The sequence below is a fragment of the Dipodomys merriami genome, unplaced genomic scaffold (genome assembly GCF_024711535.1).
Source record: "Dipodomys merriami isolate MVZ:Mamm:240054 unplaced genomic scaffold, mDipMer1.0.p SCAF_1, whole genome shotgun sequence".
NCBI classification, from domain to species: Eukaryota; Metazoa; Chordata; class Mammalia; order Rodentia; family Heteromyidae; genus Dipodomys; species Dipodomys merriami.
The window spans coordinates 107,700,056-107,772,144 of record NW_027202270.1 but is presented as its reverse complement, the minus strand read 5'-3'; positions in this window follow the sequence as shown (position 1 = coordinate 107,772,144).

Here is a 72,089-nt window from a genome sequence, read left to right as displayed (position 1 = left end):
ACATCATTATGTTTTTAATACTCATAAGAACCTACAAATCACCATTAGTATCTATATTTGACTAATGCTTTCTCTAAAATCTGTGTCCAAATTTTATTATTTCCACCAAAACCTACCAAATATTGTTAGTTTTATATCTGTTACCATTGTACTAGACCAAAGCTACTGTCCATTCTCACCTAGACAAATTCTTGTAATAACCAGAATATACTTATTTCCTCAAACCTGCCCTCCCTGTTACTGCTCATGATTGTAGAGGTGGAGGAGATTATTCATATAAGTTTTCTTAATTCTCCAGCCAGACCAACAGTCAGACAAACTTGATGGTCTCTGGAAAGTGGTTACAAACTCTCACAAACTCAAGCAAGTATATACCTGACTGTACAGACTACTCTGGATTAGATTTTATCATTGGAACAGAACAATAAGACTTTCAGTATATTGCATACGGTTCTAAATCAGATAAATTTATTTTCCCATTCCTGTTAAGAAAAAGCATTAGAATGGCTAATTCTAGAATATTAAAAGGACTTTTACCCTTCATCCTCAGTGTGGTAACTTCCCCCAGAAAACAAAATCTGAACTAAATCATGTAAACACTCCACATAAATATTATTGATAATGCCCTGGACAGGCTGATAATATACTAGGGACCTTAATTACACATATGCTTCTGGAGATGAGAAAAATCACCCAAGGGGATTCTGAAACCTACCATTTCTATAAAAAAATTTAGAGTTCTATTGCTTTTTACACAAAAGCATGAAGAAACGTGTCCTTCAGAATCAAAGACAAATAATTGCATCTTGCCTCCCTTACCACAAAGTTACCTTGACTCATTTCCTTAAAAGTTACAAGTCCTTCTTAAACTTTGCACTATGTAGAACATTCTCACAGTATTCAAACTTTACATTTTTCAGTAATACTTCCCATCTTTTGAAGTGTTAGAAAATTCATTTATTTTCTGTATCTATTGTGTATTGTCTGTTTTCTCCTGGCAAAGTATAAAATCTGCCAGGATAAAAGTTTTTAATTTGAATTAATGAATTCATACTGAGACTTAAAATTCTATCTATATGTTAAGTCTACCACTTGATCACCACTTTTCTTCTTTGATGAAACAACTTTATCTTCTACAGATAATGGCATTTTATTGTGAGCTCAGGCTATTTGTAAAATTTTAAGAAAATTATAAGGCCTTTTCATTTTGAGCTGGAAGAAATGGGCAGTACAGCTTGGTGGGTTCTCTATTTTCTAAGTCACAGAAAGGGCTTTGCTGCCTCCTACAGTTTCCTGAGGTTAATACCAGGCTGTAGAAAATCAACCAACCTACTTAAAACTCAACTGCTTTAATTTGGGGAGGGAAAGTAGTCTAGAGGTTTGCCTTATTCTTAAATTTTCTAACACTGTGATTCTGGTATTATTTTTCTGTAACAATTTTCTTTATGTTTCATCTTTCTTTTGTTCTGGTTTCCTTTCCCATTTTACTTGGGAATATTATAATATCCCCACTCTCAATACAAAAAAATGATTTATTTTATTTAGACAAAATGTTTTATTATTGATACTTACTTGGGCAACAGTAAATGTTAGGACATCCTACAAAAACCATTATTTTTATTAAATATTCTTTTAAAGCCATTGAGTTGTATATTTTGTTAGTTATAACTCACTATTGGAGAATATTTTTACTTATTTCCATTATCCAAATACCATAGCTTAAAAAGTTATACATCTAATCATGCATACTTATCAAAACCACATATACTTGTATTTGTATAAAATAAAGTAGAAATTGAATTTACTATATGCTTTTTACCTAATTTTGTCAATGTCAGTACCTAAAATGTCATCACATTTTAATAAATTTTTACACTAAATGATTCAGCATTTATTGGATATTTTAGTTAGTTTTAATTTACCAATATAAAAATTACTATAAGAAAAGATGCTATTTAAATATGCATATCTATGCATTCTAGATGAATAGTTAAAAATGTTTCAAATTACTCCAAAAGGATATATATGCAATAAAGGAACTGCAATACATTTCAACTATGTCAGTGTCAAGAAAATAAGTAAAGATGATATAACACTGAAAATACTTTCATTGGGTCAAGTTACTTGTCTTTTTTGCTTGTTTGATTTGTTTTTTTGGGATTTTTTGTTCAAGTCATGGGGCTTGACCTCGGGGCTTAGGTGCTGCCCCTAAGTTTATTTGACTCAAGGCTAGCACTCTATCACTTGAGTCACAGCACCACTTCTGGCATTTCCTGTACAAGCTAGCTTAGAACCCCAATCCTCAGATTTCAGTCTCTTGAGTAGTTTGGATTTATGTGTAGCTTAGATTTACAGACCTGAACCACCAGCACCCAGCTATTTAGCAAAATTCATTAAATATGAAGTTAAGTTTCATATAATGTAGAATTTAGGTAGCTATAAATGATGTTTTCTACTAATAAATGTTTTTGCATGACATCAAGTCAAACTATATTAAATCAAACTGTGTAGTAAGTGGAGGCATGAGCTTGACCACTGGAAAAGGCCACAGGTATCAGTATAGAACATGCAATCTGTGCATGGCACATATGTATCTATAGTAATTATGCTTTTAGGCTGAATGTTTTGATAGAGGTTTCTGCTGAACCCTAAAAATGTCCTACTGTAGAGAAAAATGTCCCAAACTAGATAAAATATGAACAAATAAAAAATTGACCACAATATTAAAATTGTGTCTCTTACAGATAGCTCAGAGAAGTCACTGATCTTTCACAATTACAGTCCACAATTATTTTTCAGTATTAAAAAGCACCTCTCTATGTGATTCTAGAGGTTGATATGGAGAAAATAGAGTAAGATTGATTTTACTTTGTGTCTTTTATCTCTACTGTGTCTTCATTCCTATTTGTGTCACTCTGAAATACTTTATTGGAAATAAGTTCATGCCAGAAGAAATTTATATAGCATAGCAGTCTCTGTATATAATGCAAATGAAGATGGCAAAATATCCATATGACTAAAACCTGTTAATTGGTTTATGGATCCCCAAGTGAATATCACAAATCTGTGTGGTCTTCCTGGACTTGCTTTTTACATTTCAGATTCAGGATTGTATGAGCGATGAGTATAATTGCCTGGAGCCAGATGGCTCTCTTGTGACCACACATTTACAGACTTGCAGGTTGTTTATTCCAATCAAATTTGGAATAATTCAACCTCATATGGGGTCTTTGGATTATTTTTAACTAAAAATAGGAAGAAGTTCATTTATTTGAAACATGTATTTTTAAATTTATAGAACATGTATATTTGTAGATTTTACACATAAATTAAGTTCCAGAAAAATACAAGCAGGAAGATAATAGCATCTTGATCACTTCAGTTTTATAAATAGCTAAATGCTTCTAACATGGATTAAACAGAAATGTTCATCTTTAAGTTCAATAGTTTTTAAATATGTGTTTTGAATGTGTGGCCAAACATGTTCAGGTAGACCAATTTAATCAAATTAGGATAAACCCTGAATTAATGATGTTAATTTAACATTTTGCTATAGGGATACACAACTAAAATCAAAATAATCTTAATGATTTATATTTTATTTGAAAATATATTTGGGAGGAGAGTTGGATAACAAATTTTACATTTCAGATTGTTTTTGATTAAATTTCAGATTGTATTCATTAAGTTTGATTAGGTATGTGGTAATAGTGTTTTTAGTTTCAATATTACCAAGTGTATGGAATATATAACTGGTAATTATAAAGTACATACTTTAATATATGCACACTTTAAAAGCTATAAAATTATATATATACCTTGTATATAATATATGCCTTAAATATATATACATACACAATATATATATATATATATAATATGCATATATAATATGATTATGTCGGTGGCCATAACATCTAAACACAAAACCTAACACATTCCTTTATATGTGATTTTGTTCAACATCCTCTTTTTTAGAGTTCTATGTCTAAGAATCTATATATTAAAATATACTGACAGAGAATGTGACTGGCACTAGTTTGATTTAATAAATTACATTAATTTTTCACTCTTCTAATTTCATCTCAACTAAAATAAAAATCTGCTTTATTTTGAATTTAGAAGAACTGTAATTTAGAGCAGGAAGTGATATACTAAGTGAAAGTGAATCATGTTAATTTTACTTGTATTTTTTGAAGCTATTGTCCTTTGTGGTGAAATACACACTCACAGAAGTAAGTTTTTAGGTTTCATGGGCATCAGCAGAGACAAAGAGTTAGCATAGAATAAGAAATGGAGTAATTCAGTATTGTAACTGACACATTTGTACTGTTAGTGGAATAAAAGTTTAAATGAACTCATGCATGCAATAAAAAATTAACAATTAGTTTTTAAGGAGCTGGGCTCCTGTGGCTCACTATTATAATCTATAATCATAGCTACTCAGGAGGATGATATTTGAAGATTATGGTTCTAAGCCAGCCAGACTGGGCAGGAAGTCTGAGAAACCCTTCTTTCAATTTAACCATCAAAAATCTGTAAGTGAAGATGTAGCTCCATTGATAGAGCGCCAACTGTGAGTGGAAAAGTTAAAGGGCAGTGCCCAGTCCCTGAATTCAAGCCCCAGTACTGGCGCGCCGCGCCACACACACACACACACACACACACACACACACACACACACACACACACACACACGGGGGCGGGGGGGGGCGGGAGAGAGAGAGAGAGAGAGAGAGAGAGAGAGAGAGAGAGAGAGAGAGAGAGAGAGAGAGAGAGAGAGAGCTATCTTCTTTCTTGCTGTATTCCACCCTTTGAATCCTTTTAATTTCTAACTATGCTTTTCACATATTACTCTGTATTAACTTTTACTTAGTACTCTTCAGTGTTGCTGAATGTGTGTGTGTGTATGTATGTGTGTTTATGTGTGTTTACCTCTTCTCAGAATATTTACCATTGGCAAAACTTTTCCCCAAACTTTCCAGCATTTATCATTGAGACAAATGTACTGCATGCTATCTGAAGGAGGTATTTTTATGCATAATGATGATGCTTGTCTATTTTGTCCAAATGTAGAAAAAATATTTTATAAAAGAAAAAATCACAAGCAAATTTGAAAAATATTATTAAATTGTAACAAATAGCAGGTGTTACTCAGACCTATCAATATCTTTGCATTCTTAGTCTTTTTGCATCTTTTTGATGAAGTGATCTTGTTTAAATTTAAAACCATTAAATTTATTAAGTAGGTACATTGTAAAAATGTATTTATTACCAATTAGATTATGTTTATTTTTCCATGTTCTTGTGACTCAAACTCAGAAAGCATTAAAGGAAGTTCAGAGAAGTCAATCACCTCTAAGTGTAGATCTGACCACCTTCTTATACATTTACCTTCACCACCACTCATGAAAGCACACATGAAGTGCTTAGGAAATGAACTTTGGGTAAGACAATAGAAAGCCAGGTGCTGTTGGCTAACACCTGTTATGCTAGATAAATCTCAGGCTGAGACTGGAGGATTGTGGTTCAAAGCCAGCACAAGCAGAAAAGTCCATACAACTTGTTTTCCAAACTTAACCAGCAAAAGTACAGGATTGTGGTGTAGCCTAAGAACTGGCCAAGCAAAGAAGTTCAGCAAGTGTAATATTTAAATTCTAGTATCACACACACACACAGTCCCCTCCACACACAATAACAACAAACAATGAAAGAAGGCTGGGTATACAGTGCATGACTTGTCTACATTCTTAGTTACTTGGGAGGCAGATATTTGAAAGATCACAGTTTAAGACCAACCAGGTAAAATGTTAGCATTATTCCATCTCAGATAAGCCAGACCTGGTGACCTTACTATTATCCCAGAATCTTGGAGGTATAAGTAGGAAGATAATAATTGTCTGAGAGCAGCCCTAGACGAAAATATGAAATCTTAACCAAAAATAAGCAAAAGGGACTGGAAATATGCCTCAAGTTAGCAAATCAAGACAAAAATGCTTCAAAACATTACTGCTAAAACAACCAAAATTGACATGACAGGATGTAGACAAATATGCACAAAGAAGGAACAATATTGTTTTTAAAATGACTTCATAAAACCATAATATTTAAAGAATATTTCCATAATATTTAACTACTTTTGTAAAGAGCAGTTCCTCAGGGTATGGTAGCACACACTTATAATCCCTGCATTTAAGACTGTGAGTTTGAAGACAGTCTCAGCTATAAAGTGAGAATTGATCCCTCCCAAAGCAAAAATAATAAATAAACAAATAATAAATAAATATTACATTTATTTTTGTTCATATTTGGAATTAGAATAATAGATGAGAATTAATGAAGCTGGAATGGTGGCACATGTCAATAAACCTAGCACTAGGAAGGTAGAAAGATTGTAATTTGGATGCCAGCTGGGTTTACATGACAAGACCCTGTCTCAAGCAAAATACAACAACAAAATTGCTATGCAGAATAAAATTTTATGTCAATTAAATATTCATGTATTGAAAAATAATAACACTGTTTAAAATTGATGTGTATAATGGCCCAGATATAATTTTAATCAATATTTTATTCTAATGGTGGGATTTTAAGCTGAGTTACAATAGCCATTTAATAGCACATATTATGCTAATATTTTAACTTTGGGTGTTTGAAAAAATGAACTGTGAGCTGGAAAATGAAGTACTTCTGATTATGATGTGTGAGTAGAACTGGCTTCATATGCACTGAGTTACTGGATCTAGCACTGTGACAAACACACATATTGTATGATAGCTCTCCCATTTATTAGTCAGTATTCCAAGACTCATATTTGGAACATGTTATAATTTAATACAGGAAAACAAAACAATAATATTTATTCTGGCTAATACATATGACCTATACTATTTGCTCTTTTCTATAAAGGAATAGGTATACTTAATAAAGCTAGAAATAAATGGAGATTAAATTATAACATATGCTTTTCTAAAGTTGTATTATGACATCATTGAATATGTCTGTCTCTATAGCGTATATAGCTTATACAGTTGTAGGTAACATTGGTCTTAGTTGGTAATATTACATTTGCTTTGATATTCCAATATTAAATTAGATAGTATGTAATGTATGTCTGAGATTCAAATATTACCCATTCCACAATTTTTACTTACTTTGTATATAATCTTATTGAAAAATCTGTATTCTTCTGTAGGTTATGACTGCAGTGATAACTACAATTTATTTATGGACAGTAAATAATCTAAAAACTGCATTTATAATAATTTTACTGAAATTGACACATACTTCAAATGTCCCATTATATTCTAAATATACAAATATATACACTTTATAAGTAATAAAGAATATTTTTATTGTGAAAATACTGTACAGAGGAGTTATAATTACATGGGTAAGATAATGAGTACATTTCTTATCAAGCATTGTAGTCTCCTCCTTTGTTTCCCCTTCCCATCCTTTCCACCCTCCCCAGGCCCCCCCCACGAGAGTTGTAAAGTTCGTTTTTGACATAATGACTTGCACATCTCATTGTTGCAATGAGTCCACCTGTATCCCTATTTAAACTATTTGTTTTTCCCCTTCCCCTCCACAAATTATACTGACATCAATATACAGTGAAAGCAGGGGTTATACTGTGGGGGAGGGACATACAAAGCAACAAAGAAATAATCTTATAAATGTGTTAGAATCGATCACATGAAAGAGAAAAAAAACATTTGAATACATATCTTAGGGTTCATTTCCCTAACATCACCTTATCTGACCTTTTCTGCTTGACTCAGACATATACTACATATTGCAAATAAGGGAAACCATGGGACCTATGCTTCTTTGGGTCTGGCTTACTTCACTTAATATAATTTTTTCCAAGCCTTTCCATTTCCTAACAAATGGGGCAATGTCATTCTTTCTGATGGCATAGAATTCCATTGTGTATATATACAGACACTCTGAAAACATTACAGGATGGAATAGGAGAAACCCTAGGTCTCCTTGTTGCACGCCAAAATTTTCTTAACAGAGACTCAGAAACACAACAAATCAAAGAAAGTTTGGACAAATAGGGTTGCATGAAATTGCAGAGCTTCTGCATGGCAAAGGACAAGCTAGCAAGATCAATAGAAAGCCCACGGATTGGGAGAAAATCTTCAGTAGTCACACAATGGACAAGGGTCTCATATCTAAAATATACTTGGAACTCAAAAAATTAAATCCCCAACAACAAATCCTCAAAGAAACAACTGCCCAATAAATAAATGGGCTAAAGACTTAAAGAGAAACTTCTCTAAAGAGGAAAGAAGGATGGCCAATAGACACATGAAGAAATACTCAACCACTCTAACCATAAAAGATATGCAAATCAAAACAACATTGAGATACCACCTCACTCCAGTTAGAATGGCTAAAATCAAGAACCCTAATAACAACAGATGCTGGAGGGGATGTGGACAGGAGGGAACCTTACTGCATTATTGGTGGGAATGTAAACTTGTTCGACCACTTTGGAAAGCAGTATGTACGTTCCTCAAAAGATCCCACTTTTGGGCATTTACCTAAATGTTTACAAACAAGACCACACTAAAGCAACCAGCAAGACTATGTTTATAGCAGCATACTACCACCAACAATGCTGTGGGGTTCCCTTTTGGCCACATCCCCTCCAGCATCTGGTGTTATTAGATTTCTTGATTATAGCCATTCTAACTGGGGTGAAGTAGAATCTCAATGTTGTTTTGATTTGAATTTCTTTTATGGCCAGAGAAGTTGAGCATTTCTTCATGGGTCTATTGGCCATTCTTATTTCCTCCTCAGAGAAGTCTCTCTTGAAGTCTTTAGCCCCCCTATTAATGGGGCAGTTGTTTCTTTGAGTATTTGCTGTTGGGGGATTTAATTTTTTGAGTTCTAAGTATATTTTAGACATGAGTTCCTTGTCTGTTGTATGGCTAGTGAAGATCTCCCAATCTGAGAGCTTTCTATTGATCTTGCTAGCTATGTCATTTGCCATACAGAAGCTCTGCAGTTTCATACAATCCCATTTGTCCAAACTTTCTTTCATTTGTTGTGTTTCTGGGTTTCTATTAAGAAAAATGGATGAATTTCTAGCAAATATTGACATGCCCAAACTAAAACAAGATGATTTAAACCAATTTAACAGACCCATAACAAGCATCGAGATAGAAACAGCATTAAGAGACCTCCCACCCAAGAAAACCCCAGGACCAGATGGATTTACAGTGGAATTCTACAAGGCATTCAAAGCAGAACTCACACTAATACTCCTCCAACTCTTCAATGAAATTAAAAGTGAAAGTTCTCTTCCAAGCTTTTTCTATGAAGCCATAACCCTCATCCCCAAACCAGGCAGGGACTCAAACTATAGACCCATTTCTATGATGAACTTTGATGTAAAACTTTTCAACAAAATTTTGGCCAATTGACTTCAACAACTTCAGACACCATGATCAAACAGCATTCATTTCAGAGATGCCAAGCTGGTTCAATATATACAAATCAATTAATATAATTCATCATATCAACAAGAGCAAGGATAAGAACCACATGATTATCTCAATAGGTGCACAAAAAGCATTTGACAAGATCCAACATCCCTTTATGATGAAAGCTCTGGAAAAACTAGGAATCCATGGAATATTCCTCAATATAGTAAAGGCTGTGTGTGACAAACATACAGCCAGTATAATACTTAATGGCAAAAACCTAAAGCCATTTCCTCCAAATTCAAGAATGAGACAAGGATATCCACTCTCTCTACTTCTTTTCAATTTAGTATTAGAACACATAGCTAGAGCAATAAAACATGATGTAAACATAAGGGGATCGAAATAGGGATGACATAATCCTATATTTAAAGAACCTCATGGACTCCCCAACCAAGTTACTCCAGGGTTTGTTTGAAGTTTCTAGCAGGGAAGCCCAACTACTCATATACCCTTGACAGAAGACCTGTTCTCCTCTATCGGGGATGGATTTCATATGACCACATGAGACAATGTTAAGTAAAATGTACACCAAGACAGGGACACAATTGGTTTTTTCTTTCTTGCTAATGTTTTTTAATGTACTTATAATGCACTATGTGATTCTTTTGTTTCTTTTGTATGTTCTTCCCCCATGTTATAATCCCTGTTTTCACTGTATTTGATTCTGGTGTTCTGCATCTTGTATATATACTTTTGTAATTTGGGAAGGGAAAGGGGTATAGCGTAATGCTTAATTGGGGATGTAGGTTGACCCATTTTGATGATGAGATGTACAGGACACTGTTGAAAACGAACTTTACAATGTTGGGGGGGGGCAGGGAGGATTTGGGGAGGTGGGAAGGAAAGTGATTGTAGGGGGAAACAAAGGCGGAGGTAACAATGCTCGCTACAAAATATACTCATTACCCTACTCATATAACTGTAACCCCTCCTTACAGTATTTTTACAATAATAATATAATAAATAAATAAATAAATAATCGATGGCTTTTCTGTATGCCAATAATGAGAAGAGTGCAGCTGAAATCAGGAAAGCAACTCCTTTTGTTAGCTCCACAAAAAATAAAATACCTAGGAGTTAACTTAACTAAAGAAATGAAGGACCTCTATGATGAAAACTTTAAAAACCTGAAAAAGGAAATTAAAGCAAACTAAGGAAGTTGAAAACTCTCCCGTGCTCCTGGATTGGGAGGATTAATATCGTGAAATGGCAATATTGCCAAAGGCTATCTACAAATTCCATGGGATACCTATCAATATTCCAACCTCATTCTTCAATGAAATAGAAGAAATAATCCAAAAATTCATATAGAACAATAGAAGACCCTGAATAGCTAAAACAATCCTTAGCAGAAATAACAGTGCTAGAGGACTGTCAATACCAAATTTAAAACTCTTCTACAAAGCCATAGTAATCAAAACAGCTTGATACTGGCACAAGAACAGACCTGAGGATCAATGGAATAGAACTGAAGACCCAGGAATTCCCACTGAGCTATAGCCACCTAATCCTTCACAAGGGACCTAAAAAAATGAATGAAAGAAAGACAGCCTTTCTGTAAATTGTGCTGGCAAAATTGGTTTAACACCTGTAGAAAACTAAAGCTATATCCTATCTATCACTCTGCACCAGAATCAACTCAAAATGGATCAAAGACCTCGAAGTCAAAGCAGACACCTGAAAATATTACAGGAAGGAACTATGAGAAACTCTAGAGATCCTTTGCACAGGCTGAAATTTTCTTAATAAAGATCCAGAAACACAACAAACCAAATAAAGGCTTTACTAATTTTAATAGTCATTTAGTTATTTTGAGAACAGGATCTGCATAAAAATAAGATCCTATTTGATCACTGTTGTTTCAGTGATATTTAGTAAAAACCTATATTTCTAGCCATTGAAGACTCAGTAATAAGTTAAATTAACTGCCTAAATGAATCAAGTTTCTCTTCCAGTGAAGAGTCAAAGTGATGAAGATAAGGCATGTAAACTTAGATTCCAAGAAAACATTCCAAGACAGAGAGTTGACAGATAGAAAATGGGTAGATGATAGACAAGAAGTAATAGGTAAATAGATAAGTCAGATAGATAGATAGATACACAAATGACAGAGAGATAATAGTTGATAGAAGACAGAAAATATAGAGAGGATAAATAGCTAAGAGACAATACATAAATAGATAGATGATGATAGATGATAGATATGTAGACCAATATACAGACAGACAGACAGACAGACAGCTAGATAGATAGTATAAACACACAAATACATTTTGTGCAATCCTGTTAAGGATAGAATTTTAGATGGGATACAGGGAAGGCCTATTTGAGAAAGTGACATTAGACTTATGTGTATTTTAAGATCTGTCATTCTGGACTAATGTTAAGGGATAGCATATACAGAAGTCTAAGACAATACTGGCATTCCCATTGCGGCACAAGAATGAACAGTGAAGGGTAAAGGAGAAGGGTGGGAGAGATGGGAAAGATGGCAGGTCATTTTTGTTTTCAGGCTACAAAGACACATGTGCTAGTTGTGTTCCACCATATCCTTGGCATCTAGTTGAATATCTGGTAACCTGACACATAACTAAGGGATGTTTTATTCCTTTCACAGGGCACAGAATCCCAGGGAATTAATCACTTCAGGGGCAGTCAACCTTGAATTAATATCTAGATAATTATTCAACTTTATGGTAAGATAACCTGAGCCATCTTCTCCTATAACCCAGAACTTCTCATTGATATTCATTGTCACAAATTTGTGTATGTGGGGGTAAGGGGGACTTTAATTTAGAATCTGGATGCTGTGCCTGAGGTTTCGGGATTTTTTGTTTGTTTATTTGTTTGTTTGTTTAAGACTAGACAACTACCACTTGAGCCAAAGCTTTCTGATGGTTAATTGAAGGTAAGAGTCTCACAGACTTTCCTGCCCAAACTGGTTTAGAACCACAATCCTCAGATTGAATTAACTAGGAATTAAGTAGGAATTAACTGAATTAACTAGGATTACAGGCATGATCTGCCAGTGACCAAAAAAATTTGAATATTTTAAGGTTTAATTGTAAATTAATGAAAGATTCAAGAAATAAGATCACTTAATCTATTTTACATTAAAAATCATTCTAGTTGCCCGTAGGAGATGCCTGTGATTTGTTATCTAGTGTGCAATTAGGGCATCCACACAGCAATATTTCAAGCAGGAATCAATTGTGTTGTTCATAGACTGGGTCACAAGTGCTGTAGAAAAGTGTTAACATTCAGGATTTAATTTCAAATAGAAGACTGGATAGAGAAGACAGTAGTAAAATTCTTGGAATTCTTTCTTGGGCTGAAAACTATGTGGCTTTTTCTGTGATAAAGTGGTGGAATTTGAGTGTTTGTCTTTGCCTATAAGATATCGCAGTGTAGATGTAGAAAGAGAAATAGGTCAAGAACTTATAGGAAAGATAAGATTTGAAAAAGTCAATTGGGAGTAGAGATAACGCCAATATCTCTGGTTTGGTATAGTACATAGAAAAAAAATGTGATAGAGAAGATTAGAGTGTCAAGGGCAGAGTCCCCAATATGCCAACTTTTTAGAGATCAGGTAGTAAAGAAAATAACCTAGCTTGAAATAAACTTTAGTAGGAAAACGGTATCTTAACTCTTTTTCACTTACCATCCATGAATTTATAAGAATATATTCTTATTGTGCATCAAATGCATTTCATCAGCTTTAACAAACAATGAATGCTGCTCTCAAGGAGATCATGGAATAATAGAGATTATATACAGGAGAATTCACAAGTGTGAAAAGTGTAAAACAGTAAAGGTTCTTATTCATCCTAATGACAGGGATCTGAAATGCATTCAAAGGATAATCTTTGCACTCTATTTCTTAAAAGAAATTAAAGGATAGAAGAGTGGAAAATGGACAATCAAGGAAGCTGAATTCTATTGAACATGGGTAATGTGAAGCTTCTATATGAAGCTTCTTCTATGTGAAGATCTATATTTACCCAGCTTTAGCAATTGTGTCAAATCATGCTATGGCAATCTTGAAGGCCAGATAATTTCACTGAATGTAAATCTCATCTTGCAGGGAAGAAAACTGGTAAGGCATGGTAAGACTATTCTGCTTACAATCCCACCATTAATAATCAACAAAGACAGGATGCAGGCTCATACATGAACATTCTGTCATCAGAGTTTAGACAGGAATGTTAACAATTACATAGGATGTGAAGGAAAGGATGGCATTGAGGCAGAGGTAGCTGAGAACTAGCAACATGCTGTTTTGAATTATGAAATGCTTGTACCATGGTATTGTTTGTTAAGATATCAGAAATAGGTGAGCAAGAAAGATTGGATATTTTATAATTTTTACATTTAAATTAAAGGTAGTCTTAAGCTATTATTCATGAGAGCATACATCATTTAATTAAAATAACATTTTAAAAATTATTTTATTTGTAGAGATGACAAAGAGAAGAAGTTCTCAGCAACTGCCATGATAGTAAAAATTTGGCATATAACAACAAAATGTGGAACCTTTAAGAGCACTGATTTGTCTATGCCAATTTGACACCCAGCAAACAGCAAATCTGGTTCACAACTGTTGGGCATCCATGTGGCTTACCCTACATCATGCAATGTGTCATAGCCAGACCCACAGACTGTATTTATAAATATTCAGTGGAGATTTCTAATGTCATGTCTCTAATAAAGCCAAATAAAATCATGGTTTCTAGAAACTATGGCATAAACTTGCTTTAGATTTTATTGCTGAGATTATATTTATCTCTAGATCCATGGGGCAGGGTTGGCAGGGAATGTTTTAATATGATTCGGCATATTACCTTTCTTATTCCAAATTCATCTCCAACCATCTATGAATGGTTTATAAGGTTTTCTATGGTCTACTTAGATATCCAATGACTCACATAAACAATATTGTCTGGCAATTGACTATAATTTGGAAATCACCAATGATAAAAATGAAGACTTTTAAAATAATTATCACAATCTTCCCTGTTTTGGCCCCACAGACTTTTACTAGCTTGCATTTGGGTAAATATGGGCTTGTCTTTAACCCTTAAATGTGACTTAGAGTTAACACTTAAGTTTAACTTAGTTGTAACTAACTAAAAGAAAATCAAATCATACTTTACAGTTCCTGAATCATAAGACAAATTAGAATATCATTTGAGACTCATAAGTGGTTAGTAAATGAGTCACTCTGAACTGATGTGATCACTCAATCAACTTCTCTTGCCCAAAATATTACTTACATCTTGGCATCTGTAATTAGAAGGAAAAAAAAGAGTGAAATTGGATTTATCCACAAAGAATTTCAGAAATACAAACAATCTTTTGCTTTGTTTACAGCAAAGTGCCCACATTTTTACCTAGTTTTTACCTAGTTTACCTATTATCCTTTCCTGATGTATGTTTTAACCTCTTACTGCCAGCTCATCATTCTATCTCCATTTCATCTGTTGAGTTTGTCAAAGATGCCATTTGATCATCAGGAAAGTTTCATACATTATTCAGGCTTTTCTCTACTTCCCACTCCCTTTTCAAATCCCTTTGATCCCCAGAGAACACCACTATTCCTGCATCTCTCTCAAACTTCACCTTCTTCAATGCAGATAAGTTGCAGAAATGAAGAGGCACCATGTCTGAAATGTTTTGTATTCTCTCAGAATTTAAAAAACAACAAAACATCTTTTTAAGCTGGCAACAGTGGCTCATGCCTCTATCCCTAGCTACTACAAAGGCTGAAATCTGAGGATTTGGGTTCAAAGCCAGATCAAGCAGGAAATTCTGTGAGATTCATGTCACCAATTAAACATCCCAAAAGTGGGGAACTAAAAAGTTGGGAATGAAGTGGTAGAGCTCTAGCCTTGAGCAAAAAAGCTTAGGGAAAGCTCCCATACCCTAAGTCCCTGAGTTCAAGCTCTGGTACTGGCGCGTGAGCGCGCGCGCACACACACACACACACACACACACACACACATCATCTCTTTAAATCTGATAGCAAACAAATCAATGAAGCTTTAGGTTGCTGCTACATATTTTCCTTAATATTATTGTGAACTAGTTATTCGGGTTTTTTTTTCCTACCTGCAGCAGAGAGAATTTCCAAAATGGTCCTCCAAATCCTCCCCACGCGTAAGTATGATTATTTTTTGCATTACGTGATATGCTTTGCCTTAGAAAAGGAGATTACCTTGTGACTTTATCACATCAAATGAATCCTTCAAAGCAGAGAGCTGTCTTTGATGGTCAAAAGAGATAACAGAGATTTAAAGCACAAGTGAGATTCAATGCATTGTTGTAAAATCTGAGCAAAGAAAATGAGTACCCAGTGATGTGGGTGGTTCATAGAGCTGAGCAGTCCCTGGTTGACATTTAGTAAGAAAATTGAACTTAAGTCCTACACATATTATACATTACATTCAGCCAATATCGAATTGCTATTGAAGACATATTTTTTCTCCAAACTTGAATATACAAACTCTGCCTCATCAACTTTGGGACAGAAGCAACTATTTTAAGCTGATCTTAACATATATATGCACATCTATGTGTGTGTGTGTGTGTGTGTGTGTGTGTGTGTGTGTGTGTGTGTGTTTGTGTGTGTGTGTGTGTGTGTGTGTGTGTGTGTGTGTGTTGTATACAAGAAAAACAGACTATTTCTGAGCTAAACATCAGCCAGATAAAAGTGATCCTGTCAGGGGCTGGGAAGGTGGCTCAGTGGTAGAGCGCTTGCCTTGCATGCTTGAGGCCCTGGGTTCAATTCCTCAGCACCACATAAACAAAAAGAAAAAAGCTGGAAGTGCCGCTGTGGCTCAAGTGGTAGAGCGCTAGCCTTGAGCTGAAGACTGAGGGATAGTGCCCAGGCCCCACAACAGGACCCCCCCCCAAAAAAAAATTCTGTCTGCAGTGATTTTCTACTCAGCACTAGTAAACTAACATCATCATATATAGAATAGGATGTTGAAATCATGAATATTATCAAAAATTACATCTCTGTGTTCACTTACATTGGCTAGTTTTAATGTTCACTTAACCCTCAGTGTCATTTCATAGGTTCTGGACAGAATATTTCTAGAGTATAATGAAGATTATGATAACTATAAATAAATATATTAATATTTAACTGCATAAAAGTAGGTAGTGTTTCTAAATACCACTTTGTTACTTTCATTGAAACTCAGCTTTGTCCTCATTTAGATTCTTGTGAAAACTTTTGTTATTTGTAGCAGTGTTAGCCCAATAGCCTCCTCTCTCATAGCTTAGCAAGATCTTTCCCTGGGCAACACCAGCCCATTTAGTAAAGGCAGTGAATGATTACCCTCTACTCCCTCCACCTCCATCAAAGTCTGCAAGATCCCCTAAACCGTACAGGTCATATGGGTCAGCTGAGAGGTGTTCCTTTGGGGCAGCTAAAGCCATATAAGGCAGCAAGATTCCCCAAATCTTGGTGGTTATGAAGATCACCTGAGACAATAGCTAATGCTTCTCACTTTACTTTGTTCTTTGTAACTGGATGTCTCTGTAATTTTCTGGAAAAGGCTAACTTACTCTAACAAGCAGTCAATTCAGAATTTACTTTTGTCCTTATCCAATCTTGATGTTTCTATCATAGCTAGAGCAAGTATGACAAACAAGCAAATTCTCCTGTCTGTCATTTCTTCTATTTTAATTTGCCCAAAAATGTCAAAATTTGAAAAAGTGTTAACTTTCATGTTTTCAAAATATCAATTACTTTTTTGTTATAAAAAGAAACATACTGCTTTGGAAAATGCCATCAATCCTAAAAGATCCAAGTTTCCTTTACCTCTGCACCTCCTTCCATCATCTGCTCTATCTGATGCTCACTCCTTACTGTAATTGGGGATGATTATGGTTTAATTCCTTTGAGTTATTCATTCATTACTCTTACCCCCCCTCTCTCATCTCAGTATTGTTCCTTTATCATATTCCCATTTGGATTAGGTGGCCTGTAACAAACATGTTCTTACCAATCACAATTGTGATTGGTAGAGTGTACTTTAATTATTTTGAATCCATTTCTTTACTAAAACCCACATTTATCAGGGCAGGATTTAGACATGATTTGTTCTCTGGTGATTGTAATTTACCATGTCTTGGAGATATTATATCTTCAAGAAATTTGTGCTAAATAAGTTGTTAATGAAACTGTACCTGATTTGAAAATCAGTTGGGTGCTGGTGGCTCATGCCTGTAATCCTAGTTACTCTTGAGACTGAGATCTGAGGATTATGGTTCAAAGCCAACCAGAACAGGAAAGTCCATGAGACTCTTACCTCCAATTAACTGCCAGAAAACCAGAAGTGGTGCTGAAGCTCAAAGTGGTGGGGTGGTAGCTTTGAGCAAAAGTGCTCAGCGACAGTATCCAGGCCCTGAGTTCAAGCCCCATGGACTACTCCACTCCCTCAATTCTTCCTCCCACTCCCCCACTTCTTCCTCCCACTCCCCCAACCCCAAACTTCCAGAACTTCTTCAGCCCATTTTCCACCTGGGAATCTTAATCTAAATATGAAAGCCCACTCCCCCAAGTCCATGCCTCAGTTGGCAGGCACCTTAGCTCCTCTAAGCAAGTTAGGCCACACCTGGCTGAGCCATTGACTACATGATAGGAACCTGGCCATCTTAGGCCATTACCTGGAACTCTCAAGGCACATCTTGCAACTCTCCAGCTACCTTTGACCCTGCCCCCCACCTAGAACCCTACATAAGTCCCTCTGCTCCTGTCCCCATGATGACTCCTGTCTCCTGTCTCTCTTCAGTTCACCATGGTCTCCCTCTTCAATTTTCCATTAAATTTGGTCTGGTCTGTTGAGTTTGCTTCCTGTTTTCTCTCTATTCTAATACCCTCATGACTCAGTTTGCTCACATTACTACGTATGCAGAGAATACCAAATACAGTAACACTATTTACTGGATCTGTCAACATTGAGATGGGGACTGAGTTGTCTATCTCCTACTTTACTCCTGCTACCAATGAAAATGATGACAAATAGATTTCAAATGAGCAAATCTTCTACCCCAGTAGAAATGAATGCTTTTCCTATCCCACAGTAGGTACATTTCTGACAGAAGGAGTGATGAGTCGTTTATTTGGTGACTTTGCTCTCCTTTTCTGAGCCTCAATCCTGCCAGTGAATAATAATGATATTTTTTTAAAGTTAAAAGAAAAAAACTTTTTCTCTTCTCCTCGATATTTTTCTGGCCATGTTATGCTACTGTAGCTACTTGGACAAGAAATTCTTCCACTCCCCAGTGGAGGATACAAAATGTAGCTGATACTTTGACAGACACCAAATGAGGCCAAAGCTATGAGTACATTGGCTTGTATCAAAGCAGTAGAATACTTACAGTGGGATGGTATCTTTTGGTTTACTAGCCATTATTACTGGCACTGAAGTTACCATGAAGTTAATAAAGCCCAAATGTAAGAATCTTTCATTATATGGGTATCCATCAAAGATCCTACACCTACTTTACTACTTAATAAATATTCACTCAAACCACATAGATAAATTAGCTCAAAAGACCTGCTTCCATACCTAGGTTTAAGTACTGACTGTGAATTTTCTGCCCCACTTTGAGGGGGAAAGGACATAAAGTTTTTGGGGAAGACAAAGGAAGATTTTCCTAAACTTAGTCAAAAGAAGATATTGTTAACAAGTTTTGGACCACAGTAATAGTAATCAACATGGGATCAAACCAAGGAGACATCTGTTAAAGTCAGGAAGTTGCCAGAAATCTTTCCACCATCCAAATATTACAAGTACTACAGAATCCATTATATGGAGATGTAACCTCTCAGAAAAAGAGCATGCAGTCACAAAAGCAATAAGTACACTAGAGTACCCTGCTGCTTCACCTACACTTCAAGGAAAATCTATTTTCTATGTCACCTTTTCAAACTCAGCCCAAGTATTATTCTTCCAGGAAGAAGCCTATAATATAAAGCTTGGATTTGTGTGTCGACATCTATAATACAATGAAACTATTCATTCCTCCCTCTCTCATTCTATCTCTTATATGAGCTTTAATTCAGTGATTCTTATTATGCTGAAAACAACTTCCAAAGTCAGGATTGAGGCCTATTGTGACTTTGTAGGACTCCATAACATAAACTATTACCTGATGTGAAGTAACTGATGTAGAATGTAGTTAAATAAAGAAAATGCCTAAGCCTTTGGGAAATTAATAAGTTAACATATATACCATATTGGGAGTCTAAAACATAAACTCCATTGGGAAAAATATCTAAGAAAGTGAAAATATTCAGCTGAATTTGTGAGACTCATTTTTTCTTTGTAATTCTATCTCATCACTTGTTTCTACTCCCTAAAATTCATCTTTTTTCCTTCTGATTTAGTGTCTAGAAAAAAGAAGTCTGTTCTTTCATTTTTCTTCCAACTTCTTTGTCTCATTTCCCAATCAGAGAAGTATTTTCTGAGTGTATCTACACCTGGTGTATCACACACCTCTCCTATACTAGTTTACAGAGAAATTTTGTTAGTAATTGAATAACTCTGTGAAGTTGAAGCTATAATGTTTCTTCAAAGTATAGATAACTTGGGGTGAAAATATATCTTTTTGATTTAAATTTAAATGTTCATAGTAAAAATTTTATATATAGCAATATCACTATAAAAATTTGTTGAGGTGAGCAGTTTGATAATGTCACTAACTCAGAAATTCTGCAGGACTCAGTGCCAGATATCGTGAATATGTATTGATGCAAGCCTCAGCACATGAACTTAAAAATCTCAGACACAGACTCATCATTTATTTAAAATCATCATGTTCCAGGAAATGCAATGAATAATACACTTATGAAATGCATGTGAATTATGTGCAATCCTTTTCCAGTAGACACAAACTTCTGCTGAATCCACATGATTGCATCTTATGTATATTTAATAGAAAAGCAGGTTGTTTCATGCAGATATTCTCTGAACAGAGATATAATGAATAGTGCTGTATCAGAATGAAAGATAAGCTGTCCCACAGAGTTGACTACAAAGACATCTAAGATGATAAGAAAAGAATAGTGTACCATGAAGGAATCAAATCAAGGTGGAAGCAATATAAGAGTATGTTTAAAAAGTTGGATTAGATATTTAAGATAAAATGAAGAATGACTTCTTGCTTTGTGAAACAGGAAAGAAAAAAAAGATAAATGCATTTCTATGGTGCCAGAGAATAACGAAGAAATATTGACAGAGTTTGAAGGCATCACTTGTAGAACAAGTGAGCTGGGGTGATTTTCCTTAACACTAGAGACTCAGACAAAGAGAACTCCTTCTGAGGAAAGATATATAGCAACAATAAAGAGAGATGAATTTCAGGGAGGAGAAACAAGTGATGAGATAGAATTACAAAGAAAAAATGAGTCTCACAAATTCAGCTGAATATTTTCACTTTCTTAGATATTTTTCCCAATGGAGTTTATGTTTTAGACTCCCAATATGGTATATATGTTAACTTATTAATTTCCTAAAGGTTTCTAATTCAATTAGGCATTTTCTTTATTTAACTACATTCCACATCAGTTACTTCACATCAGATAATAGTTTTTGTTGTAGAGTCCTACAAAGTCACAATAGGCCTCAATCCTGACTTTGGAAGTTGTTTTCAGTATAATAAGAATCACTGAATTAAAGCTCATACAAGACATATTATGGTAAGTACCATGAGTGAGGGAGTAATGAATAGTTTCATTGTATTATAGATGTCTACACACAAATCCAAGTTTTAGATTATAGACATCTTCCTGAAGAATAACACTTGGGCTGAGTTTGAAAGGGTGACATAATATCTTAATTCAGCAAATAGATATTCCTTGAAGTGTAGGTGAAGCAGCAGGGTACTCTGGTGTACTTATTACTTTTGTAACACAAGGAGCTACCATCACCTCTTGGTGGAATCTGGTTCACAAGGCAGGCCTGAGATCCATGGAGACATTCCTTAAATTCAGAAGTTATTTTCCACCACTTCTATGAGTCTTTTCATCAATTTCTGAGCCTTTTTCCTTGTTTTGATATTATACATAGACTCAATTCACAGCAGTACTAGCTTTCTCAGGCTAATAATATAGATATTCTACACAAGGTATTCCTAGAGCTCAATAAATTTAAATGATTTTATACTTTTGTCATGGCTTTAAAAGTTAGGTAGAGAATTTTAAGACTTTTATGTTAAAATTTTAGTAATTTATGAGTAAATTACTCTGACAGACATATTTTTTTTCATTTCTTTTGTGTTTGTTTTGTCTTAAGCAGTACTGGAGATTGAGCTAAACGATCCAGGCTTGACACTCTACCACAAGCCAAACCTTGGTCCTTTTATTTTCAGTTTTATCTTCCAGATAAATCTGCCTTACTATTGCCCCGCCTAGTTTCAAATATGATCCTCTTACCTCTGCCTGCTGAGTATCTGGGAATACAAAAATGTGCTATCATATGGGGCCCAGTGACTAACATACATATCATGGTTTGATATCTTTGCCAAAGTGAATGATTCTGAATAAAGTGCTGATTTCCATTACCTCTAGCCAAAGGCATTTGGCAATGTCAGAAGTTATTTTTGGATGTCATGATTTGGAGAATGTGCTCCTATTACCCAGTGTGAGAGAGAAGTTAAGGATGCTACTAAATATACTGTCATACCCAAGTAGTTCCTTATAACAAAGATTTATCCAGTCCAAAATTTCAGCAGTGCTGATCTTAAGCAAAGTAATAAAGATTTTCTTTTGTGTCTCCACCCTCCAGCACCCTATCTTATTAATATACTATCATTAGCATAAGATATTTACATTGCTTTCACTAATCAAAGTTACGCTTTTAAATCATTACCTATTTAGAATTTGTAGAGATATAAAAATAAATTCGCAATAAAGGAAAATACCTACAGTAAGAATTTTAAGATTATGAGGACAAATGAATCAAGCCTTAAAGACTGTAACTTTGCTACTAAACTATTTTTTCCCCAACATGATTCATAATACCACAGGATGCTTGGCAGTCTGCCTGGTAATTTGAGCTTATTTTGTAAATGTTGCTTTGCAAAGGTTTATTTCAATTAAGATTTGTATAGACAGCAGTGCAATATATAGCACTATCAGACACAAATAATAATTTCTAAGGTAGCACCTTTTATAAGGCCCATAATATTTATGTTTGGTATCAAAAATATCAAATAAATCAATAGAATTTACCTAGCAATCACAAGTTCTAGGGTTAAATCCCCAACAGCAATGACAGAGACAAAGCAAAACATATTGAATAAAGGAGTCTATTGACATAAATTTCATATAATGTAATTTTCATGATTTTTTAAATTAATGTCATCAAAAGAGACACAATACACTTTTTTTGCCAGTCCTGGGGCTTGAACTCAGGGCCTGGACACTTTCCCTGAGCTTCTTTTGCTTAAGGCTAGCACTCTACCACTTATCCAGGGAGACTTTGTTCCAGACTGCTGCAAGAGGGCAAAAAGGCACCATCCAATAAGAGTAAAAATGGAGACCAGAAAACACTGGATAAGTTATTGGAGAATTAACTAAGAAACACAGACAGGAGGTTGAATCCAATGGTCAAGTCCTCTAATCCCTAATTGACCACTGAAGTTATTCTCCTAACCTCCCAGAAAAACTGAGGGATTTGAGATTGTATTTCCCTCTTCATATAATTCAAATTTAAAGGGATGGTTTTGGGGTGCATATGAAAGTATTTCTTAGTTATTGAATGCGTAAAATCCTGAGGGGAAGATAGATAAAAATTGCAAGATTTTTTTAAAATTTAATTTAATTTTATTTGTGAACATACTGTACAGAGGAGTTACAATTACATGGGCAGGATAATGCGCACATTTCTTACCAAGCATTGCAGTCTCCTCCTTTGTTTACCCTTCACATCCCTTCCCAGCCTCCCTCCTCCCCCCCAATCCCAATCCTTATCCTTCCCCCTCCTTCCCCTCCCCCCCACCGACGTTGTAAAGCTCGTTTTGGACATGACAACTTGTACTTCTCATTGTTGCAACAGGTCCACCTGTATCCTTAAACAACTGGTTTTTCCCCATCTCCTCCACAAGTTATACTGACATCAAATATAGTGAAAGCAGGGGTTATACTGTGGGGGAGAGACATACAAAGCAACAAAGAGATAATCTTATCAATGCGTTAGAAACACATGCATGAAAGAAAAAAATATTAAAATACACATCTAAGGGTTCATTTTCCTGACATCACATTATCTGACCATTTCCGCTTGACTCATACATATACTAGATATTACAAATAAGGGAAACCATGGGACCTATGTTTCTTTGGGCCTGGCTTACTTCACTTAATATAATTTGTTCCAAGTTTTTCCATTTGCTAACAAATGGGGCAATGTCATTCTCTCTGATGGAGGCATAGAATTCCATTGTGTATATATACCACATTTTCTTGATCCATTCATCTACTGAGGGGCATCTGGGTTGGTTCCATATCTTAGCTATGGTAAATAATGCTGCAATAAACATAGTTGTGCTGGTAGCTTTAGTGTGGTCTTTGTTTGTAAACATTTGGGTAAATGCCCAAAAGTGGGATTGCTGGATCATAGGGGAGTTCTATGTGAAGTCTTTTGAGGAACCTCCATACTGCTTTCCAAAGTGGTTGAACAAGTTTACATTCCCACCAACAATGAAGTAAAGTTCCTTTCTGTCCACATCCCCTCCAGCATCTGTTGTTATTAGAGTTCTTGATTTTTGCCGTTCTAACTGGAGTGAGGTGATGTCTCAATGTTGTTTTGATTTGCATTTCTTTTATGGCTAGGGATGTTGAACATTTCTTCATGTGTCTATTGGCCATCCTTCTTTCTTCTTCAGAGAAGTTTCTCTTTAAGTCTTTCGCCCACTTATTTATTGGGCAGTTGTTTCTTTGAGGATTTGTTGTTGGGTGGTTTAATTTTTTGAGTTCCAAGTATATTTTAGATATGAGACCCTTGTCCGTTGTATGGCTAGTAAAGATCTTCTCCCAATCGGTGGGCTTTCTGTTGATCTTGCTAGCTATGTCATTTGCCCTGCAGAAGCTCTGCAACTTTATGCAATCCCATTTGTCCAACTTTTCTTTGATTTGTTGTGTTTCCGGGTCTCTATTCAGAAAATTTTGGCCTGAGCCAAGGAGACCTAGGGTTTCTCCTATTCCATCCTGTAATGTTTTCAGAGTGTCTGCTTTGACTTCAAGGTCATTGATCCATTTGGAGTTGATTCTGGTGCAGGGTGATATATAAGGATCTAGCTTAAGTTTTCTACATGTAGTTAACCAATTTTGCCAGCACCATTTACTGAAGAGGTTGTCTTTCTTCCATTCTATTGTTTTAGCTCCCTTATCGAAGATTAGATGGCTATAGGTCTGTAGGTTCATTTCTGGGTTTTCAATTCTATTCCATTGGTCCTGAGGTCTGTTCTTATGCCAATACCAAGATGTTTTCATTACTATGGCTTTATAGTAGAGTTTGAAGTTTGGTATTGATATTCCTCCAGCAGTGTTCTTTCCATTGAGGAGCGTTTTTGCTATTCGGGGTCTTTTATTGTTCCATATGAATTTTTGGATTGCTTCTTCTATTTCCTTGAAGAATGAGGTTGGAATTTTGATAGGTATTGCATTGAATTTGTAGATAGCCTTGGGAAGTATTGCCATTTTCATGATGTTAATCTTGCCAATCCAGGAGCATGGGAGGTTTTGCCATTTTTTAAGTTCTGTGTTGATTTCCTTTTTCAAGATTTTACAGTTTTCATCATAGAGGTTCTTCACTTCTTTAGTTAATTCCTAGGTATTTTACTTTTTGTGGGGCTATTACAAATGGAGTTGCTTTCCTAATTTCAGCCACACTTTTCTCATTGTTGGCATACAGAAAAGCCATTGATTTTGGGGGGTTAATTTTATAACCTGCTACTTTGCCAAAATTTTGAATCAGCTTGAGTAATTTGGGAGTGGAATCTATGGGATTCTTTAAATACAAGATCATGTCATCTGCAAAGAGGGAGAGTTTTATTTCTTCTTTCCCTATTTGGATCCCCTTTATGTCTGCATCTTGTCTTATTGCTGTAGCTAGGCATTCTAATACTAGATTGAAGAGAAGTGGAGAGAGTGGGCATCCTTGTCTTGTTCCTGAGTTAAGAGGAAATGGCTTTAGTTTTTCACCATTGAGTATAATGCTGGCTGTAGGTTTGTTATATACAGCCTTTATTGTATTGAGGAATGTTCCATGGATTCCTAATTTTTCCAAAACCTTCATCATAAAGGGGTGTTGGATCTTGTCGAATGCTTTTTCTGCATCTATTGAGATAACCATGTGGTTCTTATTCTAAAGCAGATATTCTAATAAAAGTGAGATCGTGAGCCAACAGTTTGAATGAACTGTTAACAAGCAGAGGAGAATATTAAGACAATTTTAGACTGACTTTATGGAAATAACATTGATAGAAAAGACTAAATGAAAACTAAAATGCCACATGTAAATATACTAATTACCTTAATCCTGATAATTTTTATGAACACTATATTAAAATCGTATGATGGCTCCAAATTTGAATATACAATCCCTGTGCTTAAAATTCTCTGTGTATTTAGAAATTTTAAGAAATACTCTAATTTTATACAAGGAAAAAAATACCTTAAATAGCTTAAATGTTTGATAAAATCTCTAGTAAAACTTCATTTGAAAGCATGCATTTCCTGTGATTGGCATTGAAGTAACAGGATTTTTAACTTTTAACTTTGATTTTTCTATGTTACACGGGTTTTCTGAGCCTTCTCTATGCCCTCACATACTTTCCTTATTGCTTGCCTGATGTACATAATGGTTTATAGTATGGGAAACAGATTTCCAATGACTCAATTCCGTGCTCTCATGTCCTCAAGCGAATAATTCCTCTCTCCCCTTTGTATATGATAGGTTACCTGGCTACCTTCTCTTTTGACTAGGACAGATCTTACCAGAGATGATGGATGGTAGTCAATACTGTGAGGATTTCATACTTTATTAGATTCTATGTTAGTCAACACAAAGAAGATTTTCCTGTAGTGTTGAAGGATATAACTACTATAACACATGCGTTCTCCATGGCTAGGTGCTGAAGAAGGTGATTGGAATTGGTACACTAAAAATCAGAAAGAATAGAGGAATTTTAATCCTACTATTACAAAGAACTGAATTTTGTCTACATTGTGATGATTGAAGAGAACATTTAGCCCATATAAATATCTTATATTTTTCTTTTGGTTGGTACCAGGGTTTGAACTCAAGAAACAGTTCTGACTTACCTTGATCATGTCTTGCACTCTACACTTGAGCCATACTTCCCTTCTGGTCTTAGTTTATTTCTAGATAGAGTTTTGTGGACTTTTCTGCCTTCAATGATGGTTCAGATCTTACCCTTCTGAGTAGCTAGGTTTATAGGAGTGAGCTACCACACTACCAGAAGATACTTCAATTTCTATCTGATGAGACTCTGTTTAGAAAATCTAAGTAAGCCCCATTCCGACACTATAAAATAATTTGTGTTGTTCTAAGCTTCTTAAATCTATGCAGTAATAGAACATTATTGTAAGAACATTTTAAAGCAATGTTAGGACCCTGCAGAGTATATTTCAAAGCTCAAATTTTATACATTGTACTCTATCAGCTGTTTATTAGTTGTTTTATACAGGAAGTCTTGAAAATGAGTATCAGTGATAACTATCCAAGAGAAATCCTTTTCCCATGTCATTGCCTAAATCATTGAATTTGTCTTTGTGATTCTGTTCACCATTCTGACCACTCACATGTACTGATCAGAGATGTCTAGATGTGCTTCTTTGGTATGAATAACTTATACACTGTGGATCAAGCTGTAATGGATTTCACTTTTGGAGAGACATGTGAGTTTCACATATTCTTTTTCAATTCACATAATCTACTAGTGAAAGCTCAAATAGGCATTTTAGTAACTCAGGATTTGGTAACTCAGAAATTCCTTGTTCAAAAAGTTTATAATATAGTCATGAGTACAACTAACACACATGTCATTAGGAAGAGTTATTTCTTATTAAACCTCAGTCTCATATTTCATAGTAGAAAAGTATTTTGGATTGTTTTCTTTAATGTTTAATAGTTGTATTAAAGGATTGATTGTGATGCTTCTAGACATACATATTCTTTCCATCAAAAAGACACAAGAGTTCTTTCTTTGTTGTTGTTGTTTTTAATGTACTATGTGATTTTTGTTTCCTTTGTATGTTCCTCCCCCTATGGTATATATCCTGTTGTCCCTGTACTTGATTTTAGTATCCTGAATTTTGTATATACATTTATCTAATTTGGGAAGGGAAGGGGAATAACAAAATGCTGAAACAAAGACACAGGATGACCTATCACCACACTGATAACTCACAAGACACTATGTTGGAAATGAACTTTACAACTTCAGGGCAGGGCGGTGAGGAAGGTGGGCTAGGGAAGGAATAGTTGGAGAGCAAAAAAGAAGGGAGTAACAATGCTTGATAAGAAATGAACTCATTACCTTACTCATATAACGGTAACCCCTCTATACAGCATCTTTACAATAAAATAAAATTAAAAAAATTCATGAGACAACTTATCTAATAACAAAAAAAACTGGGCATGGTGATATACACCTATCTGGTGAACAGGATGCAGAGAATTGTGTTATAGACCAACTTGTGTGTACATGCAGGACCCTATTAAAAAGAAAGAACAAAAGGGGTTGGGGTAAAGGCTATACCTGACAAGTATATGGCCCTGAGTTCAAATGGCATCCTCCTTCCTCTCCCCCCAAAAAGGTATTAAAACAACAACAACAGCATGTGGCTTGAACTTAGATCAAGTGACAATATGACATCTAGAATCATTTGCTGAGTAATGTTGAATTTGAAAACTGAACTGAAAGGAATGACATTCTCTGCATCATTTGTAAGCCAGTATATTTCACGTCTCTATTTTTTATGTCTGTGTTCAACAGACTTAATATAAATCACACTTAATGAATCAATTTTGTTAATATGAGCCTGGCCTCAAGGTTGTAATGATATGAAAAGGTATTCTTTGAGAGAAACTATTTCTGTGCCTCACAGAACCATGCACTTTCTGTTTCAGTGTATCTGAAATTAGTCCTCTGCTGAGAAATATACAAAGCTCTGCTTTTATTTCATTTCTTTCTAGTCTGTATGCACATATGCAAAGAAAAAAATAAAATGTACAAGATTTTTCATGCGCAACTAATCTACACACATAGTTTAGTATTGAACATAAATATAACGATAAATAGACTTCAAAATTACACAATTTGAGTGATAGAATACTCCAAAAAAGAAAAACATAAAAAATGCAATGTAAGAAAGGATTTGAAGGAGATTAGGAAAAATTGTGGCTGACTGGTTTCATTTCTGTTTATAGGGTGCTGTGTGATTTTGGGTAATTATCTAACTTATCTTTGGTTGTTATTTATCTTTTTGGGGGTCCTAAGTCTCTCAGAAAACTATAAAATGAAAAGGTCGAATCAAATTAATATGTTCCTAGCAGTTCCTGTGGAACACACATTTGCTTTGAGATGGGAATAGCATTCTCTAAGGGACGAAAAAAGGTTTCTCTGGTTAAATAAGTTTGGAAATGCTGAGTTAAACAAAGTAAAAGAGCTTTCTTTAGTGTGAGATAGCTTAGAGTCTTTAATATGCTAATGTGCACAACAACTCCTTCAGAGGAGAATTTTACTATTCAGTGAATCTCCAACTCATTTTACCAACTCATTCCAGCACTTCCTCTCTGCATACAATTAAATAAAATGCAGTGAGGTCAGTGTCCTTTGCAAAATGCTTTTGATAATACTAAGAAATTTTACTAGTAATAAGCCAGAAATGTATTTATACTTCCAAATAACTATAATACAAATGTAATATCTATGCAGTGAGTTATTTGTTGGGTGAAAAAACTACATGATAAAGATTTTTTTAATGTTTTAAAAGTAAAAGGTTTCTACAATGATTAATATGAAATATTTTTGAGTCTGACATAAATCTTTCATTGAAATAGAATGTCTTTAATTTTTTACTACAGTAGAATACTATAAGATTTCTATAATATCATCTTAATCTATATACTGTAATTCAACATGGATAAATAATATATGAGTACAGAAATATTTCTATTAATGATATAATCAAATGATGATTTTCAAGGATTATTTAATTACTGTTGATACTAGCTGGAAATGATTATTAAAATGATATAATCCTTTAGCCAGGCACCAGTAGCTCACGCCTGTAATGCTAGCTGCTCAGAAGGCTGAGATCTGAGTATTGCAGTTCAAAGCCAGTCCGGGCAGGGAAAGCCCATGAAACTCTTATCTCGAATAAACCACCAGAAAACAGGAAGTGGCATTGTAGCTTAAGTGGTAGAGCACGCTAGCCTTGAGCTGAAGAGTTGAGCCACAGCCCTTAGGCCCATAGTTCAAGGCCCATGACAGACTATAAAATAAGTAAATAAATAAAATAAAAATTACATAATCCTTCAAAAACTGCCTTTTAGCATAGACCTAATATCACAAGAAATTCTTAAGTAACTAAATTTTAACTGATAATACCAAAATGAATAAGGAACAATTAGACCGTGTAGTATTTAATTAGTAGAAATTTTAGAGCAAGTTCTAAGTTTATTAAAAAAAAATAGGCATAGTTTAAGCTCATATTAGAAAAGTAAAATAGAAAAGCAGTCTTTAAGAATGAACAACTAGGGCTGGGAAGTTGGCTCAGTGGTAGAGTGCTTGCCTTGCATGCCTGAGGCCCTGGGTTCGATTCCTCATCACCACATAAGCAAAAAGAAAAAAGCCGGAAGTGGTGCTGTGGCTCAAGTGGTAGAGCACTAGCCTTGAGCTGAAGAGCTGAGGGACAGCGCTCAGGCCCAGAGTTCAGGCCCCACGACCGGACCTCCCCCCCAAAAAAAGAAAGAATGAATAACTATAAATTCATTCTATGAAATATTCACTGAAATAGCAATAAAATGCAATGCATACTTTTGTACAAAAATTCAGAGTCTGTGAATAGAAACAATGAGTCACTGTAAATTGTTACATGGTAAAGTCCCACTTAGATGGTGGGCATTAGCCTATGTTCATGCAGTACATAGAGTTGTAAAAGGTGGGCATTAAATAGCACAGCAATATATATATATATATATATATATATATATATATATATAAATACTTAGTATATTTATAGATTTATAATATATATAAAAACAAAGAGATGCTACTACAAAGAGATTCAAAATATGACCAAATTTCAGAAGGGAAATTTCCAAATGTACAGTACTATTTAAACAAATAACACATGCAAAAGTTTTTCATCTTAGGTGTTTCCACACCATGTTTTTTTGGTTGTTGTTTTCATTTGCTTATTTTTATAATAGTCTTGTACTGCAAACTTGTTAGTGGAAGTCAGCCATTCAGATATATTTGGTGTATTGAGACAGACTTAGCTTTAATTATTCTCTCTGACTATACACTTAATATACTGTGTGAAATGATTTCTTTTTTCTTTCATTTCTTTTCCTTTGGCTGTCACTGCTTTTAATTTTGCTACCCTGCATCTTGTGTAAATGTTTATCTGATTTGGGGAAGGGAAAGGGAATAACAAATTTTGAGACAGAGGACAAAGGGTCAACCAATTTGACAGCAATAATCACAAGACTCACAAGACTTACAAGACTGTGTTGGAACTGAACTTTACAACTTGGGATGGAGAGCAGTTGGGGGCAGGGGAGGTAAAGTGGTTGAAAATGAGGTAGGGGGTAACACTGTTCGACAAGAAATGTGCTCATTACTTTACATACATAACTGTAACCCATCGGTACATCACATTTACAATAAAATAAAATATTATTAAACATGCACAATATGTTCAAGGAGGTTAAAATGTATATGATAGAAAGAAATATATGTAAATATCCATCAGTGCAAAATAACAATGATAATTATCCTAGGAGAAAAAGTGTAGTGTTTCATACAAAGAGAAAACTGAGGGAGGTTGATTCCACTATTGATAACCCAGTATGCTTCTGGGTTCCACATAATACAAATGAAGTTTCCTGAGAGTGAAAGATCCTTATATTACATTTTTTTTAAATTTCCTGATTTGTATCTAACAGTTGTACAAAGGGTTTCAATGTGGTATTTCACAATAATGTATACATATTCATTATGTATAGAATGAGTCCAAAGTCAGTCTCTGCCTCATTCCTCTGCTCCCTTCTTAATGCAATTCCAACAGATTTTATTCTTGTCTTTTCATTCATGTGTCTAGTGAGTATGTTCACCAACTCTCTATACCCTCTCCCTTTCCCCTTCTCCCTTTTTGTTGGAATCTACCTTGAAACATTACCTGAATCACATCTTTACCATTCACTTTTGAGAACTAGATTCCCCGATAAAAAAAGAGAGCACGTGATTTTCTGAGTCTGACTTATTTTACTTAACATGATCTGAAATCTATCCATTTTCCTGAAAATTACTTTGTGCGTAATTGTATTTGTCTTCCTGTATGAATAGTATTCTGTTATGCATACATATTTATATTTCATTCATCAGTTGATTGGTACCTAGACTGATTCCATATTTGAACTCTTGTGAGTAGTGTGTCCATAAACACAGGTGTGCAGGTACCTTTTCTGTACGTTGACTTGCATTCTTTCACATGTATAGATATATGCCCAGGAATAGTATAACAAGGCTGTATGGTAGGTCTCTCTTCATTTTTTAAGGTTTCTCCATATTGATTTCAATAGTGGCTGCACAAAATGACACTCGCACCGACAGTATATGATAGTTCCTTTCCCTCTGTATTCTCACCAGTATTTGTTTATGTCCTTGATAACAGCTATTCCAATGCTGGTTACTTGGAATCTCAATATTGTTTTGATTGGCATTTCCTTTATGGCTAAAGATGTCAAAGCTTTCTGCAGGTATTTATTAATGATTTGTACTTCCTTTGAAAACTGCTCGTTTCTTTTGTCCATTTACTAATTGGATTTCTTATAAATTGTTGGAGTTCTTCGTATATTCTGGGTATTAAACCTTGATCTGATGAGTAAATGGCAAAGATTTTCAACCATTCTGTTGATTTCCTTTTGAGTCTGGTAATTATTTCCTTCACTTTTCAAAAGCTTTTTAATGTATTGAGATCCCATTTTTTGAATTATTTTCTTATTTTCTGAGTATTTGGGTTCTATCCAGAGAAACATTACTTCTGTTTAATCCTCAATTTCCCTGGATCTCAAAGTTTCTGTTCTTATGTTAATATCTTTGATCCATTTAAAGTTGAGAATAGGAGTCTACTTTTAAAAATGTACACATTGATATATAATTTTGCCAACATTTGGTGAATTCACTGTATTTTCTCCAGTGCATGTTTTTGGTGCCTTTAAAAAGATCGTAGTTTAAATACATATAAAAAGGAAACAGAATATCGATTAATCTGATTGACTAAAAATCAATACAATTCTTATGAGAATTATAAAATATTAAAAACTGTAACAATAATTCATCTGTGTAAAGGAGAAAGTGGTAACCCTGCCTTGGAAGGAAAAGTGTTATAAATAATTTCTACATTAGAAATTAACACAAAAATTTCTAATCCTAAATACATTTATACACCTAATGATAGAGACTTAAAATCAAACAGCCAGGACCAGATAGCTTTAGGTTTGAAGTACTTGTAAACTTCAGAGATTAAAAAAATGTTATTTTAATAAATATTTCTTTTGCTACAGAACAGGCATAGCATATTCATAAATATGAATCATTCTCTTTTTTAATCTCTTATGAATTTATCATTTCTACACTTGCCAAGTATTATTTGCAACAGCTTTTTGCAGATTAAGGCTATTAACATTTGTTTCAGTTGCTGTTAATTTTTGTGCCAAATTCTTATGCCTTCTTTCTTTAGGGTTTATTGACAGTTCATATGGAACTAACTAACACAGGGTGGCATAAAATGCCTTCAACTTACCAATACAATGCAATTATTGAACATGTCTCTTTGAATACTTAGTATCTTTAACTCCTAGTTTTTGCTGAAATAAAGGGGTATATATGACACAAAGAGATTATATTTGGGAGCTTTACAAAGGGAAATCTATAATACATTCTTATAATTTATTTCTTGCTACTGCTCTCTTAGGAAATCAATATGGTAATTCTTGTAATTTTATGATGAATTAGAATGGACTTCTCAGAAAAGAAAAACAATTTTTGAAGGCCTTCCTTAAATTCTTCAATCTTTGTTTAATATGAAACTGGTTAGAGCTCTTTTCTAGAGCTAGACTGATATTGATTGGTTGGTTCAAATTCCTTTATAATGTACAACAACACATTAATTGTTCTCTTATTTTTAAGTGCCAGATAAAGAGTAAGTTAAAACAAATGTATAGAAAGGTTATAGAAAAGTGAAATCTGCTGCCTAAAATTACTCATGCTGAGAAACCATTCTGCCAAAACATATGTAGATAAGAAGCAAAATGGTCAGCCTTTGTTGGCTAAGTACTTATGCAAAACTTTGTTCAGAAAACTATTAAAGATATGAACCAGTGTAACTAGATAAGATTTGAATAAGCTTATGAAAACTGTGTGCAATAAAATTATTTTTAACATTTTCAATAGATGTTACAAATATAGTGAATGTTAGTATGAATATGGGAGGTATACCACATGTTTTATTTAAAACTACATCCCTAGATAAAATATCTTTATAGTTTCATTTGTATTGGACTGGGGCTTGAGCTCAAAGCCTGAATTCCATCCCTTAACTTTTTCACTCAAGTCTGGCTCTTTGCTATTTGCGTGTTTCTGGCTTTTTATTACTTAATTGGAGATAAAACTCTTTTCTGGATGAATAAGATGAGGGTTTTCATTTGTTGCTACTGTTAATTTAACTATCCTTGGTTTACGCTGATCCTCTGAAATAGACCTAAGAGTTTTAAAAACTAATAGAAAAAGAAAAGTGAATGTATAGATTTGATCATATGCTACATGCATTTGTGCATAGATATGCATTGTGAAATGCATGTAATACTAGACATGCTTCTGTGTATATTTGCATGTGTGTGCATAAATCATTCCAAATCCACATTCATCAAGGCTGCTTTCTATGGATTTTGTAAATCAACAGAAACATCTGCTTGCCATAATCTCTGCTCAAGAGAACCGAAACTGAGCCACAGTTGGAAAAAACCAAAGCATTACAATTACATGCAGAAAGGAATCTTCAGATGATAGTTAAGCCTCAATGGGGTGATGCTTTATCTTGCAGCAGCTACAGATGGGTAATGGTCTTTGCAGCATGAAGTTCTTAGCCTTAACACAGTCTTATGAGAGTCATTTGGTAGATAATCATTAGAAAACAACGAAAAAATTTCTTATTGTGATTACCTATTACTAATTTATATTAATTTGTGTTTTAATATTTAACTAATACAGACTTCCATTGTAAGGGTAAGTGCTAAATCATATAGTATTTAAAGGGTTTCATTTTTATTTTCATGGTATGTATTATGAGAATAAATATAAAGAAAATATTCATATGAGAGTTTATTTAGTTTGAAATCATTTTCCATTTTAGTATCATTAAATTTGTCTGATTTTACAAATACAGCAACAGTGACTTAACCTGTAGTTTTATTACAATTACACTGTCATAAATTTAGCTTTCTATTTCTATTTATATAGCATAACACTTTTTGACTATTTTTAAAATAAAATCATATACCTCTTAGTTATCTAATGGTAGGAAAAAGGAAGGTATAAAATGAGCTGTCAATAAGTGAATGTGTGTGTGTTCTTGTATATAGTTTTGCTAAATTTGGAAAATATTGTTATTTTATCAACATACAAAAATGCACACTATTTTCTTGCTTAACTGCTCAGTGTGGAGCAGGGTACTTGGTAACTCATGCCTGTGATTCTAGCTTCTTAGGAGATTGAGATTTGAGGATGGCTGTAAAAGCCAGACCTGGCAGGAAAGTTCATGAGATTCTTTTTTAATTGTTTTAAAATTTTTTCCTAATTTTTATTTTATTTTTTTGGTCGTTGGGCTTGAACTCTGGGTCTGGGCACTGTCCCTCAGCTCTTCAGCTCAAGGTGAGTGCTCTACCACTTGAGCCACAGCTCCACTTCTGGCTTTTTTTCTGTTTATGTGATGCTGAGGAATCGAACCCAGGGCCTCATGTATGCAAAGCAAGCATTCTACCATTGAGCCACTTTCCCAGCCTTTTAAAATTTGTTTTAATTTTACTGTAAAGATGGTGTACGAGGGGTTACTGCTGCATGAGTAAGGTAATGAGTCCATTTCTTGTCAAACACTGTTACCCACTCCTTTGGTGTTCTCCCACAATCCCTCCCCTACTCCTCTCCCCTCATGATGTTGTAAAGTTTTTTCCAATGTAGTGTCTTGTGAGTATCATTGTTGCAATGGGTCATCCTTTGCCATTCTTTTCAGCATTTTGATATTCCCCTTCCCTTCCCCCAAACAGATATATATATATATATATATATATATGTATATGTGTGTGCGTGTGTGTATAAAAAGAGAGAGAGAGAGAGAGAGAGAGAGAGAGAGAGAGAGAGAGAGAGAGAGAGAGAGAGAGAGAGAGAGAGAGAGAGAGAGAGAGAGAGAGAGCAGATGGTACCGGAATCAAAGACAGTGATTACCAGGGATACACCAATGGAAAAAGAAAAATGAAATAGTACATTGGTGACCACAATGTTAATAAAAAAAAAAAAAAAAAAACAGAGACCTGCCATATCCATGTCTTGGAGTTCATTTCAATTAGCGTCATTTTGTATGGTCATATATACATAGCTATTCCTCTATTATGATTCTCTGCTAGGACTATCCTAGGCTTTTACTAATTATAACAAATGAGGGAAATCATAAAGCCTAGGTTTCTTTGGCTCTGTCTTACTTCACTTAATATGAATTTTTTCCAAGTCTTTCCATTTCCTTACAAAGCGGTGATGTCATTCTTTCTGATCTCCAATTAACCACCAAAAAAGACAAGTGGCATGGTGGATCAACAGTTAGAGCACTAGCCTTGAGCATAAAAGATCAGGGACAGGGCCTAGACTTTGCATTCAAGCCCCAGGATGGCAACACACACAAAAAGGGAACAACATCAACAAAAACCCCAAACCAAAGAACAACGAAAACTTCAGCGTGCCAAGAAAGGCAAACAACAAATATGGACTAAAAACCTATTCTTTCTGTGATACATTGTAATTCCCATTAAAATGCTTTAAATATACTTTAGTTTCATCACATAAATTCTAAGTGCTTTCAAGAAATGGAAGAAAGTCTGATGAGATTGAACGGGGTTTGTGTAAAAAATATGTTTTAAAGAGTAGAAGAGTCCTCAGGTGAGTTTTGGAGATGGGACATACAGCTGTGTGCATCTCTGTTGGGTAATTGGTGGGGGCAGCTCTTGTTCAATTCCTGCCTTCGTGAAAATCAGCAAATTAAACTAGTTGCAAATCATACATAGACATGGGTGTAAAGTACCAGCGTTATGTATGGTAGGTATGTATGCCGAGGGAAGTGTTGTTGATGTATCTGTATGAGAAAAGGATTGGGGAAACTGGAAGTCCAGGTAGAAGGTGTGTAGATATTTCACTTCTCCAGAGTCTGAGGACTATGGCACAGTTGTGGACAATCGAGGCCATGAATATAAGCAGTCCTATTGGGCTTTTTTCATAAAAATGGCACTGATAAATCATCAGTTTTGTACATTTGCTATTGAATTCTACTTCTATCTGAAGAGCACTGTAAAATTTCTGCTAATTTGAAAATAACACTCACTTCCCCCCCCACCCCCACGTTACAAAGCTTCATATAGGTGCAGGTAGAAAGTGTGGTTTACTTAGCTTATGTTATTTCCTGACTTCACGTGCTGTTTTGATAAAAAAAAAAAAACACTGTGCATCTGTTGCACTTATTTCAGCTTAAATCATTGAAGTAGGTATATGTGTATATGTTATAGATGAATTTAATTCTGCAATGCTGAGAATTCACAACAACATAATTAAATCTGTATTTGGAGAGTAAAGATTTTGTGATGATTGGAGAGAGAAATGGTGGGTGAAAATATTAATAATGTTCACTGTTAATGTCATTCCTTAGAAAAACTGAGTCAATGCTCAACAAAATAAGCTCCTGGAAATGGGTACTTGCAAGAGGAGGGGTGGAACAAGGGGAGAGGCAGATGAATGAAAAGGAGAAGGGAGGAGTGGGAAGGAGGTAAAAATGTTGAAAGGGATGACATTGTTCAAGATGCATTGCACTCATACGCTGCTTCGTTAAATGACAACCCCTTTGAACTATTTATGATAATATGTAATGTATAAAAGTAATAAAATAATAAAAAGAAAAAAATCATTGTATATACCTGAAAAGTGAAACCAAGAAACTTGAGGTGTCAAACTTGGGTTTGGGATAGATGGAGGAAAGGAGACATTCAAACTGAAAGCTTTTTGTACAACTGTTTTAAAATATTTTTTAATTTAAAGAAAAATACCATGGTAATCTTTTTTAGGGTTACACATAATTAAAAGTACCATACCGAGTGCCAGTGACTTGTCCATCTAAACTTAGCTACAAAGGAGGCTGAAATCTGAGGATTATAGTTCAAAGCCAGCCCGGGCAACAACATCTATGAGAGTCTTATCAGCAATTAACCATCAAAAGTTAGAAATGGAGGTGTGGCCCAAGTGGTAGTTTGTCACCCACCCTTGAGCAAAAATGCCAAGGGAGAATACCCAGGATCTGAATTCAAACTCTAGTACTGGTACAAAATAATGGTTAATGTATATTAATTTATGTTAACTAATCAATCACATTTATATTAATATAAGTAACATTCTTTGTGAAATATTCATATATTTCTTCCTTAAACCATAATTTACTGTTTTGTATTTGTGAGTTGGTTTTCTTTGTATAGTACATGCCTCTTAATATACAGTTATTAAACTGGGTATAGTCACTCACATCTAGCTACTCTAGAGGCTGAAACCTGAGGATTACAGTTCAAAGCCAGTCCAAGTAGGAAAGTCCATGAGACTCTTATCTCCAATTAACCACCCCAAATCCTGAAGTAGAGATGTGGCTCCATTGTTAGAGTTTTAATCTTGAGTACAAAAGCTCAAGGACAATGCCCTGGCCCTGAATTTGAGTTCCAGGACTGGAACAAAAAAAAATCAACCTCCTCACCAAATTTTTTTAAAAAAAATCACTGTTCAAAATATTCAAAGTATAGTTGATTATTTAATCATTTAATTATTATGCCCTAGTGGCATCAACTTATGAACTGAAGGTAGCAAAATGCACAAAAAGTAGAAATGAATTCTATTTCAAGCATGCATTTTTATTATTTTTAAATTTTTATTTTATTGCCAAGATGCTGTACAGAGGGGTTACTGTTACATGAGTAAGGCAATGAATATATTTCTTGTCAAGCATTGTTATAAGCATGTCTTTTTAAAAAAGACGTCTTTCTTTGAGTTTCATGGAAACATGGTACCCTATGCAAAGTGTATAGGGAGTTTGAATGAAGGCCTCTCTTCTTTCTCAAGTAGCTCAGGACACACAGCACATACATATACAGAAGGAAGATGGGTCATGTATATACACACCAACAAGAGTAAACTATGAAGAGATTTACAATGGTTCAATTATATCTGTTTAGAAAAGATAGGAGTCAGTCTCTAATATGAATGGTATCTAGTGAACAGAAAAGAAGAAATCTGAAATGCTTCAGTTATCTAACAACACAAACCAAATATTTAAAATGTCCCTTTTTGACTATGCTAAGTACCAGGTTCATACAGACTTGTAATGCATGAATTGAATGCTTAAGGAGCTTGCTTTGGATTCTCAAGCACTTGAAAGTGTGTGTAGTGTGTAGACTTTTATCAAGACTGACAGAAGGCAAAAGGAAGGAAAAAAGAAAGCATAACAGGAAAGGCAGACACTGTATCTCTCATAATTTTTTTACTGTTTGTGCTGACCAGTGTCCAAGCTGGAATCTACAGAAGAACCCTCAGATTAAATGTCCTCATCCTTAGGACAAAGTTTCCTTACTTCATAACAGTGGTTGTCATTGCAGTTGTCTTTCATTCTGAAATTAAAAGAAAATACTTTCAAACCTCTATGTAAGGCTTGTTTTTAACTCAGTGAATTGATTTTATTTGAGCCAAAAATACTCTCCTTAAATAAAAACAGTTAAAGTGCTTGAGGTGTATTTTCTTTTCTTATGTTTTTAAAATTTGCATCTCTTGAACTTCTCCCCATTTTTCTTACTATAATTCTTTGCAGTCACTTGGTAACCTTTATTTTACTAAAGTGACTGATTTTCTTTTTTCTGAGCAACTGAGGAGAGATTCATAAAATAATCTAGTGCAATGGTAATTCTGAAATTAAGTGGAAATAAATGAGAAATTACTAATTTAGAAAAATACATTTAAAAATTAAAATTGCTCATCCATGAACCAATGGAGAATTCTATAACTACTGGGAAAATTCTTATACTTTACGTATCTTTTGGCATGTATATTTTAAAATGAATTTGCATTCAGTAAAAGCTAGGGATTTTACAGATGACTGATGCCTGTGAAAATGAGATTTCTCCCCTGAACTTGCTTTAATTAAAATGCTGTAAGTACGGGAACATTTCAATGTGCCAATCTCCATATTTGGTTAGTGCTAGCTTTCTAGAAAAAACGTTGCTTTGCTGTGCATTTTAAACAGCACTGTTGCCCAAATTCTGCAATGTTAATACATTGCCTACCTAAAACTTTGCACAAATTCTTAGTGAATAATATTGAATACATGATGATGAAATGTAAAAAGGGCTTTTGGTATTGTATGTCTTGTTCTGTTTTTACATTTGTTGCCTGTTTTTAAAAATATTATATTAATTAAATTGGTATTAATGAATTTGTACACAAAGAAATATTTAATTGCATGCACCCAGTTTTGAAATGCTACAGCTGACATAATTCACAATCTATTCTTTTGGATAATTTGACAAGTTATATGTTGTGTTTTTCCCATCATGACAGAGATGTTTCCTCTGTAGGAAGCTGATTGGATACCTTCAGATCACAGGACTGTTTAACACAGAGAAAACAGTATGTTCTTTTGCAATGATACACATCATTTAATCCTAATGGTATCAGAATTTATCATATCAGTGTATTTATTTTTTGTGATAAGATACACTATGAGAACTGATTTCCATATTTCCTTACAAACAGAATACTTGCCTCAACTACTGTAAGTCTCATTTTTTTTCTTTTCAGTTCTCTATTTGACAAATTCCTTGAGTCCCCACACACACAGATTTTTAGACAACTGTTTTTAATTTGGTTTAATAACATCAGAAGTTAGAAATACAGTGGAAGTGATGTTTTGTAATGAGACTTCAGCTTACTTAACACATTTTTACATAAAGAAATGTGAAACCACTTTCCAGTTTGTTCACAGGACTTGCTAAATGTTACATGAAAAAAAAAATAGATTTGCTTTCATTCCACATACACTGGAAAACCTTTTAGTAGACAAAGTAACTGATGTGAAGAATATTTTTTAAGATGTTGAGTCTCATTCATGTTAATAGTATCATTATATAAATTCTAGTTCCTATAAGGAATAATTTTCATTTAATGCCACAAATGTATTCAATATTAAATATAAGGATAACTATAGGTCAGTAAAGGGGCTAAGAATAGTGCATATATTTAGATAATTAACCTTAATAGGAAAGAATTATTTTCTAATACAGTAATCAAATTTGAAGTACTGTGGAACAGGAAAAGCATACAGTCGGAAACAGTTTGTCTGTTGTTTTTTTTTTGCATACAAGATTCTATACCTTCATATTTTTATGACTGGTTCATGCCACATGGAAAAGAAGCATAGCAATTTATCAAGATATCATGTATGCTTAAAATTTTAATTCATTGCTAGGCGGTGGTGGCTCACATGTGTAACTTTAGCTACTAAGGAAGTTGAGAGCTGAGGATCATAGTTCAAAGCCAGGCCATGCAGAAGTCCATGAGACTCTTATCTCCAATTAACCACCAGAAAACTGGAAGTGGCACTGTGGCTCAAGTGGTAAAGCACTAGCCTTGAGTTGAAGAGCTGAGGGACAGTGCCCAGACCCAGAGTTCAAGCCTCATGACAGACAAAAAATCAATTCACAATTCTATTAAATATGTTATTTACCTTAAAAATCTCATAAAGATGTACTCATTATCTTGCCCATGTAATTGTAACCCCTCTGTATGGTATTTTCACAATAAAAAAATCTCATAGAGATAAAAAAGCCTCCAGAAAGTAAATGTATAACTTGTTTTGCCTCTTAAGCTTTTGAAGATTAAATAAATATTCAAAATAATCTATAATGATACTTAATAGTGAGATGAGACATAATCAACTCCAAAAACTTTAGCTGCCTTACTTAGCATTTGTTATTCAAAAGATACCTAATACTTTATTATTAGAGTATTTTGAAAAAAAGACACTAATTGTAAATGTTTTAAACAATGTAGAATTCTAAGAGAAAACATATCACAAGGCCAGCCCTCAATGAATGGTCCCAGTTACTGGTTGCAAGGTACATTTGCAGTGCCTGAATGTGAATGTCATGTATAGAAGAAGAGATGGAGATGAATATTTCAATCTATTTATAACCAAATTCATGCCAAAGTAGCAAGAATACCCCATTATATCTGAAAACTAGAGATAGGAAAGGCTTCATTTTAAAAACTTTATGAATTTCTCTTTTATAGGTACATAGAATAAGAGATTCTTGCAATTGTTATTGGCCAATGAGAAAGAAAGCCCTAGAGTAAATAAATGTGAATATATTGGAAAAACTCTGGTCTTGAAAGGACTAGGATGAGATAACTAACATATGACTTTCTACTGGAATTTATTTTAGTGATTGAATATTGGAAGGCTTTAAATTACTGAGAATTACTGAGTATCTTACTTTCTTTGTTATCTGATTTGACAGTTTTCAGTGGTTTTCATTATCTTCGAGATATTTTCCAGCTATGAAATTTTTAGATAACTAGCCATAGTGAAAATTAATTCTCTGTAGATGTAAATTATGTGTGTTAAAATGTAGAGAATGATTGCCATGGATATTAAATATTTTGTCAGCTCTTCTATTTTTAAACTCAGTTGGACTTGTCAAATAAGGCTACAAAATTCTACCTGAAAAATGTCCTTTCCCCAGTTGTAAGAGGTTGTGAGTCCTCGTTTGTTAAGTAGAATCTTTGTCATATTAATTATTAAAAATTTTATGTAAGTGATACTATTTTCTTTTCAAAAAGAATTTAGGTAACTATGGCTTTTATAATTGAAATACCTTATGGACTCACTACCTAAAAATCCAGATTAATTAGCACTGTATGATTTGGCAGTTTGGAAATCTTTAAATGGATTAATGTATTATAGAGGCTTATCTTGGTTAAGTGAAAGACAACAGAGAAATTGTATATTAATGTTTGTTTTCACATTTGTCCACTCAGAGTACACATCAGCCTTCTCAGCTGCTCCTGATAAGAGGATTGGAGGGCCTTTCTTTACTATGTCTTTTGATCTATGGATCAATTGATAGTAATAACATGATCCATGTATATGTTTATAATTCAGAAAAACCTTTCTGTTTTATTAAAACTACAGATTTTTTCTTTTGTTGTAGGTTAGACATAAACTAGATTAATATAGATTGATTTTGCTGGTGGGCATATAGAGAAGGATCATAAATCCAATCTGAAACTGTCTATGGAAACTTATAGATAAGAGTGAGTTTGTACTTATTTGTTCAATTGTGATATTAGTAAAACATTTTCAAAGTAGGCTCTAAGATAAATCAACATTAGTGTTATGCCCATGAAAATAACCAGATGACATCCAATAGGCTTCTGAGATTCTTACAAGCATAAGAATGAGCTGATACTGTAAAGAATAAAAAAATGTTAAATTTTTATAATGGACAGAAGAATTTCTGCCTTGTTTTCTTCTTTTTTGGGGGCATTTGAATCAATAAATGTGTCTGTGCTTTTTTGTTGTTATTTTTCTTCTCTACTCAGTGGTTTGATGAACTACATGAATATTCAATAAAGAAAAATTATAGCAGCATAAGTTTCCACCTCACAAATATTAATTAGATTGCCTAAATGCTCTCAGTTCGTGCATTGTGCACCTTGACCAGTTTCACGAATTTTTGCATCTCTTTGCAAGTTTATTTCAATATACTTCTTTTGATAATAGGAATGCTGTACTTCACATTCTACTAGCACCAATCACAATATCTGTGCACTGTTCTGTGACTAATGAATGAACGAAGTAAGGTCTTCCACGCATGGGAAATTTATATTTGCATAAGAGTCATTATGATAAGTAGTCTCCCAGGTGTCATCTGAATGAGTCCCACCCCCACAGCGACACAGGTGGCTGCACTGGAGAGGAGACTGTGATGTGTAGGATGATTGTGAAATTCTTAGAAAAATATTAAGAGATGTTTTATTTGTCAAGTTATATTTGGGAATATTATATCTTGTAATATGATGAGAGCACTCTTTTATAATGACCATGGGCTCTGTCAACTTCTGCAAAAGTAAAGCAGAAGTTGGGTGCTGGTGTCTCTTTTCTAGTCGGAAGGCCGAGATCTGAGGATTGTTGTTTGAAATTAGTATGTGCAGGAAAGTCCATGAGATTCTTTTATTTTTTTATTTTTTTATTTTTATTTTTATTTTTATTTTTTTTTAATTTTATTTTATTTTATTTGAGAACATACTGTACAGAGGGGCTAAAATTACATGGGCAGGATAATGCATACATTTCTTACCAAGCATTGCAGCCTCCTCCTTTGTTTACCCTTCACCTCCCTTCCCCGCGAACCCCCTCCCCCCACCCAATTATACCCCCCCCCCCACACCGACATTGTAAAGCAGGTTTTGACATGACATTTTGTACTTCTCATTGTTGCAACAGGTCCACCTGAATCCTTAAATGACTTGTTTGTCCCCATCTCCTCCACATGTTATACTGACATCAAATATAGTGAAAGCGGGGGTTACACTGTGGGGGAGGGACATACAAAGCAACAAAGAAATAATCTTATAAATGCGTTAGAAACACATGCATGAAAGAAATGAAAACATTAAAATACATATTTAAGGGTTCATTTTCCTAACATCACATTATCTGACCTTTTCCGCTTGACTCATACCTATACTATATATTGCAAATAAGGGAAACCATGGGACCTATGCTTATTTGGGCCTGGCTTACTTCACTTAATATAATTTTTTCCAAACATTTCCATTTCCTAACAAATGGGGAAATGTCATTCTTTCTGATGGAGGCATAGAATTCCATTGTGTATATATACCACATTTTCTTGATCCATTCATCTACTGAGGAGCATCTGGGTTGGTTCCATATCTTAGCTATGGTAAATAATGCTGCAATAAACATAGTTGTGCTGGTAGCTTTAGTGTGGTCTTGTTTGTAAACATTTGGGTAAATGCCCAAAAGTGGGATTGCTGGATCATAGGGGAGGATCTATGTGAAGTCTTTTGAGGAACCTCCATACTGCTTTCCAAAGTGGTTGAACAAGTTTACATTCCCACCAACAATGAAGTAAGGTTCCTTTCTGTCCACATCCCCTCCAGCATCTGTTGTTGTTAGAGTTCTTGATTTTTGCTGTTCTAACTGGAGTGAGGTGATATCTCAATGTTGTTTTGATTTGCATTTCTTTTATGGCTAGGGATGTTGAACATTTCTTCATGTGTCTATTGGCCATCCTTCTTTCTTCTTCAGAGAAGCTTCTCTTTAAGTCTTTCGCCCACTTATTTATTGGGCAGTTGTTTCTTTGAGGATTTGTTGTTGGGTGGTTTAATTTTTTGAGTTCCAAGTATATTTTAGATATGAGACCCTTGTCCGTTGTATGGCTAGTAAAGATCTTCTCCCAATCGGTGGGCTTTCTATTGATCTTGCCAGCTATGTCATTTGCCCTGCAGAAGCTCTGCAACCTTATGCAATCCCATTTGTCCAACCTTTCTTTGATTTGTTGTGCTTCCGGGTCTCTATTCAGAAAATTTCGACCTGAGCCAAGGAGACCTAGGGTTTCTCCTATTCCATCCTGTAATGTTTTCAGAGTGTCTGCTTTGAGTTCAAGGTCTTTGATCCATTTGGAGTTGATTCTGGTGCAGGGTGATATATAAGGATCTAGCTTTAGTTTTCTACATGTAGTTAACCAATTTTGCCAGCACCATTTACTGAAGAGGCTGTCTTTCTTCCATTCTATTGTTTTAGCTTCCTTATCGAAGATTAGATGGCTAAAGGTCTGTAGGTTCATTTCTGGGTTTTCAATTTTATTCCATTGGTCCTGAGGTCTGTTCTTATGCCAATACCAAGCTGTTTTGATTACTATGGCTTTATAGTAGAGTTTGAAATTTGGTATTGATATTCCTCCAGCAGTGTTCTTTCCGTTGAGGAGCGTTTTTGCTATTCGGGGTCTTTTATTGTTCCATATGAATTTTTGGATTGCCTCTTCTATTTCCTTGAAGAATGAGGGTGGAATTTTGATAGGTATCGCATTGAATTTGTAGATAGCCTTGGGAAGTATTGCCATTTTCATGATGTTAATCTTTCCAATCCAGGAGCATGGGAGGTTTTGCCATTTTTTAAGTTCTGTGTTGATTTCCTTTTTCAAGATTTTAAAGTTTTCATCATAGAGGTCCTTCACTTCTTTGGTTAAGTTAATTCCTATGTATTTTATTTTTTGTGGGGCTATTACAAATGGAGTTGCTTTCCTAATTTCAGCCACACTTTTCTCATTGTTGGCATATAGAAAAGCCATTGATTTTGGGGGGTTAATTTTATAACCTGCTACTTTGCCAAAGTTTTGAATCAGCTTGAGTAATTTGGGAGTGGAGTCTATGGGATTCTTTAAATACAAGATCATGTCATCTGCAAAGAGGGAGAGTTTTATTTCTTCTTTCCCTATTTGGATCCCCTTTATGTCTGCATCTTGTCTTATTGCTGTAGCTAGGCATTCTAATACTAGATTGAAGAGAAGTGGAGAGAGTGGGCATCCTTGTCTTGTTCCTGAGTTAAGAGGAAATGGCTTTAGTTTTTCACCATTGAGTATAATGCTGGCTGTAGGTTTGTCATATACAGCCTTTATTGTATTGAGGAATGTTCCATGGATTCCTAATTTTTCCAGAACCTTCATCATAAAGGGGTGTTGGATCTTGTCAAATGCTTTTTCTGCATCTATTGAGATAACCATGTGGTTCTTATTCTTGCTCCTGTTGATGTGATGAATAATATTAATTGATTTGCGTATATTGAACCATCTTTGCATCCCTGAAATGAATCCTGTTTGATCATGGTGTATGATTTTTTGGATGAATTGTTGAAGTCGATTGGCCAAAATTTTGTTGAGAAGTTTTGCATCAATGTTCATCAAAGAAATGGGTCTATAGTTCTCTTTCTTTGATGAGTCCCTGCCTGGTTTTGGGATGAGGGTTATGATGGCTTCATAGAATGTGTTCGGTAGTGAGCTTTCTCTTTCAATTTCATTGAAGAGTTGGAGGAGTATTGGTGTGATCTCTGCTTTGAAGGCCTTGTAAAATTCCGCTGTAAAACCATCTGGTCCTGGACTTTTCTTAGCTGGGAGGTCTCTTATTGCTGTTTCTATTTCAATGCTTGATATGGGCCTATGAAGCTGGTTTAACTCGTCTTGGTTTAGTTTTGGCATGTCAATATTTGCTAGGAAAAGGTCCATTTCTGTCAAGTACTCAAACTTATTAGCATAAAGTTTTGAGAAGTATTCCCTTATAATGTTCTGAATCTTGGTTGTTTCCATAGTGATGTTTCCATTCTCATCTCTTAGTTTATTAATTTGGGTGTGTTCTCTCCTTTTTCTGATAAGGTTTGCTAAGGGTCTGTCAATTTTGTTAAGTTTTTCGAAGAACCAACTCTTTGTTTTGTTGATTCTTTCTATAGTTTTTTTGATTCTAATTCATTTAATTCTGATTTAATTTTGATTATTTCTTTCCATCTATTGGATTGGGGTTTATCTTGCTGCTCTTTTTCAAGGAGGTTTAGATGTGTCATTAAATTGTTAGTTTCAGATCTCTCCAATTTGTTGATGTAGGAGTTCAGAGCTATAAACTTGCCTCTGAGTACTGCCTTTGCTGTGTCCCAGAGGAGCTGGTAATTTGTGTGTTCATTTTTGTTGAATAGCATGAACATTTGAATTTCCTTTCTAATCTCTTCCATGACCCACTCATGATTCAGAGGTGTGTTGTTAAGCCTCCATGTGATACCGGACTTTCTTTGGTGGCTTTTGGTGTTGAGTTCTAATTTTATTCCCTTGTGGTCAGAGAGAATGCAAGGTATAACTTCAATGTTTCTGAATTTAGACAAGTTTGCTTTGTGGCCTAAATGTGGTCTATTTTAGAAAACGTTCCATGTGCTGCTGAGAAGAATGTGTATTCTGATGCTGCTGGGTGAAATGTTAGGTAAATGTCTGTTAAGTCTAGTTGATCTATGCAGCTGTTTAGATCTGCGGTTTCTCTGTTGAGTTTTTGCCTAGTTGATCTATCTAGTGGGGAGAGTGGTGTGTTAAAATCCCCAACAATTAATGTCTTTGGATCTATATGGGATTTGAGGGAAAGTAGTGTTTCTTTGATAAATTTGGGTGCTCCATTGTTTGGCGAATAGATATTTAGAATTGTAATATCCTCCTGAAGGAGAGATCCTTTAATTAGTATGTAGCGACCTTCTTTATCTCTTCTCACGAGTTTTAATTTGAAGTCTATTTTATCTGATATTAGGATTGCAACTCCCGCCTGTTTATGAGGGCCGTTTGCTTGGTAGATTTTGTTCCAGCCTTTAACCTTGATGGGCAAGATGTGACTCCTGCAGGCAGCAGATAGAAGGATCTTGTTTTTTAATCCAACTAGACAGTCTATGTCGCTTAATTGGAGAGTTTAGTCCGTTAACGTTAAGAGATAGGACTGAGAGGTATTTGGGAGTTCCTGCCATGTTATCCACCTTCTTGGGGGCTGTGAAAACTGGGTTCTTCCTAAGGTTCTTGGATTCTCAGTTTGTGTGCAGTTTCTTGGCCTTTGTTGCGTTCTTGTTGGTTTTCTATGTGTAGGACATCTTTAAGAATCTTTTGCAGGGCTGGTTTAGTGGAGATGTATTGTTTCAATTTTTCTTTGCTATGGAAGGTTTTTATTTGGCCTTCAGTTATGAAGGAGAGTTTAGCTGGGTACAGTATTCTTGGTTGATAGTTGTTTGTTTTTAGGGCATGGCATACGTCATTCCAGGCTCTTCTTGCTTTGATTGTCTCTGCTGAGAAATCTGAGGTGATTCTAATTGGTTTCCCTTTATAGGTGATTAACCTTTTCTCCCTGACAGCTTTAAGGATCTTTTCCTTGGTCTGGGTTGATCCTGTGTGGATTATAATGTGACTGTGGGATGTCCTATTGTGGTCTGGTCTATTTGGGGTTCTAAAAGCTTCTTGTATCTGAATAGGCCTATCTTTTTGTATGTTTGGGAAGTTCTCTGCTAGGATCCTGTTAAACAAATTTCCTAGACCATTAACTTCTGTTTCTAGGTGCTCCTCTACACCCATTATCCTTAGATTAGGCCTTCTGATGGTGTCTTTCAGGTGTTGGATAGACCTATCATATTTCTTGGACTTGTCTTGGATGGTTGTATGTTCTTTCTCTATAATATCTAGGCTGTCTTCAATCCCTGAGATTCGATCTTCTGCATGGTCTAACCTGCTGTCAAGACTCTCTACTTTGTTTTTTTATCTCTTTTCCTTCTAATTGGTCAGCTTTGATGGCTTCAAGTTCTTTGTTGAAGCTCTGTTTTAGGTCTTGTATGAATTTCTTTACTTCCTTAATTTGGTGTTCAGTGTTTGTTCTCAAATCACTTAGTTGATTGGTTATGGTTTCTTTGGACTCCCATTCCTTCTGTTGGGTTCCATTCAGCATTCCCTTTGTGGTCTCCCTGACTTCCTTCAGCTCTTTTTTAATGGATTCCATGAAAGCCTTTAGTGATCTTTGTGTATTCTCTACCTGGTCTCTCAATTCCTGAATTACTCTTTGATTAGCTTCCTCCCGTCTGTGGGATTCCTGCAGTTCTCTTTCTTGCCGTTCGTGGGATTCCTGCAGTTCTCTTTGAGTGTTCTCAGCCTGCTCACGCCATTCCTCCCTTTCTCTTTGAGTATTCTCAAGTTGTTCATGCAAATCCTGTATCAGTTTTTGAGTAGCTTCCTCACGCTTATGATATTCCTGTATAAACTTCTGGGATGCCTCCTCTCTCTCCCTATCACGCTCATACAGAGTCCTTTGTACATTGTCAAACTTCTCATTTATCATGTTTGCTATTAGTGTTTGTAGAGCTATTTGGGAACTCTCCTCTGGATTATTCTTTATCTGTTCTAATCCCTGATTATCAAGATTGGGAAATGAGATACCTGAATTTGCCATTTTTCTTGTGTTTTTCCGGCTTACTCGGCCCATTTGAGATGAAGATTGCACCAGTTTTGTGCTAGAACACTATCTTAAGGCAACCATCAACCAAAGTTTGCATTTGTACAGTCAATAGTCTACAGATACAATCTAGTTCAACAGATACATCTATTCAACATCAAACAACTATATGTTAAAGGACTTCGAACCACAGAAAAGAATTTGGAAAACCAGAAATTATTAGGATTAGGGAGAGATGTGGGTAAAAAAATAGGAATAGATTGGTGTGGGGAGGCACAGGGAGAGTTAACTATGTCCTAATCACAATGCAGGAAATGGGTTGGGTAGGATGCAAGTAGAGAGAGAGAGAAAAAGAAGAGACGGAAAGGGGAATAAAGAGAGACCAGAAAAAAAAATAGAAACGTAAAAATTAATGTTATTATAGAGGTTAAAAGACCGTCTATTTAGAGAGGAGTGTGAATATGTTCAGAGAAGGGGAGGGACATAGAGGAGATGTGAAAAACTTTAAGGATGGGAAAGGGAGAAGAAAAGATCAGAAGTTCAGTAGAGCTAGATAAAAAACAAAAAGATAATTAAGAAAGAAAGAAAAAGAGAAAGAAGACTAGAAAAGAAAGGAAAACGCTCATTCACGTATTCCTAAAATAAAAATTATAAGATGAGGAAAAAAAAAAAGTTGCTGGAAAACGATTTTTTTTCAGAAGAGGCAAAAATTAAAGATTAATAAAAGTTTTAGAAGGGAAAAAATTTATATATATTTATATATATATATATATATATATATATATATGGTAACAAAAAACAAAAAACAAGCAAAAAAAAAAAAGAAGAAGAAGAAAAAAAAAAGAAAAAAAAAGTCTTTTGATTTTTTTTTTTGGCGGGGGGAGAGGAGTGGGAAGAATCCTGTATCTCCCTTTTGTCTGTAACCAGTCTCTTGTTGGAGTCTCTGGTCAGCTTGAGGTCCTGTGGCTTGATTGGTTTCTTAAGTCGGTTGGTTGGAAGAGGCAGAAAAATGCTCTGCTTTACCCAAGATTTTGAGATCCCCCTCCCAGGTTAGTTTTCTGGGAGGGTGATCTGCTTTGAGAATCACAAAGGAGGGGGATGTGGTGGTGAGGCTAGGTTCTGGGTAGAGTTGAGGCCTTTCAACAAACAGTAGCTTTTCCCTGGGGCTATTTTGTGATAAAGCTCACAGCGCCCAGCCTGGAGCCATTCTCAGGGTTTCTGTTTTTCAATTGATTGTGGTGGCTGCTAGAGGGAGGGGCAGCCTCTGGCTCTGGTTACCCAGTGAGGCAAGCCACTCCGATGGCTGGCGCCTGAGCTGGGTGACTTTTCCCTGGATGGAGCTGAGTCTGGCAGGTCACTTCGCCACCGTTAAGTTCTTGTGACCTGCTAAATGACTCGTTTTATTCCAAGGCCTGAGCTGGAGCTAGCAGCTCCTCTGAGCTTTGTCGGTATCCAAGATGGAGATCACCGGTGCTGGGGGGGGAGGGGTGGCTTTCCCTCCTCTGCTCCCTGAGGAGTGAGGATGTCGGGCTTGTACTCACGCCGTCTTGGATCCTGGGTCGTCTCTGGTCTGCAAACAGCAGGATGAAGATGTTCGCTCCTTGTCGGTTCTTGTTGGTGTTGAGTAGAATCCGCTTGTCCGCTGCGTCTGGCTCCTTCGTCCCCGACTCTCTGTGTCTCAGGTATGGCCCCGCGGCGGTGGTCACCGCCGTGACCCTGCTGCCGCAGCGACCCTGCCGCTGCAGCGGCAGCTGCTGGCAGGCGCTCAGATGTGTCTTTTTGCCTTGGCTTCCCCTCTCTTGTCTAACTCTCTGTCCTGTGATGGCACACTTGGTGTGATTCTCTGGCTTAGGACTGTTCACTGGAACTCTATAACTGCTTTCTATGCGAGAGCTTGTTCAGATTCCAGCTTCTCCTCCGCCATCTTCCCGGAACTTCTCCATGAGATTCTTAACTACAATTAACTACGAAAAAGGAGCAGGAAGTGGAGCTGTGGCTCAAGTGCTAGAATGGTAGCCTTGAGAAAAAGAGCTCAGGGACAGTGCCAGGCCCTGAGTTCAAGCCCAGGGTTGGCGTCTTTCCCCCATCCCATACACCACCCTCTGGTGCATTGAAACTGAAGATGAATATACATGATGTACTTCTTTTGTGAATATCATTTTTTCCTACATAAGAAAGAAATAAAAGTCATAAGCGATTTATAATTAGACTGACTGATTGTTCTCCACAAGAGGAAACAACAGAACTTGACTTATCCCTGGATAGGTGATTAGAAAGAACCTTCAATCAGAATTCAGTGGATGGGGCTGGGAATGTGACTTAGTGGTAGAGTGCTTGCCTAGGATACATGAGGCCCTGGATTTGATTCCTTAGTACCATATGAACTAAACAAGCAAATAAACAACAATAACAACAAAAAACTTCAGTTGGAATAAAAATAAAAATATATATCTAAATAACGAATAAATTTTATAAATTATCATTTACATATGAAAAGTACTATAATTCATGAGAAATCTTCATAATATGAAGTCTATCATTCTTGGTATGAACTAAAAACAAACAAACAGAACTTTGACTTTGGTATTTTTTTTCAGAGTAAAATCAGCACTGAATATCAGAAAATGCTATCAGTAATAATATAATAATAATCTCTGAGAATAATAGAATGGAGAAAGCAAGTCACTATATAAATATAAAAGTTTGACATATTGTAGACAATGTATGGAACACTTTTTCAGCTGACATATCTCATTCATTTAAAATGTTTTCCAATACTTAGGCTCAGAATAATATTACATTTTTGTAGTGGAATGTGTTTATTAAATTACTTCATATTTATGAGCAAACATATTCACCTATGTTTTGCTCTTTTGTGTTGGTTACATTTACACTTTAGTAATACATGTAAATATTTTTAATTGTAGGAAAACTAATTAAAAAACTAAGTAATTCTCACCATTAGTGTTTATGTATCTTGTTTTCCTACTGTGTACTGGCAGTTAGTATTTTCAACTTAATTATTTTTCTTGGCTTTCTCTTCCTGTATTCATTTTGTATTTCATATCATCTTCCTTCCAGCATGGTGTGAATGTGGACAATCCTTCCATCTTTATTGCCTGGCTTGAGGTCTTTCCTGTGAAAAATGACTAGTAGCAGACTCAAGTTTTCTAACAGTGCAATACTATTGAATAAAGAAAGCTATCTTATGTCCCTGAATCCTCCCTACATGTTACCTAGGCCACTTGTAGTGGCAATCCAGACAATTTTATTTTCTCTGGTATAAATCTTTCCCACTTAACTTCCTCTTGGTCATTTATATCTGACCTTCATATTAAAAGATAATTAAAGCTCATAATATACACAAAGCTAGAACTAAATGTGTCAGAAAGAACTCTCTGAGTTGTGTAGTTTTTTTTGTTGATTTCCAAGCATTTTGCTCTTCCCCTTTTTGGCCATTGCTGAAGCAGAAGTGGTCAAAATGAAGTTCAATCTCTTTGTTATTTCGGACCGAAGCAAGAACTGGAAAAAGCATTTCAATGCACCTTCCCACATTTACAGGAAGATTATGTCTTCCCCTCTTTCTAAAGAGCTGAGATAGAAGTATAATGTGAGGTTTATGCCCATCTGGAAGGATGATGAGGTGCAGGTTGTACGAGGACACTATAAAGGTCTGCAGATTGGCAAAGTCATCCAGGTATACAGGAAGAAGTATGTCATCTACAGTGAATGGGTACAGTGGGAAAAGGCCAAGTATTTTGTTGCTTTCTTAGACTAGGTCAAAAGCTACTGTTTTACTTTTCTTTGCCACATATTTTTTAAAATAACAATATTCTAGAAATAGTAATCTTTCATTTGTCCTCATAATATATTCCTTGCTATATTTTTTTCTAAAACAAACCAGGTTTGTGAATAATCCACAAGAAAAACTTGTCTTTTGATGCTGGAACTAGACTTACAAGGCAGAGTGGTAGAGGAAAATGTATCTTCACGGAAACTATTTTGGTTTTGACAGAGAGCTGCTTAAGAGTCCTAGGAAACTCTGCATAATGCTTGAAATAGATAAGGAACCAAATCAATTTGAATCTAAACAAACACACAAAGTCTCAAAGATATATGATTTATCATTTCTTTTCTCAATTTATTAAAAAATTGTTATAAAATGCTGACTTTCCACAATGGTTAGTATAGTCTTTAGATAAAGCATTTGGAGATACTGACAAACAGAAGCTGGGACTAAATCTGAGAACTCTGGAAAATAAATGTCCTTGATATTCAGAATATTTTGTGAAGAAATAAAAAGAGAAAGAAACATGGATGCATGTCAGTAAGTGCTATTAATTGTACTCCTGTCCTAGTTAATTATCACTATATACAGTGGCTATTACCACTGTTTCAGTTTTTAACAAAAAATTTCTCACTGCTGAAAAAAATGCTTGCAAATATCTATTTTTCTTAAAAAGTGGTACAATGTATAGAACCAGGTGCTTGAGTATACTCAACACTGTTGCTTCAACCACAATAAATAACTCCCTTAAATGACCAGTATGCTTATGATTATACAAATGTCGAGAAAGATATTTTTCTATTCGTTCTCCTTATTCTCTTTCAAACCCTATTTTTCCCTGGGAAATCAAAAATGTCTTAGAGCTCCAGGGAAAGTCACGACACTACCCTTGTCATCTTACTGACGACAGGAGTAACAGAAAATTCAGGACAGCAAGGAGCACCAGAGGCTAACTCTAGCTCACTGGTAAGGAAGTGGGGAACATTGTCCTACCCGAAGCCATGCCTCACATGGACAGTGATTCACGTGTTGCTTTCTATGAAATCTCATCTCTCCCACTGAGATGAAGACTGTGCAATTTTTCTTTGAGACAACTAGGTATAGTCCTCATTCTGCCTGGAAAAATTCACAAGTCAGTATTTCCTTGGTTCCAAAACCCTGCTTCCATTATGTGTGAATTGGCATTGAGTTCATTCAGAGGTGCTGAATTTCTAGTATCACATATAAAAGGGCAATATTTGAATGTAAGGAGATTAGAAAATCAGTTTTACCAAAAAAATAGATAATAAACTTTTAAAGAAAGCATATTACTACATTTGAATTTATGTTGGTCACTTTCAGGCAAATACAAAATTTGCAAACCTAATAAAGGCCTAATACCATTCTCAGAATCTATAAATACATTGTAAATTTGTGTAACTCATTTCACCTCCCATGTCTTTTGTTTTTGTGTTTTCATTTTTGTTTTATTGTTGGTTGTAGGTCTTGAAATCTGGCCCTCAGTGCTGACCTTCAGCTCTTCAGCTCAAGGCTAGCACTCTACCACTTAAGCCATAGCACCACTTCTGGTTTTCTGGTGGTTTATTGGAGATAAGAGGTTCATGGATGTTTCTGCCTGGGCTGGCTTTGAACTGCTATGCTCAGATCTCAGACTCCTAAGTTGCTAGTATTACAGGCATGAGCCACTGGCACCCGACTTACCTCCCATGTCTTTTCATGGATTATTTTGGTCATACTTGAGGAATCCTCATTTTCATTATGTAGCCATGTGAAATGTGATACTTTCTATAAAAACAAAATTATATTATAAAACTAAAAATATTATTTTATACTTGTCTAAATTTGTTGCATCTTTTTTAAAGTTTTCAAAATTAACATGTTTAACAAAATTGACTACTTTTCAACATTTCTATCCTATACTTACATATCAACACCTTATCAACCACCATCCATTTCCAGGAATTTTCATGAAATAAATATATTTTAAAACAATTTGAGTTAATATTCAAAAATCTATTGATACATTTTCTAGACTATAGTTCAATGGTACAATATAAGCATAGATTGCACCAAACCCTGAGCCTGACACCCAGAATCACCTAACAAAAAGTAAATAAAATAGCCCAAGGCAAAATACTAAAATAAAAATAAAATAACTGGGTACCAGTGGCTCATGCCTGTAATCCTTGCCACTCAGGAGGCTAAGATCTGAGGATTGCCATTGAAAGACCACCCAGTCTGCAAGAACTTTTCTCCAGTTAATCAACAAAGAGCTGGAAGTAGGGCTGTAGCTAAAGTGGTAGAGCACTAACATCAAGCAAAAGAGCTCAATGGCAATGCCCAGGCCCCGAGTTCAAGCCCTAGGACTGGCACACGAAAAAACATTGTGACTCAGAAGACTGACTCAATTATTGTTTAATATTTAAATGCCATTCTCTTTTTTACTTGCTTGAAATGTTTCATTCAATTATCTAAAACATTCCATAAATACTGTAGGGTATCATGGTATCAGTAATGCAGGTAATTTCTTTTCTCTTTGTTTTTTTTTTTAGGTCCGGTCGTGGGGCCTGAACTCTTGGCCTGGGTGCTGTCCCTCAGCTCTTCAGCTCAAGGCTAGCTAATGCTCTACCACTTGAGACACAGCGCCACTTCCGGCTTTTTTTCTTATGTGGTGCTGAGGAATCGAACCCAGGGCCTCTTGCATGCAAGACAAGCGCTCTACCACTGAGCCACCTTCCCAGCCCGCAGGTAATTTCTTGTTGATTTGTAAGTTAGATTTAATGATTTTATCATATTCACATTTCATATTCAGTGTTCAATCATTTTTGTCAGGATCACTTCTTATAAAACCCTTTTTACTTTAATTGTATGATTGTTAATCTTATATAGTGTAACTGAACCATCATGTTCTCAGATATTTAGACAAACATTGCTTACAAACATTGCTTTGACTATGTTTCTTGGTATGTTTTTCGATGAGATTAACATTTGAGCCAGTTAGCTGTTTGAAATGGATTGTACTTCCTAAAATGTGTATGGTTCTCTAGTCAATTGAAGAACTAAATGGAACAAAAAGACAGATACGTAGGCAGCAAGAAAGTACTCCTTCTGACTGCTTAAAATAGAACAAGAATCATTTTTTACCTTCAAACTCAAACAGAAACAGCTTATCTTCCTGGGTGTCCAGTCTACCCGGTTTTGAACTAAAACTACTATCACTGGATAGTTTGCTGGAATTTATACTCAATTTGGGAATATTCATTTGCCAGTTCATGAGTTATTTGTTAAGGAGTTTCAGTTTCTGGGTTTGGCATTGGACCACTATTCTCCCAATTTTCACATGTAAAATAACTGGGAATATAGATATGAAATGACAAGCTGTGCAAATATTCTCTGTTTCTATAATTCTTTTACTTTTCTCCTCTGAAAAAATAATTTTTATTCTCCCATTCTTAGTATCGTATATTTAACAGCATACAACAAGGACTTTTTCCATCTCTTCTTAAAAGCTACTATAAATTGTGAAGAACACTGAGGTATTATTAAAAAACAGGATTTTTTGAAGAAATAATGTACTCAAAGTTCACTTTTAACATTTACAACTGTTCAGGTGTTGGAATGGACTGGTTTATTCATAAATGCTGAGAATGTGGACTCTGATTTAAAGACTCTGCCTTTAAATAAAAGAAAAGGTAAGTAAATTGAAACAGAAATGGCTAGAAATTAGAAGGAGTAGTCTAAGGTTTTAGAAATCTTGAGATGAGGGAGGGAAGGAAAAAAATTATCAAGAAAGGTTTCAATTTAGTCAAACACGCAAGTGAAAAAATATAGTACTGTTAAGATGAGTGAGAAATACAGAAGATGGCAGAATTTAAAACTGGGGTGTGATTTATTAAATATTCACCTTTGAATCTGTCTTGTTTCACCTGTCATAATTTCTAGTGGTTTCTGAAAATGAAAGGTAGGCCTTGAAAGGAGACTAGAAACAAAGACACACATTTATTTCTGAAGAACAGAAAGATCAATATAAAACATTAAGGAGGGTGCCAATAGTTTAGAAAATAGTTTAGAGCATACTTAGAGAGAAGCACAAAGTTCAGATTGAGGAAAGCAAATAAGCAAACAAAATAAAACAGAGAACTGTCATAGACTACATATCAGAATGAAAAGCAAATTAGGAAAATATTTGGTTGAAAAATATTTTGATAGTATATGATGTTGGATGTTGGGTTTAGATATGAAAAGTATTAAGTTCAGTTAAAGTAATGTGTACTTCAGAAGTCAGGTGTACAGTTACTATTGAGATATTTCTACTGGTTTGGCAAAAATACACTGCAGGTTTTTTTTGCCTGAATAGAAACATTACTTGTCAGCTAAATAAGGACAATTTTGACAGTCCTTAGCTTGTCTACAGTCCATGGGGTCATGAGGAAGGTATTTAAAAGATGAATAATCTCACCTTATTTTTATTTCCATGAGTCTCTAAGGCAGATACACTGCCTATCCACATATGGGAAATCTCAGCAATTTGTACCAGAATAATGGGGGAATGCCAAGGAGAGCCAGGAGAAATGTGGGAATAAGCATTCTTTTACTCACAGTCCGTAGAGATTCTAAAATTATAGCTGACAGAAACCTTTAACTTAATCATGAATGTACAGTTAAAAACTAGTTTTTTAGAGTACAAATCCTGGTTAGGAACTTATTTATCTAAGAATCTAGTTTTCTCCTTGGATTACAATTTTATTTTCTTGGGGACAAGTAGACCATATTTGGATTAGTCTAAAATAGCACAAGGCATATGTCCTTATTATTAGATTTAATGTTTTAAACAGTTCATTATTAATAATAAAATTTACCTATAATTATATATATCAATAAGACAATAAGTAATTACAGTGCTTTAAGCATAATTTAACTTTAATATCTAAGATACTTTATAAATTGTTGAATCTATTATTTTTTCCTAGCACAGAGGCTTGAACTCTAGGCCTCACACTCTCACTCAGCTTTTTGGTAACGGTTGTGTTTTACCACTTGAGCTACAGCTCTATTTCTGTTTTAGTTTATTTTATTTTTACTGGTTATTTGGAGATAAGTGTCTCATGGACTTCAGAAAAATCTGGCTTCAGACTTCAGTCCTCAGATCTTACCCTGCTGAGTAGATAGGATTACAAACATGAAGCACCAGAAACCAGCTTCTCCGTGTCTCCTTTTAACTCCCAGAATGTCAAAGTAAAAATGACTCAATTTTCTAGCTCATTATCTTTAATTCCACTTTTGTCTTTAATGATTGTCTCACGATTAGTACAAATATACTCTGGAAACGAGAATCTTTTCCTGTAAGAACTTGAACATTTGCTTTAATCATGGTGTCTGTTCCAATAAATGCATTTTTTTGGACATTTGTAGAACTGCAAATCATAGAACTCTTATTCCTTTATAGGAAGATTTCAAGAAGCTACACTTTTTATATGAATTTTAAATGTTCTAGATCTGCTCTCTTGCATATCTGGTATTCTACCACTTCAGCTAAGTCTCCAGTGCAGCTTGATTAGTGGTTAATTGGAAATGGGATCTCATAGATACTTCCTGTCCTAGCTGACTTCAAACGGTGATCCTCCAGCTCTTAACCTCATGAAGATCTAGGTTTATAGACATGAGTCACCAGCAACTTGACATTTTCATATGGTTTAAATGACCACTTACTAATTACTAGTTTTTAGTGAAAATACAGATCTTAAGAGAAAATGTATCATAGACTTTATAAATAAGGAGAAAAGCACATAGGCAAGGTTGAGATAATACTGAATATCAAGAAGTGTTTGAACTCATCTCTAGTGAGGGAAAAACAGTCTCTGTTAATTATATTGAACATATTGTAATATTATATACAGGATATAGAAGTTGAACCTTTACTAAAAAGAGTACGTATTTATTTTACACTTGTTGCATTGTACTTTTGTCAACTTTCCTTTGTTTTTTGAAGGCACTGAGCCTCATCTTTAACCCATGTCTGCTATTCATTATGTTTAATTTTAATGGAGTCATGTTTTTGTCCCTGGGTTAGGCAACAATATACCTACATGCCTAGCTTTATTGCTGAAATGGGATGTCACTATCTTTCTCTACAAGTTGACCTCAAATTATCTCCCAAATTTTGCCTCCTAAGAATAACTTTTAGAAAGTTAAATGTCTATAGATTAAAAATCAACTATTTGGGGGCTGGGAAGGTGGCTCAGTGGTAGAGCGCTTGCCTTGCATGCCTGAGGCCCTGGGTTCAATTCTTCAGCAACACATAAGCAAAAAGAAAAAAGCCGGAACTGGTGCTGTCGCTCAAGTGGTAGAGCGCTAGCCTTAAGCTGAAGAGCTGAGGGACAGCACCCAGGCCCAGAGTTCAGGCCCCACAACCGGACTCAAAAAAAAAAGTCAACTATTTGTCAGAAAGACAAAAACTGTTTCATATACCAAATACAAAAATATTTTAAGTACATTTAATAAAGTGCATAATAAAGTAGGTCCCAAAAGTAGTTCTTAAACAGAATATGGTAGATGAAATAGTGTATAGTATCTGATAACATTGCTTTCTTGGTAACCTTGGTAATTCTTTCCTATGTATTTCTTTATATCTCAATGGAGACAAAAGATACCTTCTATTTTGTAAGGTATTTTGAACAGCTGATGAAATATGAAATTAGAAACAATCTTAAGGAATAATGTGATACATAAAATATTTTATTATCAAAAAAGAATAGGAGACATATTCAAAACAATGTAAAGGATACTAAAATAGTCCAATAATGCTTGTCATAAATTAATGATTTATTCTATTTGAATTGATTGCTTTGTAAAATTTATGCTTTAAATACATCATAAATGTGTAGATAATATGAGAATTATTTGTTCCTGGGCATTCATGATTCACATCTATAATCTAAGCTATTCAGGAGGTTGATATCTGAGGATTTTTGTTCAAAGCCAGCCCAGGCAAAAAAGTCTGTGAGAATTTTACCTCCAATTAACCACCAAAAAGCCAGAAGTAGAGTTGTGGTTCAAGTGGCAGAGCAGTAATCTTGAACACAAAAGCTCAGGGACAGTGCCCAGGCCCTGAGTTAAAACCCAAGCCTGGCACAAAAAGTAAAATTAAGGAGAAAAGGATAAGGAAAAAGGAAAAGAGAAAGAGAAAAAGAAAGAAAGAGACCAAAGAAGCATAGGTCCCATGGTTTCCCTTATTTGCAATATCTAGTATAGGTATGAGTCAAGCGGAAAAGGCCAGATAATGTGATGTTAGGAAAATGAAACCTTAAATATGTATTTTAATGTTTTCGTTTCTTTCATGCATGTGTTTCTAATGCATTTATAAGATTATTTCTTTGTTGCTTTGTATGTCCCTCCCCCACAGTGTAACCCCCGCTTTCACTATATTTGATGTTAGTATAACATGTGGAGGAGATGGGGACAAACAAGTCGTTTAAGGATTCAGGTGAACCTGTTGCAACAATGAGAAGTACAAAATGTCATGTCAAAACCAGCTTTACAATTTCGGTGTGGGGGGGGAGGGGGGTATAATTGAGTGGGGGGAGGGGGGTAAAATTGGGTGGGGGGAGGGGGGAGACGGGGAAGGGAAGTGAAGGGTAAACAAAGGAGGAGGCTGCAATGCTTGGTAAGAAATGTATGCATTATCCTGCCCATGTAATTGTTGCCCCTCTGTACAGTATGTTCTCAAATAAAATAAAATACAATTAAAAAAAAAAAAAAAAAAAAAAAAAAGAAAGAAAGAGAGAGAAAAAAAGAGGAAGAGAAAGAAAAGGTAGGAAGGAAGAAGGACTGAAAGAAGGGAGGAAAGAAGGAACCAAAAGTATAAGCAAGGCCTAAAACTTGATCTATAGCTCATCAAAGATGCTCTTGAATAGGACTGTAGGAATTAACCTGCTCTCTTTTCCTCTTTTTTCCCCCATTTTCCAGCCATGAGGTGAAGAGTTTTTCTTCACTATGTACATCTGTCATGATGGGCTGCTGGGGCCATGACTGACTGGCCAGCTTGCTCTGGAGTAAAACCTCTAAAACATAAATAAATTTAATGTTAGAAATTAATGAGCAAGTTGGGTGCCTCAAATATTTGATATAATAATGGAAATCTAGAAGCCACATGCAAAAAATGGTCAAAGATGGAGCATAAAGTACTCTGAAAAACATTACCTACTGTGGAGGCCAAGAATCTTTAGATAAAATAATTTGTTGTAAAATCTACACTACTCCTTTTAAGATATTTACAATAGGCCATATGTGTTATACAAAGACTCAGGTAAATTCTATCTAGTAAAACTTCTGTTCATTTATCAATCATTGTCTTAAAAAACTCAAACATTCTTTGATTTATGAAACTTCCATTTAAGATCATGCATGAAATTTTCACATAAATTGGTTCAATTGTAATTTTAAAGAGGAGAAACATTGACTTGAGTCATAACAATATATTGTCCTTTCTAAAACTAGAACAAATGGTTCTTTTAAAATGTAATTGTGCAAATATAGAGGGAGAAATTGCTCATGTTTTCAAATATTCTCTTATCCTCTAAAACTTTTTTGTATATTATCATCCAGGGCATTTCTGAGCTTTAGAAGAAACACATCTATTTTTCTTTATGCTATTTTCTGATGTCTCTTGTACTTCTATCTGTCACACTACTGATCTACACACTGTTTTTTCTGATACATTCTTTTGTATGATCTGAGTTCCACAGGCCAATTGCCCTTTGAAACTAGTTTGAAGACTCTTTATGATCTCAAAGTAATTGTACAAAGGAGTTGTTTAACAAAGCATATTATAAAACCAATGGGTCTTGATTAATGTCATCTTTTTCAATTTTCTCACTATCCTCCTTTACCCATTCCTTCCTTCATTCTTCTTAATTTTGTAGGATATATTGAGTTCTTCACTGCTTTCTCAGTTCTATATATCTCTCTCCTACCTCTCCCCAGTATGCAGTTCAAAATATTCACCTGTAACCCAAAAATTTGTGTATTAAATATTTTATTTCAATTTTATTATAATAAAATGGTAAATCATTTTATTCTGCATTCCAAAACTGTTTAGTTTTTGTACTAACTTTTTCTTTTCTGAGTTACATTCAAAAGATAAAACATCTATAAATCCTTGAAAGGATTTTGAAAAAAAATCTTTTAAAAGTTACTGTAACCCCTCTGTACAGTATTTTTACAATTAAACATATATGAAAATTAAAATATAAAATTAAAGAAAATGTTTTTTAAATAACAAGGACACAGGATGACCCATTGCAACGATGATACCAATAAGACAGTATATTGGAAATAAACTTTACAACTTGGGGTGGGGGGAGTGAAGGAAGTCGGGGAGGGCAGGAATACTGGGAGAATAACAAGTGAAGGTGTAACAATGCTCAACAAGAAATGTACTCATTGCCTTATTCATGTAACTGTAACCCTTCTGTACAGCATCTTTAGAATAAAATAAAATTTAAAAATTATATAGCAACTCCTCTGTACATCATCTTTTCAATTAAATAAAGAAAATAATAGATTGTCAGGGAGTATATACTGTGATTTTAATAAAAATCACCAAAGGTATATCATCTTGAACAAAATGCACCTACCAGAACTTTGTTAAGATTTACTTCTATTATTTCAATAAAGAATAAGTTTGGGCTATTCATGGGTATTGCATTGAATTTGTAGATATCCTTTGGCAATATTGCCATTTTCACAATGTTAATCCACCCAGTCCAGGAGGATAGGAGGTTTTTCCATTCTCTTAGTTCTGCTTTAATTTCCTTTTTTCAGGTTTTTAAAGTTTTCATCATAGAGGTCCTTCACTTCTTTGCTTAGGTTACTTCCTAGGGATTTTATCTTTTGGGGGGCTATTACAAAAGGAGTTGCTTTCTTGATTTCAGCTGAGGTCTCTCTTTATTGTAATACAGAAAAGCCATTGAATTTTGAGGGCTAATTTTATACTCTGCTATTTTGCCAAAGTTTCAGATCTACTCAAATAACTTGGGAGTGGAATACATGGGTTTCTTTAAATACAGGATCATGTCATCTGCAAAGAGGGAGAGTCTTACTTCATCTTTCTGTATTTGGATCCCCTTTATGTTTGCATCTTGTCTTATGGCTCTAGCTATGCATTCTAATACTAAATTGAAGAAGAGTGGAGAGAGCAGACATCCCTGCCTTGTTCCTGAATTGAAAGGAAATGGCTTTAGCTTTTCTCCATTAAGTATAATGCTTGCTGTAGGTTTGTCATACACAGACTTTATTATAGTGAGGAATGTTCCATGGATTCTTAGTTTCTCTAGAATTTCCTTCATAAAGGGGTGTTGGATCTTGTCAAATGTTTTTTTCTGTATCTATTGAGATAAAAATGTTTGCTCTTGTTGATGTGATTTGTTACATCAACTGACCTGTGTATATTGAACCAGCTTTCTTATCCCTGAAATGAATCATATTTGATATTTGGATTGAAGAAGCAATCCAAAGATTCATATGGAACAATAAAAGACCTCAAATAGCAAAAACAATCCTTACCAGAAAAAACAGTGCTAGAGGAATATCAATAACAAAATTCAAATTTTATTACTAAACAGCTTGGCACTGGCACAAGAACAGACGTGAGGACCAATGGAATAGAACTGAAGACCCAGAACTGAACCTGCAGATCTATAGCCACCTAATCTTCAGCAAGGGAGCCAAACAAATAGTATGAAAGAAAGACAGCCTCTTCAATAAATGGTGCTGGAAAAAATTGGTTAAACACCTGTAGAAAACAAAAGTTAAATCTTTATGTATAACCCTGTACCAGAATCAGGTCCAAATGGATTAAAGACGTCGAATTCAAAGCAGACACTCTGAAAACATTACAGGAAGGAATAGGAGAAACTGTAGGACTCCTTGGAACAACCAGAAATTAAGCATTCTTTCCTTAAATTGTTACCATGCTTCATGTTCATTCTTTTTTTTAATGTTTTTTATTGTAAAAATAATGTACAGAGAGGTTGCAGTTACATGAGTAACGTGATGAGTACATTTCCTATTGAGCATTGTTACTCCCTCCTTTGTTTTTCCCCTACCATCCCTTCTCACCCCATCTCAAATCCTGCCCCCCACCAAGTTGTAAAGTTCGTTTTCAACAGTGTCTTGTACATCTCATTGTTCAACCTGTATCTTTATTTCAGCATTTTGTTATCTGAAATTTTCTTAATAAAGACCCAGAAACACAACAAATCAAAAGAAGATTGAGCAAATGGGATTATATTAAACTGCAGAGCTTCTGCATGGCAAAGAACATAGCTAGCAAGATCAATAGAAAGCACGTGGATTAGAAGAAGATCTTCACTAGCCATACAACAGACAAGGGCCTCATGTCTAAAATATACTTAGAACTCAAAAAAATAAATCCCACAACAGCAAATACTGAAGGAAACAACTGCCCCATTAATATGGGGGCTAAAGACTTCCAAGAGAGACTTCTCTGAGGAGGAAATAAGAATGACCAATAGACCCATGAAGAAATGCTCAACTTCTCTGGCCATAAAAGAAATACAAATCAAAACAACATTGAGATTCTACTTCACCCCAGTTAGAATGGCTATAATCAAGAAATCTAATAACACCAGTGGCTGGAGGGGATGTGGCCAAAAGGGAACCCCACAGCATTGTTGGTGGGAGTGTAAACCTGTTCAACCACTCGAAAGCAGTATGGAGGTTCCTCAAAAGACTAATGATAGAGCTCCCCTATGACCCAGCAATCCTACTTGTGGGCATTTCCCCGAATGATCACAAACAAGGCCATACTAAAGCTACCAGCACAACTATGTTTATTGCAGCATTATTTACCATAGCTAAGATATGGAACCAACCCAGATGCCCCTCAGTAGAAGAATGGATCAAGAAAATGTGGTAAATCTATACAGTAGAATTCTATACTTCCATCAGAAAAATGACATTGCTCCATTTGTTAGGAAATGGAAAGACTTGGAAAAAAGTCATATTAAGTGAAGTAAGCCAGACCCAAAGATACATAGATCTCATGGTTTCCCTTATTTGCAATGCCTAGTCTAGAGTTATCTTATCAGATGAGCAGAATAGCTCAATAACTATGTACATATGAGTATATAAAATGATGCTTATCAAAATGAACTCCAAGACATGGACACTAGAGGTTTTTTCTGTGTTGTTGTTTTTAATGTATTCTGCAGTTTTTTGTTTCTCTTTTATGTTCTTCCCCCTATGGTACATCCCTGTTGTCACTGTATTTGATTTTGATACAATACACTGGCATTGTATATACATATATTTGAATTAGGGAAGAGAAGAGGAACAACAAAATTGTGAGACAAAGGACAAAGAGGGACCCATGTAACAGCAAAATACACAAGACAATATGTTGGAAATAACCTGTACAACTGGAAGGGGGTTTTGAGGGATGGAAAGTAGGAGAAAAGTGAGGGAAGGGGTAACAACTTTGACAATAAATGTACTTATTAATGTACTTATGTAACTGTAACTCTACTATATATCACCTTGACAATAAAAGAAGAAAAAATACACAAAACAAAACAAAAAACTGAAAAAAAAAGATTTACTTCAAGTGAGAGAAAAAAATAATTTCATCACTAGTTTCTTTCAAAAGTGACACTCAAAAATGAGGTCTAGGATGTTCAGATATAAATGAATAAAGAGGAAGCATAAATATATTGAGAAATATTCTGGAATATAAATTTTATTTAAGGTTAAATCTGCATTTATTTAAAAGCTTACCATTTTCTCCTTTCTTTTCTTTTTTCTTTCTTTCTTTTTTTTTTTTTTTGCTGGTCATGAGGCCTAAACTCTGGGCCTGAGCCCTGTCATTCAGATCTTCAGCTCAAGGCTAGTGCTCTACCACTTGAGTCACAATGCTACTTCCGGCTTTTTCTGCTTAGGTGGTGCTGAGGAATCAAACCTAGGGCCTTATGCATGCAAGGCAAGCAATCTACCACTGAGCCAACTTCCCAGCCCCTAAAAGCTTACCATTTTTGAAGTACCCAAAATTTGAATTTCATTTGGCACCTTCAGAAAAATCATTTGGTTCTTTCCTAAACTATATTTTGGATATTTTCTAAATACAATTTGTTATATGTAGATACTTTGGAGGGAAACAAATGTATAGGACTAGAAATGCCCAGTTTAAGGCATTTCTCTGAAAGCTTTTCCTCATGGATATCTTTTTCTCATTTCTTTTAAAACTCCCAGTGGTAAAATTTTCACATGCATCAGCTACCAACACAGTCATGGAAGAATGTGTAAAACATTTATCCTTAATGGACTATGGATGGAACACTGAATTTAAAGTCTATGAGGAATAAAGATAATAGGGTTCATATAACTTAATTGGTTTTAAACTTGATATCAAAATGTATAATTCAGAGTCTTGAATAAGTTCTATATGAATTTTGAGTTTTAAAGTAAAATTACTTTATATTTTAAAACTTTATCATGATAGATAGCCCCATCCTGTTTCCCTTTTTTCTTTTTGAAATTATGCTGTTGTCTCCTGACGTGCCAATATATAATTATATATATATATATATATATGTCTATATACATGTATTTACATATATGTATATATTTCATGTGTATATATACATGTTTGGGTGTATATACCTATACATGCAGAGAGAGAAAAATGTTTCTTTTGATACAGCACAGGGCACCACAGATTACTAGATGTTCCTTAAAATAATAACATTAAAATAGAAAAAATAACAAAAATTAATGCATTTAATTCACTTGTCACATTAAAATTGGAGACCTAATGTTGATTTTGAAGCAGGGTTTGATTTTTTTAAATAGGATTTCTCAAAGTAATAGGCCTTTCTAAGAATTTTAAGTGGGAACATAATTGCTTCTAAGGAAACACATTGTGCTTTAATAAGGAGTGACTAAAACTGTCTTATAATTCCCTTAGATTGACTGAATTTTAGAAACCCACTTTTGGCTTCAGGCTTTCCTTCTCCTTTGAGCATGTGCTTTACAAAACGTAATATTGGACATTCCTTTTTGTACCTCCAAAATACAATTTTTGAAAAGACGGTAACTATCCAATCCTGATAAGTACAACTCTGAATTACAGTCCTCAGCAAAAATGATCCTTATTTCCAAAACTCTGTAAGTAAAACCTAACCCTAGGGACACCTTGCTCCATGTTGTAAAATTAGTTTTTTTTTTATGATTTTTATTGTCCTTAAGTAATTATACAAAGGAGTTGCCACTCACCAAAGTAGTTTATGAACACAGTGAACCTTGATCAATGTCACCCTTTCAACATTATCATGTACTATTTTCAACCCACCCCTTCCCTCACTTACCTTCATTTTAGGTTATGTGTTAAAATTTTTGCAATTTAACAAAGCAATGTATATGTACAACGCACTTTGATCTATGTCATCACTTCAACATCTTCAACACCCTTTGACCTACCTCTTACCTTATATTTTTCAATGTTGTGGTATATACAATGAATTCTTCCTTGTTTTCTCCTCTATTCCCCCCTTCATCCCCTTCATTCTTCTACCTCTTTCACCTTAGCAACCCTTCACCCTTGCAATTACATATTTCCTGATACTTATTTTTTGGACTTGGACTTAAACTTTTTAAAGAATTACACCATTTGTGTTTTCTACGAAGTCTATTACACTTCAGTTAATTCATTTGTAAGTCCTTTTTTTTTACCACCCAGTGTGTTTACTTGTAGATTTATAGAAACAGTGCAGCTACCACAAATGAAGGAAACCATGCAAACTATGTTTCTCTGGGTCTGGCTTATTTTGCTTAATATATTTTCCAAGTGTTTCTATGTCTTTAAGAATGGTACAATATTATTCTTTCTGATGAATGAGTAGAATTATATATATATCATATATATCATTGTAATATATATCTCTATATATCACATTTTCTTGAACCATCATCCATTGAGGAACACCTCATTTTTATGTGAATTATTTTTATGTGAATGAGAGAGAAAGCTTATTTTTCCTTTGACGTAAGGCATGTAAAGAACAAAGATAGCTTATAATCTGTCTTAGTGCTTAAAATTACCTACTGGGATTTTTTCTTTATAAAACTTTGTTAGCACAATGTGAGTGAGAAGGGACTTAATTGCTGCAGTCAGGCAAAGATCTAAGTTCTGGTAATACATCTTTCTGGGTTCCAAACTGGGATTTGAACTTGGGAGTCTCACACTTGGTGTAAGCCATTACCCTGCAGCAGTGTTTATAATATTTGTAAAGATTCATGTAATAAAGATATTAGGCTGGAATCTGTATTGTCTTTGATAGTAAAATGAAAAATAACTACCTGGAAAACAGGTTTAAAAAAATCAGTGAAGGATGATAACGGATATCTGAATTTATTTATTGACATTAATATATCAGAATTTTAACTATATTTTACATCATCAAATATTACTCCTCTTTTGATTTTTCAACCATTTAAGAATATCAAGTCAATTTTGCCTCTCTGCCTTGTGAAAAAGGTTGTGAAGCAGATTCAAATCCATTGTTTGCTGTTCAAACTCTATGTGATAAACCCCAACCCTATGACTAATGAGAGGTTTAAAGCACATAACTAATTGTTTCCCAAACTAAATATAGCTTTAACATTTAAAAATTTTACTTAAGGCATTAATAGGATATTAAAACTCTCCAAGGGAGCACAAAAGTTAAGATTTACATAAGTGTGACATATGAACTAGGTATGATACATTATGATCCATTTGTCAATCCTTGACTGCCCCTTTCCAGTTGCTTCCTGGTTTTGGTCCATCATTGACTTGCCCTGGATGGTGAAACTTTCCATCAATACAATTTTTGAGTTTCATTTTATTAACAAGCTTGTAGTTTTTAGTTTATTTATTCTTTTATAAGTTTCACTCCATTACTTTCTGACTTTAGATATTTCAGAGTAAGGACTTCTTGATGTCATGGTTCCTGTTTTTTTCCATTGTTTTATTTATTTTTCTCATTAATCACAGTATGCATTCCTCTAATATCTCAGCTCTAGGTTCTTTTGAGATCTGAATTCAGTTTTTGTTTTGACGTTTCTTCACTTTATGAAATGTAAAGTTTGAGGACAGACATTAAGCTATTCAAGTACCTGAGATCCACAGAATTGTGACTCTAATGCAGTTTAGGCAAAAAAGTGCTTGAAAATTCATCTTGAGAATTACCAGAAAATAAACTGGACTAAATATATTGCTCAAGTCGTAAAGCACCAAGTTGAGCAAGCATAAAGATTTGAGTCCAGGGGCTGGGAAGGTAGCTCAGTGGTAGAGTGCTTGCCTTGCATGCCTGAGGCCCTGGGTTCAATTCCCCAGCACCACATAAGCAAAAAGAAAAAAGCCGGAAATGGAGCTATGGCTCAAGTGGTAGAGCGCTGGCCTTGAGCTGAAGAGCTGAGGGACAGCGCCCAGGCCCAGAGTTCAGGCCCCACGACCAGACTCCCCCCTCCCTCAAAAAAAAGATTTGAGTCCAAACCCAGACTGGCAGAACAAACAAACATTAAATATGTAAATTTGTAGAAGAAGTGTATTTTTTTTTTACTGGTTTGGCACAATACTCTCTCCTTTTTATTGTTAAAATTAGCCAAAATAATTCTTCTGATGAATATTTTATGTATGCAGAACAGTAGAGATCAGGAAACATTACTTGGAAACCTTTTAGAAATATTAAACTTAAAAAGTAATAGCACAGGTTTTTTTTTTAATTGAGTAATTTTCAGAAGACAATAGTAATTGCTTTCTACCTTTTCCTTTATTCTCTTGTGTTAAGATGCTTCTAAAAGTGAAATATTTTCTGATGACTTCCTTATTTTTCTCAGTCTGTGAAATATTTTTCAGAGAAAAGTAGACTTTTACCTTGGGATTTTTCCAGAGAGAAGAGGATTCCCCCTTTTCCCTTTTAATACTTAGCTGTAGGTAGTCAAATTTGTCTGTTGCAATCAGGAAATCACTCTAGAAAATCTTTTGGCATTTATCTTACACATCTTTTTTAGTGTAGAAGAAGTTTTATTTCTATTTCTCTTGTTTTTCCTGCAGTTGAATATATGGATGGGGATTTTTTCCTAGAAAATTACTGTTATATTTACACAATATAGTGAATGACTACATAAAAATAAAACCAACCACTAACACGCAATAAATTACAAAAATAAAAATGAAAAATAACCTTCATTAGATTTTCTTCCTCATGGTTATATACCAGACTCCCTTTTGTGTTTTTATCATGTGCTTTTCTCCTTTACTACTTCATTGCCCAAAATATATAAACTAGGAGCTACATGCTTTATTTCTGTAAGAGCAATATTGAACAGTGAAGAGCATAGCATTTGGGAATAAATAACATTGGAACTGTCTGCCTATTTTCTACCTTAGCTCTCTGGGTAGATTAATGAATCTATTAAATTTTTGATGCATGGTGATTTCTGCATCTGCAATTTATTTTCACTGAAAGCCAAGTTATTTTTGGTGGCCATTTAGTGTTATTTTCTGTGGCTTAACAGGTATGACAAAGGAGTAGAGCGCAATGAGGAAAGGAGACTCATCAGTGGTAGACAATTAATGGCAGGGTATTTTGTTTTTCTATTTTTTATATATTTTTGTTGTAAAAATACTGTACAAAGAAGTTACAGTGACATGAGTAAGGTAATGAGCACATTTCCTATCAAGCATTGTTACCCCCTCCTTTATTTTTCCCCTATCATCCCTTCCTTCTCCCACCTCTCCAACACTTCCCCCCTCCAAGTTGTATGGTTGTTTTCAACATAGTGTCTTGTACATCTCATTGTTACAGTGGGTCAACCTGTTGACAGAGTATTTTGGAAGAATTGGGATTTTGAACTCAAGGGCTCATTTGAGCTCTATCTCCAACCATGTTTGTGTTATATTTCAGATCATGTATCATTCTTTCTTGCTGGGCTGCCCTCAAATCACAATAGTCCTATTCATAGCTCTATGAACATGGAACTACAAGCATATTCTACCATACCAGCTTGTTTGATGAGATAAAATTTTTTCAACATTTTTGTGTAGATTACCCTTGATCTACAATTGTCCTGTTCCTGAATTGGAATTAAAG